This window comes from Coptis chinensis, chromosome 5 (assembly GCF_015680905.1).
Source record: "Coptis chinensis isolate HL-2020 chromosome 5, ASM1568090v1, whole genome shotgun sequence".
NCBI classification, from domain to species: Eukaryota; Viridiplantae; Streptophyta; class Magnoliopsida; order Ranunculales; family Ranunculaceae; genus Coptis; species Coptis chinensis.
In genome coordinates this window covers 65,383,755-65,455,843 of record NC_141460.1, presented here as the reverse complement: position 1 = coordinate 65,455,843, position 72,089 = coordinate 65,383,755, and the positions used below count along the sequence as shown (strand labels likewise).

At 38.5% G+C, this 72,089-nt stretch overlaps 4 protein-coding genes and 1 pseudogene across 5 annotated transcripts; 3 read left to right on the top strand and 2 right to left on the bottom strand.

The window, feature by feature from the left end:
* The first annotated feature begins 24,356 nt into the window (after positions 1–24,356).
* Positions 24,357–27,090, top strand: LOC147498381 (Adenine nucleotide alpha hydrolases-like superfamily protein). Its single transcript, XM_086560380.1, has 4 exons — positions 24,357–24,713; positions 26,139–26,248; positions 26,330–26,448; positions 26,717–27,090. The coding sequence occupies exons 1-4, from the start codon at positions 24,398–24,400 to the stop codon at positions 26,799–26,801; spliced, it is 630 nt and encodes a 209-aa protein (XP_086416506.1). The 5' UTR covers positions 24,357–24,397; the 3' UTR covers positions 26,802–27,090.
* A 1,008-nt stretch (positions 27,091–28,098) lies between these two features.
* LOC147498380 (uncharacterized) lies at positions 28,099–29,304 on the top strand. The gene has a single exon (XM_086559046.1). The coding sequence runs from the start codon at positions 28,250–28,252 to the stop codon at positions 29,189–29,191; it is 942 nt and encodes a 313-aa protein (XP_086415172.1). The 5' UTR covers positions 28,099–28,249; the 3' UTR covers positions 29,192–29,304.
* Positions 29,305–29,701: 397 nt separating this feature from the next.
* Positions 29,702–31,553, bottom strand: LOC147498379 (SKP1-like protein 1A pseudogene; annotated as a pseudogene). Its single transcript, XR_015195475.1, has 2 exons — positions 30,652–31,553; positions 29,702–30,112 (listed from the first exon to the last, which is right to left on the bottom strand). The product of XR_015195475.1 is annotated as an SKP1-like protein 1A pseudogene (transcript).
* A 2,173-nt stretch (positions 31,554–33,726) lies between these two features.
* Positions 33,727–36,388, bottom strand: LOC147498378 (AP2-like ethylene-responsive transcription factor At2g41710). Its single transcript, XM_086560379.1, has 8 exons — positions 35,911–36,388; positions 35,691–35,773; positions 35,537–35,545; positions 35,355–35,443; positions 35,161–35,234; positions 34,953–35,003; positions 34,778–34,854; positions 33,727–34,552 (listed from the first exon to the last, which is right to left on the bottom strand). The coding sequence occupies exons 1-8, from the start codon at positions 36,177–36,179 to the stop codon at positions 33,945–33,947; spliced, it is 1,260 nt and encodes a 419-aa protein (XP_086416505.1). The 5' UTR covers positions 36,180–36,388; the 3' UTR covers positions 33,727–33,944.
* Positions 36,389–40,838: 4,450 nt separating this feature from the next.
* Positions 40,839–43,825, top strand: LOC147498377 (uncharacterized). Its single transcript, XM_086563220.1, has 4 exons — positions 40,839–41,396; positions 42,079–42,575; positions 42,683–43,079; positions 43,736–43,825. Exons 1-4 carry the CDS (start codon positions 40,839–40,841, stop codon positions 43,823–43,825), a joined length of 1,542 nt encoding a protein of 513 aa, XP_086419346.1.
* The last annotated feature ends 28,264 nt before the right edge of the window (positions 43,826–72,089 follow it).

The following is a 72,089-nucleotide window of genomic DNA, read 5'->3' as shown; positions in this document are numbered from 1 at the left end:
TTTTTTTTTAATTATTGGTTTTATTTTTTGCAAGAAAGTGGTATGAACAATGAGTGTTCATACGTCTGTTTTTGCATGTTAGGTTTTGAATTTGTTAGGACCGCGTAGAATAGGAAATAGGCATGAACATTCATTGTTCATACTCATATTAGACTATGAACATTTGTTCTTGCATGTAGTATAGCATGATTGTAAATATGTATGAATACTGATTTTTCATAACTTTGTTTTGCATGTTAGGATTTGAATGCTGGGAATCAAGAAGCACAGTAACAACAAGATGGAGGAGAAGATGATTTGGAGGTTCCATTAAAGGTACATTTGCATTAGTGATTACTCATAACTCTGTATAAACAATAATTGTTCATAGTCCACTGGGTATGAACATTAATTGTTCATAGTTCTGTACTGGGTATGATCAATAATTGTTCACAGTCCACTGGGTATAGACATTAATTGTTCATAGTTCTGTAGGTATGAACATTAGTTGTTCACTATGAACAATTATTATTGTTCATAGTCCTTGGCTATGAACATTGATTTCATACCTTTACAATAACAAAACTATGTTTATAATTTGCATGTTTGACCTTCAATTATTTGCAGGCCTTAATCCGAGGAATGAAGAAAAACAATATAGAGAAAAAGAAGAAAGTCGATAAGTCCCCTGTGAGTAGAAGGCTATGTTTGAGATCTGACACACCAAACAAAAAATTATGTTTGAGTTCTGCATCCAAAAAAGGAAACCGAGGTTGGCTTTGGCCGGCCAATCTAAAAAACTTAAGACAAAGAATACTGGGAAAGGGAAGCTGGTGGAAGAGAAAACTAGTAAAGGGAAGGTTGTGGTCAAGAATACTAGGAAAGGGAAGGTGGCGGAAGAGAAGGAAGATGAGGAAGATGAGAAAAAGAATGTTAAAGGTAGCACAAGAAGACTGCGGTACATTTTCAAAAATACCTTCTCACACATGATAAGTTTGGTACAAAAACTCAAAGAAGTGGGAATTCCAAAAAAACATGTCGATGAAATGAAGAAGACACCGTTCTGGTTTATGTTTGATGTGTTATACAACAATGGGATTGTTGAAGGAAACAAATTCAAGCCAAACAAAGAAATATTCTATCTCTTGGACAATTTCAAATCAGTACCTGAGGAGGCATTTGAGATTGGTAAAAGAATGGTAAAGCTAACTGTAAAGGAGGTTAGTCTCGTGTTTAGGCTGCCTATCACAGAAACTTTAGTGCAGTTAAATAGGATTGTTGGAGATGATGAAAAGAAAACCATCTTCATTAAAAAAGTACTTTGGTGATGCTAACACCAGGTATTCCAAGTCTCATGTTGAAGATGGCATAATGAGGACTTTGGCAACCACTGATGAGCAATTTGCAGCTAAAGATTTTGGAAAGTTGATGTCGCTTTTCATGTTGGTTACATGTTTCTTTGGCAATACCAATTACAGAGCATCATGGCCATTGATCAAGGCTATTGACAGCTTGGATACACTTAGAAATCTGTCTTGGCCAACTGCCATACACAAGGAGTTAATTGATGTTGCCATCGAATACAAAGAAGTAAAAAAACAGACGATCAATGGATGCACTATAATGTTTTTGGTATATTTCTTTAATTCAATATCCTTAATTTATAGTTGTTTGTCTGTTTTTATAACAATTTGTGGGAATGAACAATCAATGTTCATAGCTATTGGTGGGTATGAACAATCAATGTTCATACATGGATACCTATTGGTGGGTATGAACAATCAATATTCATAGCTATTGGTGGGTATGGACAATCAATGTTCATACATGGATACCTATTGGTGGATATGAACAACCAATGTTCATAGCTATTGGTGGATATGAACAACCAATGTTCATATCTATTATTAGGGTATGAACATTGATTGGTTTAATGTTTTGGTTTATTGGTGTGTGAACTAATATGGCTTTCGTCACGTGCGTTGCTGTTTTGGTTTTGTGAGCACTCTGTAGTCATCAAGAAGGTAGAGAACCATGAAACCAAATTCCCGAGGTGTGCAAGGTGGAAATTGAAGACCTTGCTTGTTGCGTTCCGAAAGACACCAATAACAGAAATAGCTGCAAGTCAGATTATTGTTGATGCTGAAGCAGCAATGGAGGCTGAAAAGACTTTACTTCGTGACATATATAGTGATTTAGTCACAAACAATGAAGTAACAGTCCAGTCTACTGCAGAAAACATTGATGCATTGAAACTGGAGAACAAAAAACTGAAGGAGATAGTCATTGAGCTTGAAAAGCAAATTATGTATTCCAGAGATGAAATTGAAAAGTTAAAGGAGCAGCAAGAGAGGGATATGTCTGATGAGGTTGAATTGCAATCTAATGAAGTAACAGATGAAGTCCACCCACCTAAAGAAGTGCAATAGGGGCATCCTGATGAAGTCACGGATGCAGTCCACCCGACTGAAGTGTAGCAGGGGCATTCTGACGAAGTCACAACTGAAGTCACGGATGAAGTTCAGCAAAGTAAGTATGTCGCAGAACCCTTTGATGGTCCATCATTTGATCTACGCCTAACCTTGTCACCTCCAGATAAAGTTGAGGGGAAGGATGTTGAGGGAGCCGAGAAACCTTGCTCACTTGTAAAGCGAGTGAAGGAAAATAAAGAAAGGAAAAGTAAAATGATTGGCGAGGATTTCACTGGTGATGGGAGGAAAAAAAGAAAGAAAGGTGACACTGGCAAGCAAACTCTTGTTGATGACAGTAACGTAAGTCCTCTGTTTGACCCGAAGACGTGTCGATACTATGTGGGTTTGGAAGAAACCCATCGAGAAGTCATTGACACGTTCTTCAAAATTACGGACAGTGGGTAAGTTTAAGATACCAAAAAATAATATTTTGAGTAAATATCTTATTTGACTAATGGTTATTTCTTATGGTTTCTTAACAGTTATTGCTTGGTCAAATGGAACTTTACAAATTCAAGGTGTTCTAGTTGAAGATATTCTCTTTGATAGAGAAATTGATTACCAGGTAAATTTTATTCATACCATAATTGGGCTATGAACAATGAATGTTCATAGTCGTTAGCTATGAACATTATTTGTTCTACCACATTTGGACTATGAACAATAAATGTTCATAGTAGTTTTTACCTATGAACACTCATTGTTCATACTCCAGCAATGGGGTATGAACAATCATTGTTCATAGTCCAGCAACTTGCCAAAAATCTGGTAGCTATGAACATTCTTTGTTCATTCCACAATTGGACTATGAACATTGTTTGTTCATACTCCAGCAATGGGTATAAACATTCATTGTTCATACTCCAGCAACTTGCCAAGAATCTGGTAGCTATGAACATTCTTTGTTCATTCCACAATTGGACTATGAACATTATTTGTTCATACTCCAGCAATGGGTATAAACATTCATTGTTCATACTCCAGCAACTTGCCAAGAATCTGGTAGCTATGAACATTCTTTGTCCATACCACAATTGGACTATGAACAATGAATGTTCATAGTCATTAGCTATAAACATTATTTTTTCATACCACATTTGGAGTATGAACAATGAATATTCATAATAGTTTTTAGCTATGAACACTCATTGTTGACATCCATACTGTATTATGAACAATCATTTTTCATAGTCATGAGCTATTTATGTGATGTTTACTTAATAAAAACTCATCCATTCAACAGGTCATCGACTGGTGGGTGATAGAACTTCAACAGAGGAAGACTGGAAAAGCAGAGACTTGTCTAGTATCTGCAAACTTTAAGGTGAATTTTTTATTACAAAAAAATATTGTTTGATCTATTATTATTGTCACATTCTTATTATTTCACACAATTGTTGACACAGAGATTGTTGGAAGAAGTAAGATTGGAAACCATATTGAAGAGCATCGACTTCTCTTTGAAATTCATTGCCATTCCAATTTATTTGAACAATCATTGGACTCTTCTTGTGTTGGAGTTGGTGGAGGGACAACAAGCAAGATGGTATTACTTCAACTCCCTAAGCCACACCAAAAAAAGGGTTGGAAGTTGCAAAAGAATTTGTGAGTTCGACAATAAACACTTAAATTACATAAAAATTTTTATGTTGAAATATAAATAAATAACTTATTGTAATTTTGTAGAAGAAAGTACTAGTTGAGTCAATAAACCATCTTATCAGTAAGGGGGATTTGAAAATCCAGCTTGTCAGTAATAATTGTCAGTAATAAAGGAAGAATATTTTCACTAAAATGTTCGCAACAAAACAATAGATAATTATTTATTTATTCTCCTGTGTTACATGTGTGAACTATGATTGGGTATGAACAATGAGTGTTCATACCTCAGATAGCTATAAACATTGGTTGTTCATGCCTCAGATAGGTATGAAAAATTATGAATACAATGATTCGTCATATTTAGAATTGATTGTGATTTGATTGTGTATTTATCTAAATTGACTGTGTATTCTCTAAATTTAGGTATACAATAGGTATGAACAATGACTTTTCATGCATCAGATAGCTATGAACAATCATAGTTCATACCCATATGAACTATTTTGTGGCATTAATTCTAATACATATGAATACAATGATTCCTCATATTTTAACATTGATTGTGTATTCTTTAAATTGCAGCGTTGATTGTGGCATTCATGTCTGCAAAATGATGGAAATTTTGTATGAACAAGGTTATATGGATTTATCTCAATTGATAAATGAAAAGGAAATACAAAACTTGCGCCCTCACATTGCATGCAGAATGCTTTTAGACTTGCCGAGAAGCTGGAGTAAAGATGATCATGATTTTCAGGAAAATTTTAGAAAAGGGAATGTTTGCTGAATGAATGTGAGATTTTAGAAAGGGAGTGTTTGCTGAATGAATATGAGGAAGGCAAAAAAAATATATATATGTTTGTGGTGTTTTTTGTGCACAATGATATTTTGTATATAAATATGGAGCGACTCTAGATATTTTGTGATGTTTTTTGTGCACAATGATACCTTTTTTTGTACACAATGATATTTTGTTTATGAAAGTTAAATATTGGTGTTCTTAATGTGTTATCTTATTATTATCTATATTTTGTTTATTTATAACTAATGTTCATATTATTTATATCCTTGTTCATAACTGATGTTCATAATTGGGGCTATGAACATTTATTGTTCATACCTGTTTAAAGGTATGAACAATGAGTGTTCATAGCTCCAATAAGTATGAACAATTAATGTTCATATCTGTTTTGGGTATGAACACAGATTATTCATACCAATCAATGTCCATATCTGTTTTAGGTATGAACATTTATTGTTCATATCTGTTTTGTTCATAGTCCAATAGGTATGAACACTCATTGTTCATAGCTAATGTTCATAATTTGGGGTATAAACAATGATTGTTCATATCTGTTTTGGGTATGAACAGTTATTGTTCATATCTGTTTTGGGTTCATGTTTTCATAGCTGATGTTTAACATGGGTAGGTACGGTATGAACAATCAATGTTCATAACTATTGTGGGTATGAACAATCAATGTTCATAACTGGATCAATGTTCATACATGGATAGATATGAACAATGCTTGTTCATAGCTCAAATAGGTATGAATACTCATTGTTCATAGCTAATGTTCATAATTGGGGGTATGAACAATCAATGTTCATAGCTATTGTTCATACATGGATAGGTATGAACAATGATTGTTCATACCTATTGTGGGTATGAACAATCAATGTTCATAACCGGGGTGTTTCGGTTGGGATGGGCCATTTATTTATTTTCTTTAGGGGATACTTGACCTTTCATCTACCCGAGCCGTTGTTATTTCGCATCAAGGGTAAACTTGAACTTTCATCCACCCGGTCATTGTGAGTGATTACAAAAAAATGGTGTCCTCTAGAGTTCCTTTTTCGGCCGATTTGTCCTCTAGAGTCGCTCTCTCATACATAATACATGAGGTGAAATATAGGATAGGAGGTGTAGGCTCAAGTGCTCGCCAACACCAGGGCATAAGCGTGGAGTGTAAAGATAAGGCGAATGCCCGACTTTAGGGATAATGCTCCGCGTCAGTCCCAATAATATTTTATGGTTTCATTTGAAAAAATAAAATAAAAAGTGTCCTTATTTATATTGGATTGCGGTATTTACACCCCAAGTAATAGGATTGGCACCCCTTTAGTGAATTCCCTAGTATTGGCACCCCTCCATTAATCATACAAGTGGGGTTTTATACCCCTCCATTAATTATATCAGATGTTGTACACTCCTTTTTCTTTCTTTTTTGTCGCACCCTTGCATGTACTCTTTCTTCGTATTATTATTTTTTTTTTTGAAATATTTAGAGGGTTAAGGCATACCCACACCGGTTACATTGAAGGACCCTAGCCCGAAAGCTTACATTGCCCAAAGGCTCATCAACCCCGAAGGGAACCTAGCCCGAAGGCTCTTGTTAATGCGACATTTTGAGTAGACCCAGCCACCTCCACCTTGTCCATGAAAACTTGCTTTCACTCCTCGGTCTACCCATCATAGCAACACCTTGTCTCTAGCCCGAAGGCTCACTTGGCCCAAAGGCCCATCACATAATTACATAATACATAAATCCCAACCAACACTTGGTGGGATTCGAACTTGCAACCTCTCCCATGAGGAAAGGAGTACACAACCAATTGAGCTAGAAGTTTTTTTTTTCCTTAATCTTACAAGAAATTGGTCCCAAGGCCTATTTGCGAGTGAAAATCACTCTCAAAGAACCAGTATTTTTTTAATCACTCTCAAGGACAATTTTCTGGTGTAAATAACTCGGAAAACCAATTTTTGAGTGAAAATAACTCGTAAGGACTAATAGCCCGGATTTAAAATAAATATTTTCCGATTTTTCTCTTTCAGTCGTTTTGCTATGAACAATAAATGTACATACCTTATATTGTTGTATGAACATTGATTGTTCATACCCAAATAGGTTAACATACCTTATGCAATATGTTGAGGTATGAACAATGATTGTTCATAACGCATGTTGAGGTATAAATAATGATTGTTCATACTCCAATATGTGTTCTTACTGATCATACATTATGTTGAGGTATGAACATTGATTGTTCATACCCAAATAAGTATGAACAGTGATTGTCCATACTCCAATAGGTGTTCTTACTGATCATACATTACGTTAAGGTGTGAATGGTGATTGTTCATACCCCAAATAAGTATGAACAATGAATGTTCATATGAACAATGAGTGTTCATAGCTCATGTTGAGGTATGAACAGTGATTATTCATACCCCAAATAGATATGAACAATGATTGTTCATACTCCAATAAGTGTTCTTACTGATCATACATTATGTTGATGTATGAACAGTATGAATAATGAGTGTTTATAGCTCATGTTATTGAGGTATAAACAATGATTGTTCATACTCCAATAGGTGTTCTTACTGATTATACATTATATTGAGGTATGAACATTGATTGTTCATACCCGATATAGGTATGAACAATGAGTGTTCATTGCTCATGTTGAGGTATGAACATTGATTGTTCATACCCCAAATAGGTATGAACAATAATTGTTCATGCTCCAATAAGTGTTCATACTATTCATACATCACATAATGTATGATTAGTAAGAACAATGATTGTTCATATGAACAATGAGTGTTCATAGCTCATGTTGAGATATGAACACTGATTGTTTATACTCTAATAGGTGTTCTTACTGATCATACATGATATTGAGGTATGAACATTGATTATTCATATTTCAAATAGGTATGAACAATAATTGTTCATATTCATATGAACAATGAGTGTTCATCATAGCTCATGTTAAAGTATGAACAATCAATCATACTCTAATAGGTATTCTTACTGGTTACATAAATACCTTGTGAAAATGGTCATCGGATAGAATTCATAAGATCATGACATGTGTCCTAGATGATTTGAATTCTAATTTTGTTTTCGCCAAAGTCACAGGGTATTTATGTAATTATAGATAGAAAAGGGCATTAGAGTTTTTTAATTTGTTTTAACCAAAAACATTACGGTCAAACTTAGTTGACTTGGATGTGTTGTGGTATTGGGGAGGTAAACCTCTAGATGAAAAAACTAGGGAGATAAAACTAATTGGCCTAAGTTCTTGGGTAAAACTAGAAAACTATTAAAAGGGCAAAGGACAATCAAGTTTTTTTTTACATGTATTGACCAAAAAAATAACAGTTGACTTGGATATGGTGTGATTTGGGGGGAGGGGGTAAATCTCTAGATGAAAGAACTGGAGGGGGGTAAAGCTAATTGGCCTAAGTTGGAAAGGGAGTAAAACTAGAAAACTGAAAAAGTTTTATAAGCTTGTGGGTTAACTAGATTCCAAAGAACTTTCCGATAATCACGGGAAGTATAACAACTTTCAGCTATGTAAACATGTTGTGTTAGTTAAGAGGTCGTTTGGCTACACCTCAATAAGTCACTTTCTGGCTTTCTAGAAGGACAGAAGTCCAAAGCACGTTTGGCAATCTCATAAAGCTAAAAATGTAAAAAAAATAGGAAAGCAAAAAAAATGACTTCATAGAAAGTCCAAAAACTCATTTTCGGGTAGTCAGTTTTTATAGCTTTCTACTTTTGTCTTCCTGTGGTTTCTCTGTTTCTCTCCTACAAAAATCTCTTTTCCAAAAACCCTTTGAGAAATTTCAATCTCAACTCAATAATTTCAATCGCATCTCAACTCAATCATTTCAATTGCAATTAAAAACCCCTTTTCCGTTTTCTATAATCTCGTCTCGATCGATGTTGTTGAAGTAAAGGAGGCAATAATCTCGTCTCGATCGAAAGGTACCTTCTTTTTTATTTTATTTTTCATTGCTAGATTCCACAATTGTAAATGCTTACTTGAATGCAGTTTTGATTTTAAATAGTTTAAGACCATGGCAAAAAACTCTTTCTTTTTTTACTTGGTTGAAAAACCAGAATTTGTTTCCTGTAGAGACTATATTTTATAATGTTGTTATGAAGTCTTTAAGGTTTGGTAGACAGTTTGATGTTATTGAGGAGCTTTCTAATGAAATGATTGAGAATAATATTGAGCTTGATAATATTACTTATTCGACGATTATTACTTGTGCTAAGATTTATGGTAAGGTGAGATGGGGTCGCGACGCTTTGGGTCTTTGGGAGAGAATGAGATCGAATGGGTGGCCGATGGATTTTATTTTGTATAATACTTTGTTGAGCATGTGTGCTGATCTTGGGTTGGAAGAAGAAGCTTAATATCTATGGTAGTGGAGGGAAGGTTGAGAAGGCCGTGTCGATGTTTGAGGAGATGTTGAGGTTGCGTGTTAAACTTAATGTAATGGGTTGCACTTGTTTGATTCAGTGTTTGGGAAAAGCCAAGAGGATAGAGGATGTGGTGAGGGTATCACAGGGGTTTCTATGGACAAGGAGTTCAACCCGATGATCGTTTATGTGGATGTTTACCCTCATGGTTGTATTGGAGAGTGTCAATCATCTGAATTAAACTAAAACAAGTGTATCCACATAGGCTATAGCACAATAGGAACCCAAGTGTATATGGTATCAATTAAGTACCTGAAAAATAGTAATCAGGGCTGCTTCAAGGTGTCGATCTCGACTTGATGAGTATAAAGTATATCTACGACTCTTTTCCCCATGATAAGTTCGTTTACTGTTTCGATGAATCATACATATGTTAGTGGTGGACCTTTGGACTATTGCAGTTGTAACAATGTCTCAAATTCTCAATTCCTATATTGTTTGTGTCTATACTTTGTACATGAAATTAGTTATAAAAGTTAATTCCCATAGTTAGCAAGTAGCAACCCTTTTTAGAATTCCGTGTGTTCCTGTAGTTCACATTAATATTGTACCATACATTTAATAAATTAAACCATTAATTTGTTTCTTCTTCGGAATAAAAACGGAGACATTTGATCTATCTAACAAGGTGAGAATATTTTCCAACACACCACACTCCCTACCGAGTAGCCCGTATCGTTTGCACTTGGATTTTAGCTATGGACCTAGAGCTCTAGTAGCAGAATATCTAGTATCCATTCTTGGTCAGCTCCTAGATCTCTTAGTACTAGTCTCATGTACTCTTTTGCTCAGGTACTTATTTCTCTGCTCTGCAATATCTTGCTACTTTTTACTTATGCTTTAAACTGCATATTAATGAACAAGTGAAATATAGTTATGCATGTTGGTTTATGAGTAATGGGTATCTTTTGGAACTAGTTTTGGTTTACTTGTAATCAAGTTCTTGAGTTGAGTTTGACTTATTCCCCTGTTTGAACTTTATGTGGATCATAACTCTTGTTTAGTAGTGTTCTTTGATTGAATGAATGCTCTGTAAGTAACTCATATATATATATGAGTTCAACAAGTTCTACCTCGACCGATACAAGTGATAAAGAATGGAAAGTTGCCGAATTGATTTGTAGCAGGAGGCTATTATTCAATATACTAACCATATAAATAAGCAACCATATCACAATGATTCATTGTCAGGAAAGCAGTATGTGATCAATTGTCTTGAAGGAAATGAAAATAGGTCCATAGATATGTTTCGGATGCAAACAAACGTCTTATATGACCTGTGTGATATTTTAAGAGTCAGGGGGTTACTTAGGGACGCACAGTATGTTACTGTGGAAGAACAAATGTGTATATTCTTGTACATTATTGGTCATAACCAATCTAATAGAACTGTTGCCGATCGGTTCCAACATTCTGGAGAGACTGTATCTCGACACTTCAAAATAGTGTTGAAGGCTGTTTGTAAGTTTTCAAAAGAAGTTATATTACCCCCCCAACATGACTACTACACACTCATATCTAAGGAGCAAAGACAATAAGTACTACCCGTGGTTCAAGGTAACAATTTTCACATGTTAGAGGCTTTTGTCATTTTAAAATGTATATGTTTTATATGGTGTACGTTTTATATTAGTGATATCATATTAAAAGTTTAGTATGTTTTGTTTGTTGGAATTGTATTGGGGCAATTGATGGGACACACATTCCAATAGCTGTGCCATCCGGTAAAGTACAAATACCGTATCGAGGGAGGAAAGGCATACCAACTCAAAATGTCATGTGTGCATGCGACTTTGATATGTGTTTTACTTTTGTTCTTGCTGGTTGGGAAGTGTTTCGACCAAATATGATCAAAACACTAAGTGTTGATGAAAAAGACGAAGAACGTAGAAAAGTAATTAGAAAAATGATGGTGATCGGGGGAATGATGAGACTGTACCTTGCGGTTGCCTACGTACCCAAATTATCAGTGGGATCAAGTCTCAAGAACGTAGTTCTAAATGAAAAATAGTTTTGTATTTATATAGGTAGAGTAGAGAATCCTTGTAGCTCAAGTATTCTTGTAGCTTGAGTCATTGTGATATAATATAACTCTCGGTGATAATTATCTCTTTGATAAGAAATGAATACGGACATAAATCAATGTACATTAGTGGCAAGCCATGTGGCTAAGGTTCAGCCTTAGACACATGAGTTAATGGGCCTGTACATTGATCCATGGTATTACAAATTGGGCTTTAGCCCCTGTCGATTAAATGAATAAAATAGAGACTCCTACCAATGGGCGTTCGCCCGTAGGTGGGGGTGAAACACCGCCCTCTTTGTCATGCGAACAAAGTTCACATGGCAAAGAAAGAAGAAAAAAAATCAAGGAAAACTTGGAATAAGAAAAGAAAAGCGGAATGTATAACAAAGTGTCGTGTGGGCGTAAATGATAGGAAAATGGACAATCGGAAAAAATTCGTGAATTATTGGAAAAGCGAAATAATGTCAAATTAGCATTATCACGAAAGTGTCGTGTGAGCGTAAAGCGATAGGAAAATGACAATCGGAAAAATTCGTGAATTTATCCGGAAGCGACATAATGTCAAATTAATTATATAGGAATAATGTAATAAAAGAAGGCGAAAAATAAAATATGCACAGAAATAAAATTGCAAAAGAAATCGATTGCCGAAAACTGTACCGAACGCATTACGTAAAAATACGAAATTTGAATTTGACGACGCGTGCCAGCGGAATAGCGATACGCGGATTATATCGTTAAAAATTAAATAGAGGGGCAGTTTAGTAATAATATTAATAAAAGGAATTTAAAACGTAATTGGACTCAAAGTGTTCGGATAAGATAAGAATTGAGTGTAGAGATGAAGTCGGAGTTGGAGAAGAATCCCACCAGCATTGGAAAACCTCGTAAACCTATATAAGTGCTGTAGCCGCACATCCCATCCATAAAAAAATTGTATTCTCATCCAACAGAATAGACGCCGCAAGAGAAGTTTTGAAGCTTGTTCCGTCTGCGCTTTGACTAGCCAGGTATGTTCTCTCACCATCATAGTCAAGCTCGTTCCATTCATATAGTTTTTCCAGTGCATGTCTTTCCCCGGCTTGAAAAACCAACTGCTCTAGAAATAGCTCTTAGTTGCACTTCTATTATGCGGAAAGCGGCCAATGATGTTGGAGGTCGCCGGATCAATTCAATATATCCACTCTAGGAATCACATCACAGGTGTATTTTCGGTGAAGGAGAATTTTCCTCCTCTCCGCGTGCATTGATTACAAACACAGCTTAAGGAAGTTCATCCTTTTCTTGCACTATTTAAAATCCCAATCTCGGGATTCTCGGTTGAAGTTCATATGGTTATTGCCCATTGTAATTTCTGCCGTTTTGAATTATGTGGAACCTACGTTTGAAAAGAATGAGGAAGAAGACGGTTATTGAAGTATTTGTAGCTGTGATTCTTATCCATATGAGCGCTTAGGGTGGGGTTGGGATTTTGTCTTTGTGATTCACACCACCACTCGGAGGAGCCATTAATGGCGTCGACCTCGATTTTGTCGATATAACAAAATCGGCGTGTTGAGGGTATCGGTGGATAGGGGTTTTCTGAGAGAACCAAACCGCTGGGTTTTTTGTGTAAAAGGTTGCGGTGGTGGCTGTAGTGGTGGCGGATTGTTAGTGGCTGATGGAGCTAGAAGATGAGCGATAACAAACCCGAACTTGGGCTTGGGCTTGGGTCAAGACTAAGTGGGTCGGTTGAGGTTTGGGCCGGATTCTATTTTAAGTTGTGTGGGTCGTAATTTAAATGTTTTGTTTGGGCCCAACTTAATTAAGTTTTGGGACCGGTTCTATTTTTTTGTTTTGTTGGGCGGTTTACGAGCTTTTCGTCCCGATTTTCGACCTATCGACCCGATGCTATGTGTTTTTTTCGGTAGAAACTACCGTAATATCACGGATGAAATATAATCGAGAAGAAAAAACTTCGATGTGACGCGAGACTTGGTGAGGTGGAAAGAAGGTGGTGATCTGGCGACCATACGGAACAGCGTCGATGGTTAACAGGAAATCTGAGAAAATACTAGGACTCGAGAAATTTGAGATGGATGAAGTGTCACGAGTTTTTGAAGCGGAAGTCGAAGAAGATGAAGTAGTAATGGAAGCACACACAATTAAATTGCAGGAGCGCAATTCCGTTGAGCAAAGAAATAAGCGCAATTCTTGGAGTGGTGGCAAATTGCACGGGACAAGCGCCAATATCGTTCGGCTAATCTTTCACGAGGCGCACCGTTTACAAAATGAATTATGAAGGTTCGGGGCTCAAGAAATTTTCGCGTTGATACGACCGAAAGCCATACTGACGAAAGGGTACATAAAATTTGAAATTGAATTCAAGGATTCAAATAGAAGTTTTAAAGGGTTTCCAAAAGTATACGCCGGATGGGATAGATTTCTGTACCGCTTGCGAGGGAAGTGGAATCCGACAGAGTTTAAAGTGCCGAACAAATTTCGAGGTAAGCCAAAACATAAGTATTGAAAACTATACTACGATTAAACTGTTGACTAACACGAGTTATTTTTGTGTGAAAAAACGCGAGTATACTACCGGACATTGAATTGGACAAGGAAGTGGAGAGCAATCTTGGTTCTTCTTTCATGAATGCTCGATGAAAGATTGGTAGATCTGAGCTACTTTGATGATATCGTCGATTTCGAAATTATGGGAATTATCGAACAACGGCCCGATAGGTCAAAGGAGACACAAAGCGAAATGGCAAAGAAGAATAAGAGTCGAAATGCAATATTCGGCGGCGGCGTGTGATAGTGAAAAAGAAGATGGAAGCGGAGTTAACACGGCGAGAATTAGTCTTTGAGTTTGCCAAGCAAAAAGTGAACTGTACAAAAGAAGATGTGCCACAAGAAAAGCGGGTGACGGAGACCAAGAGAGACAACCAACGGTACAATGTATGATGCCTCGAGGGGCGAGACTACAATGCACCAAACATCAGACGTTAAATATAATACATCACGGAACACCAAGAGGAAAAGGTATGCACCGTAGAAAACATAGATATGTAAAAGTGTGGTGAAATGTAATATCTCGTTACGGTTTGGTATATCTGGGGAAAAGAATGAAAACAGTGATACGGACAAAAGATAGTGCAATGATCACAAAGTCGGTGAAAGAAAATAAGCGGCAAAGCAAAATCACGGGAGCAACGAATCCAACAACCAGCGGCAAGTGGCGTCGGGGGTAATACTACGCTGGAGGAAAACCCGAGAATCTGTTAATGGTAAGTTGATCGTTGATTTTTATTATTGCGTTAGGGCGGTAAAAAGAAATGAGTGTCAACACTAATCCGATGAAATTGGTAGTTGAAGCGAGAGATGTTCAAGTCCGGAAAAGCGAAGTGAAGGAGTAAGCCGGGATTACGCCAATGAAAGGGCTCAAAAATATCAAAATGTGACCCGAATCACGGAGAACATCGGAGAATATGATGAGCAATGTCAATGATCTTCGATAGTATAAACCAGGTATGATAGTATTATTTTTATCGGTTATTGCAAACTTGTGTTTAAGTCGAAAAAAAAATGATGAACTCAGATATATATATATATATTTTTTTTCCTTGAGTTAAAACGGGCGTGAAATGCAGACCAAAAGAAATTCATGAAAAAGTCGTGAAGAAAAATATCGTTGAATGAAGTCAATGCCTTAGAAGAAATAAAAAAGCGAAGATACTCAACCAAAAATTGGAAGAGGCAAACAAAGCGTTAAAGCGGAACCATCAAAAAGTTAGAAGAAGGCGAAAACAAAAACTTAAACGAAGCCGGACGGAAGAAGCGGAGGAGATGGCGTCACGAAGAATTTGGGAAAGCCTGTGAGATAACGGAGGAACACAAACACTTAAAAGCAGATGTGATAGAATTGAAGTCACTCGTGGCGACCAAAGATCAGGAACTTAAACGTGCGCAAAAAGAGGTTGAGAAAAATAACAAGCGAATGACAGATTTAAACGGCGGCTCGGCCAAGATCATGTGCAAATGGCACCGCGTGAATCGTCCGTAAGACAACCGCCGAGAGACTTTAGTAGAAAGCGGGAGATGAACTAGAGCGTGAGAAGATGAATTACAAAGATTTGTACGAGTTGTATATGCGAAAAGTTGGGAAGAAACCATTGGATTTTCCCAAACCAATGAACATGTGATTGCGAGTATGTAATACCGTAGAGCTAAAAATTATTTTTATGAAAATAAAGTATGTGTTGGCTATTGAATATCGATTGTGATGTCAAATAACATACCTATGGAAAACCCGACAATGTTGTTGAAACGCCCCAATGCTAACTTTAAGCTTGCAAAATTAGATTGAGCGAAAAAATGCTCCGATCTGGCGATCGCGAAAGCGAAGCGGGGCACTTCATCGGATGTTGACATAAGCGAGTAATAGACTAAGCGCGGCGTAAAATCGTTCAATTTTTTGAAATTAAATGTGGTAAGTTCGTCAAGATTTTGTCGTAGCGATAATCTGACTAAGCGGCGTAAAAGCGTTCAACTTAGACCGCGAAATTAAGCGTGGTAATTTCGTCCGGATTTTGTCGTAAGTAAAAAAAATAACGACTAAGCGGCGTAAAAGCGTTCAAACTTAGGCCGACAAAGCTAAACGCGGTAACCGTTAGCGATTTTGGTGTAGCGATAGTAATGAACTAAAGCGTTTTGCGTAAAAGCGTTCAACGTAAAGCGTTCGACAAAAGTCGCGCGTGGTAATTTCGCGCATTTTGTTGTAGCGATAGTAATGCGGCGTTAAAAGCTGACAAAATAAAAAGCCGTTCGATTTTGGTTAGGTAATGACTAAATTAAGCGTGGTAACCGCCGATTTTGGTGTAGTAAGCGATAGTAATGAACTAAAAGCGGCGTAAAAGCGTTCAACTTAGGTAGCGATCTAAATTAAACGCGTGGTTAATTCGAAGCGCGTGGTAATTTTTGTTTTTGTAAATAGCGATTATAAGGTTCGCTAAAACCAAAATCATACCATTGGGAACTGAAGTGAAATAAGCGCTTCTTTATTGATTACCGAAGTCTTACAAAATGCAAAGATAACAACGGAAAATACATGCCCGGCGGTAACAAACTAGATATTTATTTTATTTTCTCGGGATAGCGGAAAAACACAACTAAAATCTACTTATAGAACTTGCGCGGATGAAAGCGCGATTCCACGGCTTATCGAGAACATTCCCATCTAAATCTCGGAGAAAATAAGATCCTTTGGTGGCGAGGCGATCTATGATGTATGGACTGTCAATTTTCTCAAATTTACGGAATCTATCAACCTCGTCTTTTCGACAGAGTACCCGATCATCTTTCTCAAACACTTTAAGTCGAACTTTCTTGTCATATTTTCGTTTCATATCGACGATAGCGAATTAAGCTGTTGAAGACCCACATCTCTTGTCTCATCTATCAAGGCTTTGGCTTGAGCAAGTGCTTGATCATTCGACTCAATTCCCGTTAGAAGTTCGTGTGGTTGGTGTCATCAACTCTGTGTAGGGCAAGACGCTTCCGCACCGTAAGCAAGATTAAGCGGAGAAAATCCGGTTGAATGCTTAGGTGTGGTTCGATAAGCCCACATAACGCGAGGAAGTTCCTTAACCCAATTTCCTTTGGCTGTTGAAGTAAGTCGGCAGAGCATTGCAAGAATGGATTTGTTAGTAGCCGGCTTGTCCATTAGCGAGGATGGTATGGTGCGAGAAATTGTGATTAATCTTCAAGTCGAACAAAATTGTCGAATTTCTTGACATCAAATTGTTTGCCATTGTCGGAAGTCAATGATGTTGGAATACCGAAGCGACAAACAATGTCTCGCCATAAGAATTTTTAACATCGGAAGCATGGATGCGGGCTAAGGGCATAGCCCGACCAGCTTAATTTGGTAAAATAATCGATTCGCGACGAGTAAAAGCGAACTCTTGCCGGGGAGCTTTCGGAAGAGGGACCGGCGATGTCAAGACCCCCACTTTGCAAAGCGGCCAAGGGCTCAAAATTGGATGAAGTTCCGTTCTTTGGAAGATTTCCCATGTTAGCATATTTCGACAAAAGGAACACACTTCTCGGACAAGCGCTTAGCATCCTTTTGCATGTACGGACCACCGGTATCCTTGTGTCATTGCTCTATGGCGAGACTTAGCCGGGAGTGGTTCCCACATAGGCTGAATGAATTTCCGCCGGGGCGAAGCAAACCCGACTTTCTTTGAGACAATGAAAGCATAGGGTTAAGACTTGTGCCGCTGCGATAAAGTTGCAAGCAGACCGTTCGAAGTCGATATGAGACAATATTTCCAAGCATCGCGTTTTTACGATCACTCACTTTATGATCGGGAGGCAAGATGTGATCATGTAAATATGTGATATAAGGAAGGCGCCAATCATCTTCATCACAAAGGTGTAAGTGGAAAACTTAGCTCTATATCGGGGAACCTCACGGAGCATTGTAAACTTCATGATCTTCGTCGGTATGGACGAGACATTATCATTGATAAAGGATCATTGTGGTCATCGATAGCATAAGTTGTGGATCAAAGCGTTTTCTCTGCAATGGCGGCTTGATTATCAAGATCACGCTTTGCGTTTCCGAGTCAACCACGGGGAGATATCAAATTGGCATAGCGTGATTCCTCGAGAAAATGTCTTGATGAAAAAACAACTCGAAAGTGATGTACATATCGGCGCACATCCTCGATGGACGGTCGATACTCGGTTCCTTTTGAAATTCAATGGTTATCGGCGAGGCTTATCGACTTAAGCGCATGCGGATAAATAAGCAAGAGAATCCGCGATGTCGCATGCGTCATGACGCGGATATTTACCACAATCTTGATAGAATCAAAATTTCGAGCAATCCGATGAATTAAGTCCATAAGCCGCCATTCTATCGTCCGAGCTGCATCACGATCCACCAAACTGGCTAGCGACTAACTTAGAATCTGTGAATAATTGTAGCTTAAGTAAGCCCCCAAAGTGAAAGCGGTCGCAAGCCCGCAAATGCAAAAACCGACTTACTTTCGGCCTCATTATTTGAAGCGTCAAAACCCAAAGCGGGTGACTTCTCAATTTTTTCTCCATTCGGTTTGCAAGATTACACCCAATACGGAGCCATATTTATTATGCGAACCATCGGTGTAAACAATCCAACAATCAGTGAGACATCGATAAGTTTGGCAAATCATCATCCACGAGAGGTAATGGCGTGTTGTCGGCGACATTCTCTTCGATCTAATGCGCGTCGGACATAAGAATATCCTCAATTGGAAAATCAGCCATTAAGCGAAGCCAAAGTTTGTCCTTTTCACCGGTATGCGAGTTTCAAACACAATGCTATAAGCGCTAAGGTAACTTTCCCATTCTGCGAGGCGACTTGATTCACGAGCATTGCGAAAAAAAGCTTTCGCGAGTGGATATTCATTATAAACTTTGGCGACTTCGTCCACGGAAATAAGGTTTAAGGCGTCGGAAAGCATGAACCAAAGCCAATGCAATTTTCTCCACTCGAGAATATCTTGTTTTCAAGCATTTGTAAGAGTCTTGCTAACAAAGAATATAGGGCGCCCATCGCCACCGTTGACAAATAAGGCGGCGCACTACGGCATGATCGATTGGCGGCTAAATCTGAACCTATAGGCTGCCCGTTCTTTGGGTGGCAAGAAGCGGAGGTTGGACTAAGTATGCTTTCAAATGGCGAAATGCAAGTTCACGGTCCTCAATCCAAATTGATCGTCTTTCAATGTTTGGAAAAAGGGCGGCATCGATCGAATACCGAGAGATAAATCGATTTTTAGGGCAGCCAAAGCGCCCCGTAAGTCGTTAATTTCTTTCTTTGGCGTCGGAGAAGGCATTTCAAGGACGGCTCGAATCGATCGATTTGCTTCAATTCAGCGTCTAGTCATCATGTATCCTAAGAATTTACGGATGATAAACCGAAAGAACACTTAGCCGGATTCAAGCGCATGTTGACATTGGAGATGCATGCGAAAGCGGCTTGCAAATCGGTAAGATGATCAGGTGCTTACGTAGATTTGACAACCATGTCGTCGATGTATGCTTATTTGTCTTCCAAGTAGGTCGAGAAAAATAGTGTTGACTAGCTTTTGATATGTGGCTCGGCGTTTTCAGGACGAAAGGCATTACACGGTAGCGATAAATGCCTTGAGTGCGTAATGAATGATGAACTCTTGGTCCTCAATGAATAGCGGAATCGATGATAACGGAATAAGCATCAAAAAGACAAACGCTGAAAACCGGATGTTGCATCGACCATTTCAGATATCTGAGGCAATGGATATGGATGAATCGGACAAAGCCTTATTGAGATTTGTGAAATCGATACAAACCGTAATTTGCCGTTCTTTTTAGGCGCTGCGACAACATTTGACATCCATGTTGGATAAGTCCGCGGGCCTTATAAAGTTAACGGACAAGAGGCGGTCGATTTCGTCTTTCACTTTCATCTTTCTATCGGGGCCATCGCCGGGGCTTTTGTCGAACTGGTTTTGCATTAGGATCAATGTCGAGTTTATGACAAACCCGAAGGATCTATACCAGGCATTTGCTCTATTAAGCCAAGCAAACACATGATTATTCTTCATGATAACAAAATAAGCTCTTGTCTCTCCTCTTACGGAAGTTAATTTTGAAATAAAAGTAGTCTCTTGAGGGGAGTTGGCCAATTTGAACTTCTAAAAGTGGATCATTGTCGGGGGTCCTTCAACATTTCTATTGGCAGAGTAAACTGAAGGTCGGGATCTTTGTAATTGCTATTTTGGCGTTGGAACTTCGAATAGTTAGATCCAACAACTTCGGACTTCTTATAATCATCGAGAACATTGTCGTGGCAAATTAGAGATGCCGGTTGATCATTAAGACCTACGGACTCTTTTATTGAATGGGAACTTGATGGCTTGATGATATGTTGAGGCGGCGGCTTCCATATAATGAATCAATCTCGACCAAGGATGACATTGTAAGGGGATTTTACAATCCATCAATAAGAAATCAATATTGACTTCCTTATGCATAAGAGTGACCGGGAGAGACACCTTTCCAATGCAATGAGTAAGCGGTACCATCAAAACCAACGATAGCGCATTTTCGGGGGTGACCAAGTTATCAATAAAAGGAATCTGCGATAACACCGAGAAAACATGACGCTAAGCTGAACTACGGTGTCGATCATTATATCGTTGTACCGCACAACTGGCCCGATATCTGCGATTATCCGCGACGACATCATAATGAGGAACATGCACACCCATTAGATCTTGGTCGATTGAAACATAATGGTTCATCTTCAATAGTCTCCGTCGAAAACCTTCCGCGAAATTGATCCCGTTAACCATTTACAAATTAGACAAATATTTGACTTTAGAGCGGCGGTTTTTTCGGTGAGTATTGGACAATGAATCAATAATGGCATGTCAACCTTAATGACATTGTGATCGATTGATAGTTAAAGCTTGAGTTGTTACTTTCTTACGCATATATTGATCAAGTTTTCCATTACGCACAAGCTTTTCAATTCTTCCCGCAAAGATCGACAATTCTCCGTCTCATGACCATAATCATTATGAAATTTGCACCATAACGATTTATCGCGAAGTCGTTTTTTAAGTGTCGCGCTAAGGGAAGCGGCGGAGTGAAGCGGACTCTTATCCTTGATTTTGTCGTAAACTACCGCATATTTGGTATTAAAAGCGGAGTTAATTCAAAATCGGTAAAAAGCTTTCGATCCTGCTTTCGTGGAATCTTCTTTCTTATCACGAAGGCTTATTTGGGTTCTTTGTTGATCAAAAGTCGGATTCTTACGTTTATTTAAGCTGATCATTGAAATCCTTTCCTTTATTATCTTTGTCACGAGAAGTTCGCGGGTAGGTCGTCGTCTTCAACATTGATAAATTGTTGAACTTCATTTGGTATAACGCCGCGTCGGGAAGATGGAATATCGAACAAAGAGAGTTGTATAACCCGTCTTTATCAAACAAGATAGCTTCTTTAAAAGCGTAAACCACCATTAGATCGGATTGTTCGAAATCTCATTTGCGGCTTAGGCGGAAGCTTAGCGATAAAACTACGGAGAGTTTCCTCCGCGTTGTTGCTTGATGTTGAAAAGAACTTCGGACTCCATTTGGGCGTTTGAGATTATGATGAAAGCGTCTTGAAAACTTTTCGGTTAAGTCCTTGAATCGACGAAATGAAGCGGAGGTAATTAAGCTAAACCATACCAACGCTTCCCCTTTTAATGTAGAAGGAAAAGTTTGCATTTTAAAGCATCATCACCTCCGATAAAACTAGTTTGTTTGTGAAATTAATCACATGAAGCATAGGGCAACCCTCGACATCATCATATTGATCAAACTCGGTTGTTTGAAGTCTTTGTTATGAGTAGCCCTTTGACTGGCGGAGAGAAAATTTGTCAAAATACCATCTTCATTTGCCCGGATTTTCTAGTGTCGATTCAAAGGATCATTTTGTCGAAGAGCTTTTTAATCATTTCTCTAACACGTTGAGGAGTCATCAGATCCGTATCTGTTTGATCGTGATCATAGTCCGCGATGGCGCCTATGGGAGTGAACGAGCGAGAAGAAAGCGGCGAAGATTCATCGTTTTCCGTGTCGAGATGATTGTGGATGAATGCGTTGGGCTTTCGATCACGATAATGTTGAATGATAAGAACAGCGTTCTTTGAAGTGTTTCACCATCCGATGGTTCACGATCATGAGTGCGATCATTATTACGTTCGCCATTTGAATTCCTCGGGACTTGCGAAAATTAGTAGGACCGTGGGGTGCGGTCGGACGATTATGAGCGATTACCTTGCCTACCGAAGCGTGACCAAGTGGGTGGAGATTTCGGTGGAGGTCGGGGAATTAAATTAAGCCCATTACTCTTAACTTGTTGATGGCTTTTCGCGAATATTGCGAATCTCATCCTCACCACTTAAGCGATCCCACACACTATTATGTCGTTGGCGTGTGTGTGGCGTTGTGGTGTGGCGGATACAACATCATCTACAAGTGGGGTAGCGTCGTTTAAGATGGCGCTGTAGTAATTATTACGTTTCGCGGGGACGGTCTTTAACTTTTGAAGAAGTGCTTCTCGAGACATATGACTTACATTATCGCATCGGATCTTGGAGAATCGTCGAAGCAATAACCCTCAATTTGAATAATTTGGCGCATTGGTGGAGCGACAATATTTGAAGGTATTATCTTTGTCGGGCCAAGTTGTCCTTGACCATCATGTTCGTGATGATGATAAGAATCGATAATCATCGGGACCTTGAGCTCTTGGTATCGTCATAACTTTTCGCGAGCGTGATCGAGGGTGTAGTATAAGAACATGACGGCGCCGCCAATTATGTTTCGACCAAATATGATCAAAACACTAAGTGTTGATGAAAAAGGCGAAGAGCGTAGAAAAGTAATTAGAAAAATGATGGTGATCGGGGAATGATGAGGAGGTACCTTGCGGTTGCCTACGTACCCAAATTATCAGTGGGATCAAGTCTCAAGAACGTAGTTCTAAATGAAAAATAGTTTTGTATTTATATAGGTAGAGTAGAGAATCCTTGTAGCTCAAGTATTCTTGTAGCTTGAGTCATTGTGATATAATATAACTCTCGGTGATAATTATCTCTTTGATAAGAAATGAATCACGGACATAAATCAATGTACATTAGTGGCAAGCCATGTGGCTAAGGTTGACCTTAGACACATGAGTTAACGGGCCCGCATACATTGATCCATGGTATTACAAATTGGGCTTTAGCCCTGTCGATTAAATGAATAAAATAGAGACTCCTACCAATGGGCGTTAAGCCACGTAGGTGGGGTCGAAAACAGAGGAAAGGTTCAACAAATGATTCGAGAATTCTACAAGAAACCATTGAAGATCCAGCAGGTTGAATTTTCCCGACCTCTACATGGTAATTGCGACTAAGCTAAGTTCAATACCATTCTAATTATTTATTTTTTTCACTTTAACTAAATTGCTTTTTAACAGGAAAATATTATGTGGTTGACTCCGGATATGCTAATGCCCCTGGGTTTCTAGCACCGTACAGAGGACAAAGATACCATTTGAATGAGTATAGCGGACATGGAAGATCACCAAAAACCGCAAAGGAGCAATTCAATTTTGCTCATATGTCACTCCGTAACATAATTGAGCGATGTTTTGGTGTGTTGAAATGTCGGTTTCAAGTTTTGGAATTAATGACATCTTATAATCTTTGCAAGCAAAGAAATATAGTGATTGCTTCGTGTGCTCTTCATAATTTTATAATGAAGCATGCTCTTAAAGACGATTTTTTTGAGACGTTTGAAAAAGAAGATGTTGTTGTGCAAGGTGTGGGTAGTAGTCATGAAGCGGGACAAAGTTCGTCAAGTGCAAGTGAAGTACAAGGAGACATGGGGATAGTGAGAGATGGTATTTGTAGGGGGATGAGTATGTTTTATAGACTACCAATGTAACTTTTTGATGGGTATTGTAATATTTGCTAGTTAGGTACCATTTTTTATTGTTTATGCCAAACAAACTTATAACTTCTTGGCTTTTAAATTTTGTCTTTTTTCTTTAGAAATTGTGGTTTTGACAAACGTACTTATACTTTCCATTAAGTGAAAAATCAAATAAGGACTTTTGAGCTTGGTAGCTTATAGCTTTTTGTTAGTTGCCAAACACCCCCTAAATGATTTATATTGTTTTACTATTTTGACTTTTATGAATCCTGGATTAATATATGCCCACTCAAATCATCGAGTTCGTTTACCACGAGGATATCCCTATAGGGACGCCAGCTGAGACCGTTGGATCCGAGATTTAACGGTCCGAAAATAAAAAACAAACTCATATTCTCTCTCTTTCTTTTTGTTTTTGATTTTCGAACCGTTGGATCCGAGATCCAACGGTTCTCGAAACACTCATCCCTATATCCTCGTGGTAGCCCAGATCCAAATCTAAAGTTAGCGCAACTAGCATTAGGCCAAAAGTCATTGGTCCCACAAAATTGGATGACTAGTTTTTCTTGTCGGATTGACATAACTGACAACTTAATAATTAACACCTGTCAATTCTATCTAGTGGCGTTGGCTTGGCCTTCTTCTTTGAAGTCTCAAATCTTCATTTCCAAACAAATCAGAGAGAGAGAGATGGAGGGAGATAGAAGGGTAGGTGTTGCTGTAGATTTCTCAGCATGTAGCAAAAAAGCACTTTCATGGGCAGTGGACAACGTGGTACGTGATGGTGATCATCTCATTCTTATTTACGTCCATCCTGAAGCTCCTTATGAAGATGGTCAAATGCAACTCTGGGAAGCCACTGGTTCTCGTAAGCTTTCTTTCCATGTTGGCATGGTTTACAATCAGTTATATATATGGAATAATTGTATAGAGTTAGATGTGTCTGTCTTTTTCATTACAGATAAAAAAATAATAATAAAAACTTGGATATGTACGTTGGGAAAACAAAAAAGAATTTGGATGACAAGGGGTTTGTTTGATTGTACAAGGGAACCTTTCCCTGGTAATAAGTTTACCTTTTTTGGTGAAAGCCTCAAGAGCTTTGATGAAAAATTCTCCAATATAATTTTGAGGGAAATTGTCAGTGCTCAAACAATTTGTGTCTTTCCCCATGGTTAACCGCATATTATAAAATAAAACAAATATAATAACAATAAACAGACTCAGATATCAGAATCTGATTGTCATGATACTGTTTTTTGTAACGCTTAATGAGATAATTTATAAGCTGCCAAGTTGTTAAATTGGTTAACATTACACTGAAATAATTGTAATTGATGTTGTTATTGCAAATGTTTTTGTTTTTCGGATACTAGGAAAGTCTTGGAGGTGCAAGAGTAAGTTAGCTGGGTAAGAAGATAGGGGTTGAGTGCGAACCTTTTTTTTTATCGTGAATCATCCCAATTGCTTCTAAGACCACCCTGCTATATATATGCATGTTCAGTTTTCGTTGGAGTGCATGATAGTCCTGATTTTCATTTGATTATATCCGGCGTTTATGTATCTGTCTTTTAATGATTTGCAATGAATGTTTGAAAGGTGTTGGATGCCCTTTGGCAACAGTGTTGCTTGGGCGGCACTTGGTGTCGATTGATTTGGATGTCTGCCCCTTGCTGGCAGCTGGGATATGGTTTTCTTGCTGACCAGTTGGCGGTTGCCTCCAGAAACTCAGTGACCTTTCCCCCTTGAATGAAGAATTACTTGACTGGCTTAGCCATGTAACCCAGCTTATGCTTTTATAGTTTATACCGATGAGAAATCTTTAAGTGATGCTAGTAAGTAGTAAGTTTCTGACCCGTAACCTTCCACATGTGGAGAGGGGTGCATAACTGTTGAGCCACTGGGCTCATGTTCAAAGCCGAAGCAATGATTAGCCAATAATCGTTAAGTTGCTTTAAGCAACACTTCGTTTATTGATAATGGCAGTAAAGTGTCTTCTTTAGTTGCACTTAATAGATTGCAACCAAGTGTACACCTTAATTTTGTATATCTCTGTTACGAATGAGGACTTTTTATTGATTTTGATTTAAGTTTACTTTTATTTGAGGAGTTTTAGATACGTCATTTTTGGCTGATTTTGAGCTATGATCCACCCAGTTGTCAATTAGTAGCAGCCCCCGCCCCCTGGCTTGCTAAAATAAAATTGAAAGGAGGTTCAACGTCATCTGTGCAAGATACTAAATTCACCTCTAGATTCTAAATGGTAATTGGTTTGTTGTCTAATTTTTTGCAGCGTTGGTGCCTATATCCGAGTTCTCAGATCCTCAGGTCATCAAGAAATATGGGGTGAACCCTGACCCTGAAACATTGGCCATTGTCAATTGTCTTGCAAGACAGAAAGAGGTGAGTTCATTCTTCGGATAAACCAGGTTATCAATGTTCATTGTAAACTGCAAGATGCTCACTAAGCTGATTAATGAGCAGATTGTGGTGGTTATGAAGATCTACTGGGGAGACCCTCGTGAGAAGATATGTGAAGCGATTGACAAAATTCCCTTGAGTTGTCTCATAATAGGAAACAGAGGACTGGGAAAGATCAAGAGGTTGGTCAGGAACTCACGATCAACCACGTACTAGTTGTCTATTTTGGATTTGATTAGTTATGATCTAACATCATTAAAATCTGAAATTTTGCGTCACCAACATGTATCGTCTTTTATTTGTCATCTCGTTTTTTTATATTAGTAATGTGCATTTTCAGTAAACTCTAGCATGGGTCTTCAACATCATTAGCGCAAAATTGAGTTGTAGATAGGAGCTTGATGAAAGCTTGCACTGCTAATGTTAGTTTTGTCTACTCATTTTCTGCAGGGCTTTCATGGGAAGTGTTAGCAACTATGTGGTAAACAATGCTGCCTGTCCAGTTACAGTGGTGAAGGTCAATCATGAAGACTAGTTTCCCCATTTACTTGTCCTACTGCAGTATAAGTGTGCTTTCCCTTCTTGGTAAAATCTTATCAGATTTCAAGGTAGATGAATTGTACTAGTTCCTGGATGAAACTTCACTATTAAATAAAGAGTATGGAAGCTGTGTCTGCCAGTGTTTGACTAGAAATATATGTTACGCTTAGTCGCGTACATAGTGTTGGATCAGAGCTTTATGAGTAAATTGTGAACTTAACTCTTTTGTAACTGTTTCATTTGTCATCTCTTGTACTTGAGTTTAATCCGTCTTTTGCTTTGTTCACCATCTGAAAAGAACTTGCAAATTATTGTGTTGCTAAGATGCTTCAACTGTAAGTATCCTCGTTGCATAGCTTGGTAATTTAACGAAAAAGAAAGCGGTATATTTCATAAGACATAGTCAGATACGAAGATTCCTATAGGAGATATGCAGACTGCTTGTCGATATTTCAAGAGGAGGTTCTCAAGTTCACTCTGCTGTGTTGAATTTTCAGAGACAAGGTGGATCCACACCTTAAGGCGTTTGACATTGACAAAATTTATAATTCTGTTTGAAGATACTGAATGGAATAACGAGGTTACTTGGCAAGAAAAAAAAAAAAAAAAAAAGGAATAAGGAGGCAGATGAGCCAGTAAACATAATGGATTTTTGACACCCTTGAGTTTGCCTCACGAATTGTGTCCATGATCCACATACAGAAGTCGCTCTGTAATTATCAAAGTGGAAGTCAGTCATCTTCTGTGCCAAATCGTCATGAAGTATAGTATTTGTATTTCTGTTTACAGTGAAAGCCAATTGATGCGTTTTAGGATAACTAGATGCGTTTTAGGACCTTTTCAGTTTCTTCTGAATTGAGATCTGTTCCCTCGGATAATTAGAGTACTACACTACATAGGCACCAAAAGGAGTGATTACTGTAGGTTTGATTCTTATTAGCGATATGGTTAGAATCACGCTAAAAGTCATACTGATCAACAGTCTCATGAATACATACTTAAAGTGGACATACTTTTGTGTGATCCAAGGTAGAAAAACGAACTTCGTAATGCTACAGAAGTAACCAGAACTAAAATAATGCTAGAAAAACAAAATTATTTCATTTAATGTTCTCCGTTATTAATAAACTGAGAACTGAGTATCTAAATATGTAAGATAATATGGTTCTTAGCAATTTATAGAAGAAATAGACTGGGTCAAAATGGCATTTTAGCAAATGAACGAAAAGATTTGGACAATCTTAGACTTCTCCCAAAACAGGGTATAAATGGTTAGCCAATAACGGCTACCATCCCTTAAACAATCCTCATTTCATGGAGAACCAACCACATTTAGTCCACACACATGAATCCTCTTCCATCAAGTTCATTCCCTCAACCTCTTAACTTTCATCATTTGTGCGTCTCAATCTGTCTCCTTCTCTTTTCTTATTTCACAAAGGGATGGAGACTAGGAACATGATTCATCTGCTTCTCATTGTTTGTTTCTCATCCCACCTCCTTTACACTGCAGAGAGTACATGCGTCCCTAGGAATTTCACGTACCTTAAGCCCTCATCACCTCCTTCAGCAGCTCGTGTTACCAAACCGAAGTCTCCCCTCACTTCACCCATCTCACAATCACCATCACCAGTTCCTGTTACACCGAAGTCTCCCCCCACTCCACCCACCTCGCAATCACCATCACCAGCTCTGGTAACACCGAAGTCTACCCCCACTCCACCCATCTCGCAATCACCATCACCAGTTCAGGTAACACCGAGGAATGCCCCCATTGCAACCGCCAACCCACTAGATGGAGCGGAGGAATCTCCTGTTCCTGATGAAAAGTTAAATCCCCTTCCTTCAACCACACCTGAAACACCAAAATTCGGTCTACAGTTACCTAAACTACCATTGGATAGCCTACCCGTACCCGGCGTACAAAATCCTGCCCTAAAAAAAGTGTGTGATTCCACTGATTACCCATTGCTTTGCCTTTCCTCCGTTGTTCCCTTCCTCGTGCCGGGTAAGTTTGATCCTGTTTCCATTTTTCAAAGTGAAGTTAAGGCTTGCGTTAGTCATACAAATATCTTAATGGAAAAATCCAAAAAGATAGCAGCTGACCCTGCGACTCCACCTGATACGGCCAAAGCCCTTACATATTGCCTGGAAAACTATGATACTCTACTATCAGACCTCGATAAGACAATTCAGGCACTTCCTGGTCGTGATAAGGGAACCATGAATACCATGCTTAGTGCAGCATTGACAGATTTGACCACTTGTCAAGATACTTTCAAAGAGGTGACAACTGCTCCATCACCCTTGGCCGACTTGGAAAACATGGGAAATCAGCTGATTAGCAATGGCTTAGCGCTTCTGGATCTCATGATCCCCAGTTAATCCTGCTTTTGTGGCTTCTTATAGTGTTTTCTTTGTATTTATCATACGATAACATTTAAGTTGAAGGATGTTGGGAAATGAGTCTTCTTAACAAACAGAAGTTCTGACATGAATATGGCTTTAGACTTGTCCTAATATTTCATATACATGTACCTATTTTACCTTACGAAGTTTCACTTAATTATCATCCATCGAATTTTATTTAAACTAATGTAGAACCCAGTGATTAGGTTGTTCTTGACTTGTTGGATCATGGAATAAGGAATCCATTTGGAAACAAAAAAGAGAAATTGAGGAGCAAAATGGGAAAGTTAGGGTTTAGGAAAGCTTTTATAAAGGTTGTTGTTGACTTCCTTTCCAGAAAGGATAAACACAAGTCAGTTGGGAGTCTTTCTAAAAGCATATATCCATGTCCTTTGGTACACTCGCTTGGCACACAGCGTTACTCAAAAAAGTGGAGGAGAACAACAGGAGTGGGAGAGGGCAGGGGTAGATCACATGAGAGAAGTATGATAACTTTCCATATGGAATTAAATATGGTTTCCATGAACCATACACAGTCTATACATATGCAAAGTTATCAAAGAATTGGATCAAAGAAACGTACAATGTACACAAAAGCAATACAACCAACAACAGTACTAACATAGATATTAATACAGGAGTGTGTTGAGGTGATGCACAAAATGGTAGATATATAAACTGACAACATAGCTAGCTAGGGGTCTGGGCTTGAGTTCTAGGCCAAGAAGATTGAGCATCTAATATTTAAGAACGTCAATGAGGGTCACCTACTACCACACCAAAGATTAACCTTGAAGTGGGCAGCTAAGTACTAACAATGACCCTGCAGCTCGATCTGCTGTGTCCAGGGCAACACAAAGAAGCTAGCGTTTAGAGTGTTGCACCGCCACCGAGTACCTATCAAATGCATTGAGATGGCTTATTTAAAGGTTGGGAGAATTTGTAGATTTATACGTAAATTATATAGAAACTTCGCAAGTACGAACAGAATATACAGAGGCAAATGGAGCAGCAGCAAACCAACACTCAGTCACATCTTCAATCTTACTGCGAACTCGATTGGAAACAAACTTAGGAATGAGCACTCTAAAACATTTAAATCTACTAGAAGATTGCATAATCATCATTATATATAAGCTATCACATTTCTTATCAGTACGTCTCTGTCGTATGAGATATATATATTAACCCTTACCTTTCTGCAGTCATAAAGAAACCATACTAGAAATACCAGTTCCCCTAATATATAATAAAGTTAGTATAAAAAAAAATAAAAAATAAAAAATTATAGATAGAGACTACTGATCAATTTAATACTGTTCTCTAAACAATTGATGAATAATACTCACGCTAAAGAAGATAAAACCTTAATTAACTAGTGTTGTCTAAGACATATACGACATCATCCTATACTTCATGCAACACTAAACATCTACCTGATGAAGTGCAAGAGATTCTATCCCCATCAAGGAGAGATATAAAACAAACTTCAGTCGAAAGCCCATTCGTTTTCCTTCCTGACTTGTGCTTCTTCTTCTGGGGTAAAATCATTCTCAATACTGAAGATCTCGCGAATTTCCTCCGGTTTCATATTCTTAATCATGTCTGCAACTGTTTGGCATGTCAGATCCAATAAACTCTTGATGTTTAAGTAGTTGGCAGCCAATATGAGGTCGAAACGAGTCTCCTGGTCAAGCTCCTTCACGAACTCCGCATCCCAGTTCTTGAGTTCCTCTTGATCAGCATTAGCCTTACTTTCTTTAGCAGGAACCTTATCATTATCACCTTCTTTAACAACACCCTTTTCAGCATGCTTCTTCAAGTACTCGATCACTCTGGCTAAAATATGACTGTTCACATTTGGCAAAGGGATTCCATCTGCAATATTACATTCTTCATCTATCATGTTTTTTATCATCTGAGATTCAAGAAGCGTATTCTCTTCGACTTCAAAAGCCTCACCGTCTGAGCTCTTGAGAGTTATCATCTTCGTTGTCATGGTGGCAGCAGCAGCTTCCCAAATCCCCAAGAAGAATGGCTCCGAAGGCAGGAATATAATTGGGAAACTTTGAGGCCAAGGACCGCCGCACCTATTTATTGACCTACTTTGTGGTTGCAATACATATATACACTTGTAAAGAGTTTTAGCGATGGCAAATTCTATCAACCCTCGATAACTCCCTGGAGTCGGCATCAAAATCTCTTTCGGGCTTTCCAATTTTCAAAAAACAAACCTAGAAATAAATTAATACCAAATAACATACCTAAAACCAAAATAACAAATAAATCAAAAACTTTACTATATTTCCACAAACAAATCAACCAAATAAAGAAATAAATAAATAAAGGAAAATAAATCTCAACTCTCCAAAAAAAATGAATTGGGTGGACTTGTGAAACAAATCATCATATTTTTTGGGTGCTTGTTACTATTTCGGTGTTAGTTATTTAATTGGGTAAGTTATTAAAGCATCTCTAGGTGGTAATATCACATCTCAAAATCTTCAAATTTGAAGAAGAAAAAATTTGGAATTTCCCGAAATTCCAACTCTAAGTGGTAGTATATTCAGTCATATTATCTATCCGTTTACATTCTTGTTCGCAAATTTAGCAATTTGGATGCTGATGTAATATCGTGCGCCATTACAAATATTGGCGATTTTTATTTTTTTTTTTTTTTTTTTTTTTTTTTTTTTTACTTTATTGCTTGCCCACTACTAATGTAGTCCACTACTAATGTAGTGCGAGTTATTTTTTTTTTTACTTTTTCAATTTGGTGCGATAGTGGGGGGAATGTTGCGTGAGTTTTTTTTTCAACTTGGGGGTGACAGTGGTAATGTCGCGCGACAATAGTATTGGCGCCAGTACCAATGGCGCGCGTGATAGGTCTACAATCTCATTTGCGGTCGATATTTGCGACCAGTTAGAGTTGGTCAAAATTTGCAACCAGTTTCTCCAAAAAATTTTCTTCAAATTTGAAGAGTATACTTCCACCACCTAGAGATGCTCTTAGTTATTTTTTTTTTTTATTTTTTTTTTTTTTAATTATTGGAAAGAGAATATAATTTGGATGTCTCGTAAGATATGAAGTCCCAGTCAGTTATTAAGAGAGTCTAAATAGATTTTGCAAATATATATGCTTATAAAAATTCCACAAATCACCACTCAGGCAACAAGAATATTGTACAATGTTTAGACACCTTTTTTTAGCTAAAGGGTAATTGATATTAATAGTAAAAAATGGTGTTACTAAGTGTTTACAAATTCTGGATTGGGAATATAAATTCCCATGTTTACACTATCTCATAAATCTATAGTAAGTAAAATTTGGATTTTCAAGCTTGTTGAGCCAACATGGTTTACGATCCCACCATTGTTTACAATGATACATGTTTTGACACTAGTACATATTTGTTTTTCGTAACTTTGGCATTTATTTTAATTGTTTTCGTTTTCATTCAATCTCAAAATTCCAATCAATGCCTTAGGTAGATTCAAAAGTAAATTCACTACCACAGTAGGCAATCAAAAAAATTTATGCAACAAACTAAAATTGTAATGGACTTGAGTAACTGATATAATTCATTACAAAATTGAATTATAAACAATAAAAATCATTAACAAAAAACTAAAAAAAAATACAAGAAATAAGCCAAAAGACCCAATTTCCAATTTTAATCATAGTCTAGGATAGGTGGGTTTTGAAACCATTGATAAAAAAACATTTTTAGCTTATAACTACTAGAAAAACAAGATTTCATATTTTAATTATTAATATGGACAGACTTGATTTTTTTTTTTTTTTTTTACTCTTGTATGTTTGGTATGCATTGACGTCTGTGCATACTTCACATACCAAAAGGTGGTATACATTGACACTTGTGCATACAATTTTCTTTATGATGCTTGGTATGCACTGACGTCTGTGCATATATCTATACATACCAGGGTACTATTGTTTTTTTTGGACAAAAGTTAACTATTGTCTTTGAGAGTGTTTTTGAAATGAGGGTTGGTTTTTTGGTTTGTTATTTTAGAATTTTGTCATTTTCAGTTTTGTCACAAAAAAAATAAGAGATTGGGGAATTAAGGTTTAGAAAACATAGCAATAAATATATGAAATATTGGGACCGAGACTTTAGAGTATTAGTACTCTTTTTGTTCTATATGCTATTTTTCTTTTTCCAAACAATGAAAGTCTTTTTCTCTGAATACGTAAGAGTGGAGATGGAGAGGTTTCTCACGTAAGGGTGGGCAAAAAGTTTTAATTTTCGGTGAAGTAACAAAATCGTTATCTTATATATATATATATATATATATATAGTATCCTTTTGTTTTTTTTGCTAATCCGTATGTATAGTAGTTTTTTTTTTAAAAATGTTGAGGGTGAGCCAGGGCGTACCTAGCCCCCCTGGCTCCGTCACTGCTTCAAAGTATATATGACTAATCTATTGAATTACTAATGAACAGATAAAATGTTGGTATAGAAACGGACATTGGAAATCTCGTGATGGTCAGATAATTCTGCTTCTGGGTGAACCCAGAAGATTAGAAAACATTTCATTATTTATTCAACTCAATTTCTAATAATTTGCTTTTCCATTCTTGCTGTACAAAAACTCCTAATGATATATACAGGATTTGAAGTTTGTAGATTCATGTCTGCACATTGGATGTTACTAAACTCTAGTACTCTACACAAGGCCCTAAAAGATCACAGTAATGTCAGTTAATGGACAGAAGATCTTAGCACATCGTCCCATAGGGATTGTCTTGTTTGATTGTAGAACGAGGACGGACTCTCCTGCAACTCTAGTCCGGGGACAACATCACTAGTAGAGCATACATACGGATCATTTGGGATTCCTTCATAGAAAATCCCACCACACTCATCGTCGCTGCCTATTTGTGTTTGGTGCCTTGTGTCTTCTCCATTAGTTTCGTCATCAGATGAATTTGAATTTTTCTGGACTAGATCTTTAAATATTGATGACCGAAGAAGGAGACTAAGTGCAGTAGGTGAAGAGGACTTGGTGCAAGAGCTAACACGACTCTTTTTTTGTTTGACTTCTTGATTGTGAAGAGAAGCAAAAGCATCTGCAGTCAAGGGATTAGCATGGAATGAGAATTCCGGTTCCTCAGTTAAAATGAGGTTAGAGGATAATGTCAGTGCTTGAGATGTCACAATGTCTTGAGAATCCAGTGAAGGAAGAACTGCATCACCTCCTGCTCGTAACCACCTAATATATGTGCTCAAGTCAAAGTTGGTCACTGCGTTGATCCCTCTGTACTCAATTGCAGCAACATCGTAAGCATGGGCAGCCTCCTCTTGTGTACCTATATCAGATCATTCCAAATTAGTTTATGTTCACATGCTAAGATGCTCTCTACAGATTCATAAAACTCTAAGTGCATTGCGGATAAATCGTCATTTAGAGGAGAAAACCAGATGTCTTGTTCACATTTCCTCAATGTATTGCTAATTGCCCTAGCTAGGTGCTCATGATTGAAGATATATAAATAACTAGAGGCTAGAGCACATGGTCCGAGCATTAAACTTACTGTAGGTACCAAGATAAAGATACTTGTTTCCAAAGACCCTCCCTATCCTTGCTTCCCATCTCCCATTGTGGTGGTGCCTGCATTTAGTTGAGATATGATCGGTTTTGTCAGCTTGATAAAGTTTGTAAACACGATATTGGTCCATCAAAAATCAAAAATATATAAAGGTGTCTACCTTGCAACACCTCTATACTTTGATACGCCTCTGGAGAAACCGCTGCTCTTCCTGTGGACAAACAAACATGCATGATCGGTGTTAATGCACTAAGCCACAAGATAGAACATATCATATATTCATATGAAGACATCCCATCTTATAATAGATTATAGATCATGTTCCTTTCTTTAATGGTTCCAATTTGGGAGAAACTTGGGTTCTGTACCTTCTTAGAGAGGCCAAGTATTCTTCTTTTGTTACGTTCTGCATTACAGCAATCTCCGATTCGTAATCAGTGACCTGCATGAAGTTATAAATGAAATTTAATCATTCTTGAACATCAGAAAGCTAGCTAGTTTATACAGTGACAAGTACTGATTCTTGTAAAAACAGTGTACTCAAATATATACTATACAATACCGGGAAATTGGTGAAAGTTGTTGAACCCCAGTACTTGAGTGCAGCTAAATCATAAGCTCTTGCTGCAGATTCTTCATCATGATAAGCACCTGAAATATTAGTGTCAGGCTGTCAGCTAGCTGGTCCCTTTACTGTTCTTCATCTCAAAGCGAAGTTTATATTATTGAAGTTCAAAAACTCACCAAGGTAAACTGTTTGGTTCCAGATATTTGTAGCGGAAGCGCATTCAATGAAAAAAGATTTACAAAAAAAAAATCTGCATTAGGTGATAAGATGGAAAGAATTGACCAGATAATGTGAAGTAGAAAAAATAAACTTTCTTTTTGTTCTGTTTACCTTGTTTACCCTTCTTTTTTTGGGTCACATTCCAAGATGCTTTATCCCATAGGTGTGCTTCATACCGACCAGTCCATCTATGTCTGTATACACATAATCGAATTGAAGTTTGTTAATCAGAATAAGAAAATTGGTGAGAAGTACTTTTGAATTTCTTATAACTTGAACAGAGTGAAAATCTGAAAGAACCCGACAATAAGGACAAAGACACAAAAGAAACCTGCTGACTCCGCGAAACCTTGAGCTTCTCTTTATAATAGTTGTAGTTTTAGTAGTACTAGTAGTAGACTGATCAACTTGTTGTTGTTGTTGTTGTTGTTGACAATTCTTGTGTTGGTCATCACGTCGATCTTCAATACCAAACACAGCTGCAGTAGGCACTCTTCGCCGCCTTTTAACACATTTGATCTCTGGGGTCTCACCATCTACCATGTTCAAGCGACGCCTTCTCATGTTGAAGACTTCACACTTCACTGTTGGCATTTCCATCTCTTCTTTAATTTCTTTACTATCTTGGTATTTGGTTACTTCTTAATTGCTTTGGTTGCTTGAATAAGACCATCTATTCCTGCACTCGTATATATAACCTTATGAGATTTTGTTGTTTATTTGAATTGTCATTATTGTTGAAGCTACATTCTTGGGAGAAATGCAAGAATGGACGATGATTACGATATAATTTCTCACAAAATTACATGTCCTTACTCTGTTTAGTCCCTCACAACCTTGTACATATTGTTTGGTTTGGCTACAGAGTTCAAAATGCCAGTTTGTTTGGACTGGTTACTGTTCCTGCAAATCTTGGAGTTGGTTAAAGTGGTTATATAAATTCCCATTTTAGTACAGTACTTGCGCTTTTCTTCTAGTGTACTGATTCATTAATCATGAGTACTTCTGGTCCACACCTAGCTAGGTACACTTCACACATGAATATCAATTTAATTATATTTAACTCTTATACGTTGGACTATCAACTCTGTTTATCATCGCCTTCTTTGTCCCATATATGGGCCTGACATTTTAGTCTAGCAAGAATAGGGACTCTCACAATTTTCAGTTTGAATTACCAATAGAACAAAGGATTGTTGACCGCATCCCCACAGATTTGATAAACCTCCATTAGTGCACTAGTAATCAGCTCTGATTATCTGAAGTAGAATGTCGGAAACTATAAGGATTAGCACCCCCGACCTCAGTTTCCTGGTTCTGTCCCTAAATGTAGAACATAGTTATGACGTAGGTGTACTATGAAAGGGCCAAACATCCAAGGACCAGATGTGCCTAGAAGAATTTTATGTGACCAGATCCTTGCTACCAAATCACCGCATCTCAGGTGATTTTGATCCGTACTTTCGCATTAATGTGACCATAACTTGAATTAGATTTGACAAGGTTCACCATTTCATATGAATAATTAAACTTGTCCAACCTGGTGGACAAGATCTAGATTCTTTATTCTTCCACTTTATAGTAAAATATTTCACACAAATGAACGCTACGGCTCTCCCATATCTTGCAAGTAACGTTGATGTAACCGGACTTAGTAACTAGAGTGAGTGTGACAAGTTTATACAAAAAACAAGTAGTTCTTTGGCTTATTGAGCATTAAAGTTTAAAACCATTTTTGGTTTTGTGGGAAAAAATTTACAACTTGGGAGAAAAGAAGCAGTATAGCTGGTCATAAGGACAACATTATAATTCGTCTCAAACGTTCTGTTCACTTTGGTTACTTCACCCACTGGTGAAGACAAGTTGAATGCTTGTTTGAATATGGTATCACTCAGTGTAAGGATTTTGAACTACGAATGGAGTTGTTACCTCCACGGAGCATTTAAGCAAAACGATTATTCCAATGTTGTTGGTAAGTCAAACTTTTTTGTTTACCAGCCAACACAAACAGCTTGTAACATTTGAAAGCAGCCTCATTGCCTCTTGAATTCTTAGTTTAGATTCTAGTACGCTTTTGGTTCAATATTCATGGCTGGAAGAAAGAAGTTCATATGATCTGGAAGAAATTGTGGATTGAGTGTGGTTCAATGACAGTTGTACTAGCAATTTGTTGGGGTTAATACCGATACCAATCGATCCCCACTATACAGATAACTCGTACTAGGATAAATAACAATTCCCAGACAACAATCTAAATATCAACTACAACCTAGCTAACATGCCCAACTCTCTAAACAACTATTAACAATAGATAATAATGTAAAGAGAAAAACAAACATACCACAACACAAAGATATACCGTAGTTCGGCCAATGATGTCTACTTCCACAAGAGCTAATCCTTTTATAAAGTAGGAAAAAAGATTACAATCACTCCTTTCAGTCTCTCACCTTACTAGATCACTCCTCTCTCTTTACAGACTTGTTTCTCTGTAAATATTATCTCTCAATCTTGATTGCTTTCAAGATTAGGTTTTCTTTCTTGTGTTGCCTTGGTTCGTGTGTTTCACAAAAATAGGCATAGGCATGGTAGGCGCTCGGCAAGGCCAAGGCCAAATGCCACTTAAAAGTATTGGAAGTTGTTCGGCATGGCAGCAGATCGGCAGAGGCGGAACAAAGCCGAGCGCGTCTTGTATCAACCTTTTAACGCAAACTAAACTTCTTTTTCTCCTCATGTGAGGGATAACTCTAACACAATCAAGGGTGAACACCTTCCATGGTCATTAAAGCCTAGGTGAGTCAGAGCAATTCAAAAGCTTGAACACTGGAGGATGACACACACAACAAATTTTGGTGCAGATGCTACAGCAAAGAAGGGATCTCATTTGAGTCATAGAGAAACACTATGGAGCTTAAACAGACCTTCCTTTATCACATCTGTTGAATGCTCGTTTAGGACATACTATTGATTTGACTAGGAACCTCCTGTAGCTAGATGAATAGTTGTAATTCACATCTCTCGGCTGTAACATTCTTTATAATATAGATTAATAATATATCCTTACTTGTGTGCGAAAAAAAAATGGTTCAATATTCATGTCTCTGTTAAGTTTCATCACTCCCTTACAAAGAAAACAAAAAGGGACCTAGAGATTGCAGAGGAAATGAACGAATACTTTTCTACTCTGTTTATTTAGGGCGATGAGTGTTGACTCATGCAAGTCTGATTTTGCTTAAGAAAATAGATTTTTATTGTGATCCAAAGAGTCTCAAACTTAAGTCAGACTTCAATGGCACTACAAATACACATAGCATATTAGACATTTTTATGGAGTCATGAAAGCTCTTGAATGTGTGCTCAATTTCCTACATTTTCACCCTACATAGTTTTCCTTACTAAATATAACAAAAATCTTAATAAAACCAGAATTGTGCAGGAAAACACAAGTCTTGCTTACCATTCAATTCTATTAACAATGCATCAAGTTTCATTTAGTGTTCATAAGGCCATCTCAGTTCTCAAGTTTTCCCGAATGCGCAAAGCAAAAAAGGAGCTCCAATACCTCTTCAACTGTGAAGTAATAGTCTTTGTGAAGCTAAGGGGAACTCATCCCTCTCCAAAACCATGCCATGGATGATGCTAAACTCCAACTAAATCTAAAGTTGGGAACCACTTGTTAAGAGTTTAAGACACTACCATAAATCCTTATAACGTGGTGCTTCACTTATATTCTGACTATATCAAACTTTTGCTAAAATTGCTTATATATTGTTGAAGTATGTAGAGTCTCACACATTCTATAAGTGTGAGACTGTATCTTATTTAGTAGTTTCTATTTCGGTGAAACCTATCACCTAGTATGTATACTCTAAACCTTACCTTCTTATTGTGCCTCCATCATTTCTTCTTCTTCTCCACTCCATCTCTTTAACCTAACTAGTTAACCCCTATATGTATCTCCTAGCATAATTTAGCATGGTATCAGAGCCGACTCTGTTTAGAGAATGCTAGGAGAGAGATCCGCAGTTTCAAGGTTCCAGTTTTAGTATTAGTTGCTGTCTTAGTATTGTTTCGCTTCTGCAATCTCTCGGTATTGATAAAGAGGAGTACGTCAGGTTTTCAAAGGGGGAAGGCGTGGTATCGTTATCTGGTTGTATCTCTCAATTTCTACGTGCAGGCGCGCACGCGCTCAAATACTGTATCTCAAAGTTTCTTGTGATAGGCGCGCACGCGTTCAGTTAAAGAGTCTTCGAAGCGCGCACGCGCTCGGAGTACTGTATCTCGCAGTTTCTTTCTTTTTATCAAGTGAGTTTTTCTTCTCATTACAATGGCTGATGTTGTTCCAAAATCTGATGAATTCGATAATACGTCTGTTTTCTCTGTTGGTATGACCTCTGTCAAATTGGAGGGTGTAGCCAATTACCTTCAATGGGCAGAAGCAGTTACTGCTTATCTTACTGGAAAAGGTAAGGAAAGTCATCTGACAGATCCCCCAGATGATAAAGGAAAGACAATCTGGACGAAAGGTGACGCCTTGGTTAAGAATTTTCTGTGGAATACTACGGAGAAGGATGTTTGTAATACTGTGCAGTTTTTCAAAACCTCTAAGGAGATTTGGAGTATCTACAAGAATCATACTCTCAATCTTAGAATACTTCTCGTATCTTTCAGTTGTATGAGAACATCTTTTATCTCACTCAAGGCGATATGTCTATCTCTGAGTATTATAATTCTCTTCATAGCAAATGGGAAGAACTGAATATTTATCACCCACTTACTACAGACATAAATCAGTTGAAGAAACAAAGAGAGGAATTTCCAGTCTCAAAATTCCTATCTGGGCTATGTCCCGAGTTTGCTAATGTGAAAGCCCAAGTTCAAGCTGAATCTAAGCTCCCTACTCTGTCTGAAGCCTATTCTCGTCTTTCTCGTATTACCGCACCTCCTCCAAGGCACAATGACAGTGCGGTTTTATTGATCCCTCCAAGCAGCAATAACAACCCCTCCTCTGGTCGTGGTAACGGAGATAGAGGGGGTAGAGCCGGTCGTGGACGTGGAGGTGGTCGTAACCAAGGGAGTGGCTGTGGTCATGGTATTGGCAGTTTTGATCCTTGTGAGCATTGTGGGCGCACAAATCATAGTTCTGATTTTTGTTGGGATATAACAGGACGCCCACCTTTGCACAAAGCCAACAATGCCACAGTAGTTGATCAGAAAGTGACCGATTTTCAATAATTTCAAGAAGACATTGCAGCCCTGATGAAGCGGATACAAGCTATTCCAATCAGTTCATCGAGTTTATCCAACCAACCCACTGCAACCCTAGCCGATTTAGGTAAAACATGTTTTCATACAAGTGGTAACAACTCTTGGGTCATTGACTCAGGAGCTTCTGATCATATGACAGGTAATCCCCAGTTGTTTTCTAATCTTGAGTATACTCACACACCATTATATGTCACATTAGCAAATGGGGCTAAGGCTAGTATTCTTGGTCGGGGTACTATTCAGTTAACTCGTAATATATTACTTGTCTCTGTCATGCTTATTCAAAATTTCCCCTTTAATCTATTGTTTGTTCATCGTCTCATCCAATCACTTCACTGTAATGTCATGTTTTCTTCCACTCATGTTGGGTATGAGCACGGGGGCATCTATTACTTTCAAGATGGTTATGGGCACTCTCACCAAAAGCAGGCTTTCATAGTCTTGGTCTCTCCTGTTCAGTGGCATAGACGTCTTGGTCATCTTCCTTTGACTAGTTTGCGAAGTTTAGTTCCCAGTATTTCTTCTAGTATTCAGTCATTAAGTTGTGAGGTTTGTGAGTTAGCTAAACATCGTCGTGCTACTTACAAAAATAGGTTAAATAAGTATTCTAGTGCTCCTTTTTAGTTAGTTCATTCAGATGTCTGGGGTCCTTGTAGAACCACTGGCCTTTTTGGAGCCAAGTACTTTATTACATTTATAGATGATTTCTATCGTGTTTGTTGGGTATATATTATGGATAATCATTCTCAAGTATTCTCTGTATTTCAAAAAATTCTATGCTGAGATTACTAATCGGTATTCTGCACACATGCATGTTTTTCGAACTGATAATGCCAAAGACTATACCTCTGCAATATTCAAGTGTTTTTTAGATGATCATGACATTACACATCAAACCTCCTGTGTGGATACACCTCAACCAAATGGGGTTGTTGAGAGAAAGAACAGACCCATTCTTGAAGTCACCCGATGCTTAATGTTTCAAACAAATCTCCCAAAGTTTTATTGGGCAGAGGCAGTCCTTACTGCCATATACTTGATTAATCGTATGGCCTCTTCAGTATTAGGCGGAAAAACACCACACTTTGTTTATTTTCCTGGTCAACCTTCTTTCCATCTTCCCCCTCATATTTTTGGTTGTGTCTGCTTTGTTCATAATCTTCAACTGAGTTGTGATAAGTTGGACTCTCGTGCTATTAAGTGTGTTTTCCTTGGGTATTCACGTACATAGAAAGGGTACAAGTGTTATAGTCCTCATCTGCGCAAATCATTTGTCTGTGCTGATGTTACTTTTTTTGAAGATGTCTCGTTTTACTCTTCAAAAAGGAAGGTGTCCTCTAAACCATTTGAGGATTGTGTTCTGCCATCTGGTGTTGTTGATCTTCTTGCGACTATTGGTATTAATGAGGGAGCTAATAATCAGGTTACCGCTACTAATGTTGGAGCTCCAACAGACGAAGTGCGTGCGTGCCCTTTACGTATAGTTGGTGTTCGCGATCCAATAGATGGAGTGCGTGTGCGCCCCACAGATGGCCTTATAGAAGAGCGCGCACGCCCCTTACCTACAGATGCTATTCGTGAGTTTGAGGCCGAAAGTTCAACTGCTCCCCTGCCCTCACCTCTTCCCAATGTGTCTGTGGATCCTATTGCCATTCCATCTGACCTCGATGTTCTTATTTCCCTACGGAAACTTGAACGTCCACCTGCAAGTATGCGTCTTCCTAGTAAGTATGCCAGTATTTTATTTCTCAGTATGTTTCCACTGATCATTTTCCGCCATCTGTCAAGTCTTTTGCTACGTCCTTATTGTCTGTCTCTGTCCCTTCTAACTACAGGGAAGCTCTATCACATCCTGGCTGGAAGCAAGAAATGGATGAGGAATTGAGTGCCGTGTATTCTAATAACACTTGGGTTCTTACAGATCTTCCTTCTAGGAAGAAAGCAATTGCTTGTAAGTGGGTTTTCACTATTAAGCATAATCTGGATGGTACTATTTCTCATTTAAAGGCTCGCCTGGTTGCAAAAGATTTTACCCAGACCTATGGTATTGATTACTCTGAGACGTTTTCTCCTGTTGCAAAGTTAGCCTCTGTGCATATTGTTATTTCTCTTGATGTTCATCATCACTGGCCTCTGTTTAAGTTAGATGTGAAGAATGTTTTTTTACATGGAGATCTCCTGGAGGAAATCTATATGGTACAACCTCCTGGTTTTGTTGCTCAAGGGGGGAAAGTCTGTCGATTAAAGAAGTCTCTTTATGGGCTCAAATAGTCTCCTAGAGCTTGGTTTGCGAAGTTTAGCCAGGTTTTGATGGCTAATGGAATGACTAGGTGTGAATATGATCATTCCATGTTTTACCGAAAGACCCAACAAGGAATTATTGTCTTAGTTGTGTATGTTGATGATATCATTGTCACAGGGTCTGACAAACAGGGTATTGCTCAACTTAAATTCAATCTCTCAAGATAGTTCCAAACCAAAGATCTAGGAGAACTGAAGTATTTCTTAGGCATTGAAGTTACAAAGTTCCCTAGTGAAATTCATCTCTCACAGAGAAAATATGTATTAGACCTGCTCAGTGAGACAGGTAATTTAGGAGCTCACCCAGTAGAGACTCCTATAGATTCGAATGACAAACTCCAGTAAGATGTTGGAGAGTTGTATTCCGATATTGAGGGATACCGTAGACTGGTGGGAAAGCTAATCTATGCTACTATCACTCGCCCAGATATCTCGTTTGCAATCAGTGTAGTATCTCAGTATATGCATGCACCACAGATTCCTCATTACCAGGCAATGTTATTCGTATTGTTCGGTATTTGAAAGTTCTCCTGGTCGTGGATTGGTATATCGTTCTAATGGAAATTTTGATATTGTTGGATATTCAGATGCTGATTATGCAGGATCAGTTTCAGATAGACGATCCACTACTGGGTATTGTCCTTTCTTTGTGGAAATTTGGTGACATGGAAGAGTAAAAAGCAAACAGTTGTGTCAAAGTCTAGTGCAGAGGCTGAGTATAGAGCTATGGCTCAGGGGACTGGTGAGTTAATGTGGATTCGTAATCTGCTACATGAGTTAGGTTTCAAGGTACAGCTATCGATCCCTTTTCATTGTGACAATCAGGCATCCATTCATATCGCTTCTAATCCAGTCTTTCATGAGCAAACTAAGCACATAGAGGTAGATTGCCATTATGTCAGACATAAGGTCGAAACAAAGGAGATAAGTACTCCTTATGTGCCGTCTCGAGATCAGTTAGCTGATATCTTCACCAAACCAGTGATTCGTCCAGTTTTGAATTATATTGGTAACAAGCTGGGCATGAGCGATATCTATGCTCCAGCTTGAAAGGGGGTGTTGAAGTATGTAGAGTCTCACACATTCTATAAGTGTGAGACCGTATCTTATTTAGTAGTTTCTATTTCGGTGAAACCTATCACCCAGTATAAATATATGAATTGTAGGTTAGAGAAAATATACTATAAACCTTACCTTCTTCTTGTGCCTCCATCCTTTCTTCTTCTTCTCCACTCCGTCTCTTTAACCTAACTAGCTAACCCCTATATGTATCTCCTAGCATAATAATACATATACCAATTCCAGCCAACTAAAAATATTTGCTGATCATATCCAAGATGGAACCTGGCCAAGAAAAAACCGTTTAAACTTCAACCACTTGATAAATCCACCACTTACAATTGCACTCTTTCAAATGAGAGTGGTGAGGAAGCAAAGTATAATACATTTTGTTCCAAACAAATTTACCAACTAGGAATCTGAAATGAATGACACCACTCATATATAAAAATTACTAACCATGATTATGAAATTCGATGGTTTAAGCTTATACAAGTTATGCATTCTCCAAGGTCCTAGAGAGGAGAAAGTTCATCATCTGTATCAACAACGCTAAGATCAACACTTCATAGAAGCTTTCCTGCAGGCATGAATCATGTTTCAGACAAGATGCAAAGAAAGTTGTATGCAAACTTATGCGTCATGGAACTCAGATTTAGTTGCAAGGCCTACATTCCCCCACCCATCTCACCAAAACACGAATCCCTTCTTGAAGCAAGCTTACTCCAAACTAAAACCAGCATATATAGATTATGGAATAAAATTGCGTGTTACTTAACATGTGTTTCTAAAACCTTAAAAGGTTTGTGGAACTGGTTTGGATATATAACTAGAGATATTTAGGATAAAAATTATGTTTGTATAGCTATTTTCATATGTGGGATGCTGTGTCAAAAAAAAATTGTCAGGGCAAACAGAGCGTGCAAACGGTGTATGACGGGATAGAATGCACTGTAAAGTAAGGCGGTGTTCTTTTGTTCTCGTGAAAGCAAGCAAAAGCCACTATAACTCTAAAGTTGAAGAAATAAGTTTCGTTTTTTGGAAAATTAACTAACTGGAGGTTTACTATTTATTATTGCCAAAACTACCAGTTGACTAGGGTTAGAAGATTTTAATCACTTTTAGGACGTGCACAGTGTCAAAGTGGTTTTCGCTTACTTTTATTATACCAGTGCAAATACTAATTAATCTGCCTTTTCTTTCAAATTGTATCTACTGAATACACAAAAGATCTCTCTCCTCCACTCTCTGTTCTGAAAGGACTACAGCTGAATTCTGATTCCCGATCATGTCAACTCAAGGCCAACTCATTCCCACCGAATTTTTCCTTTCATTTATCCCGCCCTGTTTTCCGTCCCAATTCCCACTGCAACAAGACCCACAGACTTTGCTATTTAGTGCAGAGAAGTTGGTATTTAGTTTAGTTGATAGCTAATCATTTTTTGTACCATTTTTTGTTTCTTTTAGCCTATTTATTGTTCTTCCGTTGGGGGGGATCTGTCTTCAGTTCATACCTTTTGAACTTTAGTACTTATCGTCCTAATTAAGTTTTATTATCGTCTATCTTTTAACTTATTTTGTGGCTATCATATTGTAATGGCTGTGGTGGATTTCGAATATGAAAATGACCTTGAATCTTATAGGAGGAAGAAGGGTAGATTTAAGGCAAACAGAATGTGGAGATGGCATGTTGAGATAGGGACATTTGATGAGTACTGGCTGGTGGGTAAGAGTTCTGAAGAGATTGTTGGTATGGTGAATAGTAACAGTTTTAGATTGTTCTTACAATGTCATCCACAATCACCTCACTGTGTGGATTTAGACACCCAAGCCCACATGTGGGAAATATTCATAATCACAGTGGTTTAATTTTGCTTATTTTCTCAAGAAGTATAATGAAATCGTCTAATGGACAGTTCACAGAACAACTTCAAAGCTTCGTTACCCCACCGGAGTACCTTTCACCACCACTAGTATCATCTGTTTCGAATTTTCCATAATAACTAAACTGCATAAGAATTGAAAACTTTCCTCCGTCACCATTTCCACCTATCCTAGAGAACCTCCACCTGAGACATAAAAGGAAATGAAATAATGTTGAAATAAAGACCCCGACTGCATTAATCTACATAACTGTAATTGGACGCCAACAAAACCAAATGCGAACGACAGTGTAAGAGGACTACAACAACAACTTAACTGAGTATTGAACTTAATAATTCACCTATAGAATCACCCAAACTTTGACCTACAATTCACTGAAATTTTTAGACGACAAATTAAATGTATGGACGAATAGCTAAAAATTAAATGCAATAACGGTTTTGTATAACCTACCTAGTACATAGAAGATTTTCATCAATGGCTGTTCAGAAATTGAAGAAGAAGCTTCCCTTCTTCAATGAACTCTCTAACTTATTTTTCCTCTGAGGAGTAGTGTGTGGTCAGAGAGTATAATTTTCGGAAAACGTGCATTTAATTTTTTTCAATATTTTTTGATTGTTTGCTTCTATTTAGGAGAGAGAGAGAAATTTTGCATGCATTAAATGCATGGAAATAATGAAAATGGTATTTAAATAAATGATGCATTTATTTATATTGTAAATAAAGTGTTTTTCTAAGATTACTTATTTAAGGGGTATTATTTGTAAATTTGAAAACCGCTTGGTCAACGAGGCAAAACCACGGTCAACGACGTCCGGTATTTGAATAAATGGTCAGCTGGTGGTTATGGCAATTATAAATAGTCAGCGTCCAGTTATTTAAAAGACCCTCCTTTTTTTTATAGTTAGAATTTTTATTTCCCAATCCTTAAATCCCTTTTACCCCGGTGAAGAAATTAGTTATCCAGACGAAATCTCTCTTCGTGGCTCTCATCTCTATCTATGTGTCCATCTATCTATTTGTCTCCAGACGGTGTTCTTGTATATTCTGTCACTTTTGTTGGCCATTCAGTAAACACACCTAATCCACATCTCACAAAATTCAAATTAAAAATTAAAAATTAAAAGATAAGTGAAAAAATAATATAAACGATACCTGATACAACTTACTGGGGAGAATTCAAACTTGCCACTTTCATTTTGCATGGAAGCATGGGTCTTTGACAGATCATCATTTTCTGATTTGAACGTATCTGGAAAGCAAGGCCCAAAATTTCGATATCGGTTAATATATCGGTGTACCCAAAAACCGAGATATATTGGATATATCGGGTTTTTTTGGTGACCAGTCCAAACTATTTAAAATATCGGAAATATCGGACATATAATATCAGAAATATCAAAAATATATCAGAAATATATTGGAAATATCGGATTTATATTTAAAAATGGTCAAAAAGTCAACCGATATATATCGATTATATCGGAAATATCAATTATATCGGCGATATAAAGTTTCATATCGGAAATTCCGATATATCTCGGAAAAAAAGAGATTTAATATTCGGTGGATATATGTCGGAAATATCGATATTGGTGTACCAATTTACCGAGATATATCGGCGAGATATCGGATATCTCGGCGATATTTTGGACCATGCTGGAAAGTCCTTAAGACCCTGCAAGATGGATAAACATAAGCACATTATTTATGATGAGGTCGGATCTTCTCCGCCCGGGTGTAAAAAGGAGTCTTTTACACCTTATAAAATTATATTGACATATGTCCCCTCATTTAACCCCAAAAGTTTACGCAATTAACAGTGTTAGATAAAATCCAAAAACATTTAAAAAAAAAAAAAAAAGCTACAAATTAGGAAGATTCCGTGCGTGGTTTATCTCCACACTCTCTCTCTCTCTCGGAAAGTGATCTTGAAGTAAAAAAATAATCTCGAACAGAGAACAATATTCTTTCCGTTTTTCACTTTTTTCTCCGAAAAAATGAAGAATCATCACTACTGGTATGTTATTCTTACTTTTTTAACAGATTGCAATTATATACTTGTATTTAAGCCTTATAATTAATTTGTCCCCAAAAAATTGCGGAAAGGTGAAACTCCATTTGTATTATGAAGTCGCCAGTTGAATCAATTTTTTAATTGTTAAGACTGGAGCTACAGGGTAGACTCTTGATGAAGGAAGAGCCATAAATCTTTCTCTGTCAGCCCTTGGGGACGGTATTGCTGCTCTAAAAAGAAATCGTGGTCATGTACCGTATAGGCAAATTATCAGCTGGGTTTTATCACTTAAATTAAATTGTTTATATTCCTTTCTTTGGGTTGTGAGTTCCTACTACGAGGATGATGATTTGTTCTTGCTTTGATGCTTCTAGTCTAGCTTAACATGTTTATTTCATTGTTTGCAGAAACAGTAAGCTAACTCAAATTCTCAAAGATTCACTTGGTAGGATATTGCAACTTTGAGTTTATATGTAGCTGTTCATGTTACCCGTTTTCTTACTTGTTTCCTTCTAACTTGTTAGGTGATGGTTCAAAAGTGTTTTTGCTTGTTCACATTAGCCCATGTGAAGAAGATGTTGGGAAAACTACTTGCTCTTTGATTTTCGCAAAGAGGGTGAGAGCTATAGAGTCAAATAAACAAAGAAATTCCTGAGGTACTAACTCTTGAATGTCCTAAAGTATTCATGTTTATTTATTTATTTTTGGGTACAAACATGCTTAGTAAGTAGCAATGGTTTTGCCTCGTCATTTTATTTGAGCCTAACTGGTTTAGGTAAATGGTGCTAGTGAGAAAGTCTACTTATTTGGTCCTAATCAGTCTGCCATGCTTCAGGACTTGAAGAGGCATTGAGAGAAAACTATTGTCGAACTCAATCAAAAGATGAGAGATGTCGAAGAAGATTGTCAGAAAGTCAAGAACCAAATTCTGAAAGCTAAATTCTCCTTTATGAGACAAAAAGATCCTTCAATTGCTGAGATGATAAAAAGATATTCCATCCTGTAAACGTTTTTCAATTTTCTTGTGTATTTTTTTTTTGTTATGCTATTATAATTTGTGAGCTGACTATAATCTTATATAAATAGACAAGTTCCTTTTGTGTGTTTTATATTTAGAGGAGCAGGAGTTTTTAAGTATGATAGATACAATAATTAAACGTTACCTAAGTAAGTAATTTAGCCAATTATGTTTCAAGTATCAATATCTTCCTTACGGGCTGCAATAATATGGTTTGTTGTAACTTGTCAAGTATGTGGCATTCTCCTCTATGAGATAAAATATAGTAAATGCCGCAGTAAAGTTTCAATTATATACTTAACAACTATGTGTAATGGATCTTTAGCTTAAATGGAAAAAGCGCTTGAAAATTGGACCATGTCTCCAATATATCTCAAGAGATGGTGGTTCAAGTCCACTAGGATCCTTCAATGATTTGTAGAAAGATTGTCTAACTAGCTAAGGCGTGGAGCTAGGGACAGTTATTTCTCTGCTTATTTTTTTTTCTTGTTTTAGTACTGGTAACATTTTGTAGAAACGTTTACATTTTGTAAAAATGCAAACTTGTTTCAGTACTGGTAACTAACTTCAAGTTTGCATTTTGAAGTGTACCCGTGACAGTTTACACACTTTAGAAATTGGGGTCAGCAGCACTATTGATGGTGAAGAAATATTAAATGCAGAAACTGTGACAGCTAATGCTAGGGATCGGTTCAGTTTTGGAGTCAGTGCAAGAAGTGTTGGTATGGGTGCAAGCCATGAGGCTGAAATTCATGGAACTGGCAGTGTTGTTGGGGATGCTGAACCAATTGCAGAAGTGACTGAAAATCAGGGGCAAACTGGTAAGTCAATTCCAGATCCTGGGCTAATGGGTGAGTTTATTCCTGAAGAAGTGGATATAGAGGATCCTCAAGGTGATAGCCATGATATGATGTCTCGATCTGTTAGAAGGGATGACAGTGGTTCAAAAGTCGATGGTTTGTTTAAGGCTGATTCTGTTGAAAGTGGTGAGAAGATCAGCCAAAACCGTGCGCTAGTTCATGATAGCAGCGCTCATCCGTCTCTTTCTTGCAATGCAATAGTATATTTTGGGTATGAAGTATCAAAGGATGAGGTTACTCAGGCGGGAAAACAATCAGTTAATGAGGATTCTACATTCCTTGAGTCGGATTATGTTGCTGCAAATGGAATATGTGACTACTTTTATTTGCTTTATTTTTTTCATGTCAATTCTAATGTTCTTTGTAGTTTAGTTTTTTTGTTCTTTCATCTCCTTTGGACAATCTATTTTTCGTAAGGACTTGGGGAAAGATGGGGTCAAAGCGAAAATATTAGCTATGCTATGTTGGGATTTTTTTAAGGGTTCTAAAATAGTGCTAATAACTGACCAATTAAGCAGACTTAGTGTCTCATGGACTGTCGATCGCAACGTGACCAAATTTATCACAGATTTGACATTGAGGGCGTGTTGAACCTTGACCATAGTTATGAGAATTGTACTGGTTGGAATTATTGTTGTATCCTCCTCGGTTACTATTATTTCCTTTGCCTCTGTTGTAGTTAAGCATTACTCTCTCTTGAGTTCACCATGTCAGAAGCAGATCATTCATTGTTTATAAGGAAGGATGCCAATTCAAGGATGTCCCTAAACATAGGTGGACGACATTTTGGTTACTAGAAGCTCACCCTCACTCTTCTAGGCATAATTATAACAAAGAAGCAAGAACTGCAATCTCGTTATAATTTGAAGAACACAAGAGCTATGTTGACCTATTGCCATTCATGGTCATTATGCAGATGCAGGTGACTTCGAACATTGTCTTGGATATATTTCTTTCATTGGTACAACCTACTCAACTTCTTCCAACCCCTTTTGGAGTGCATCTTTAGCTTTTAGATATCCATTTTCATTGACTGCGCCCTTTGTCACAAGCTTCATTGCCAAATGACATAGCTCATTGTACCACAAAGATTGAACTGCATTGCAATTTGACAAATTTGGTTTGCTACCATTGTCTCTTACAACTACGACTTTCACTGCTTTAGTCCACCTCTGTAGTATATATTGATTAGGAATCATATGTATATTATTATGATAAAATACCTTCAATATGTGACGACAAATTTTTGTGGCATAATCACGCAACATCTTGTCCCATCTTGATAAAAAAATATCCTCTGTCTCACAATTGTATACACACTTATTGAAGTCGTTTAGAAACCCAGGAACTCTGTATACATGGTGGAGGTGCTTTCCGGCATTTAGATATATATGCCACAAACAAAGACGATGCTATGTTTCGGGAAAAACAATTAGGATAGCCTTCGCCATTGCTGGACATTGGTCGGTAAGAATAGTCTTTGGTGGTTTTCCTGACATTGCTTTTAAAAAGGTTTCAAACAACCATTTAAAAGACTCGGCACTTTCATCTATCAAAAGCGCACCTCCAAATATAATAGACTGCATATGATGATTGACACCAGCAAATGGCGCAAACGGTCGTCCATACTTGTTTGTTCTGTAAGTCGTATAAAAAACAATAACATCTCCAAAGTAATTATAATCCATCACTGATGTTGCATTGATAAAACGCTCTTTACACACGTTTATTGGTTTTCAGTTACTTATTTCCTTAAGTCCGAGTTCCACAGTCCAAAGTCCGAGGTCCACAGTCCAAGTCCAAAGTCCAAAGTCCAATGTCCCATGATAGTCGACGTTTTAGTCAAGTTACCTTACTCACGTGGGATTGGTAGGATAGGTCGAGTAAGGGATCGTCCAAACCTTAGGGCTCGGATAGGTTCACAACTGGAGTTACACTTTAAGTGAGTAGGATTTTTAGGTTTCTTTTTAGTTGGTTTTTAATTAAAATAACGGTAATGCAAACAAAATAAATTACTACGGTGATTATATATAGGTAAACAAAAGTAGAGAAACAGGGAGAGAGTTAATCATGCTCATGCAAGAATCATTTTTCAACAGTTTTTTATTACCAAATCACTACATCTCTAATTCGTCTCGTTTCGGAGACGACGTCGAGTATTGATCCCTAGTGCATGCCCACATATCTAGGTCGTATTTCACTAGCATAAGGAGTTTCGATAATACCTCATCTCTGGTATATTATTTCAGCTCCTGGCACAAGTTCACATCATTTGGACGAATTGGAGAGTGTCTCGACACTGTAGAGTCGCGGCGAGATTTTTTTGATACAGACCTGCCCCGAGCATAAGCACTCCAACTTTTGCAGTCTCGATCATTTTGGGACCGGATGTTAATTCTATGCCTAATTCCTAAGTAGTGATTCTAGAATATTAACGAAGTCAATCCGATTTTCACACGAAGCAAAGATAACCCTCCCCGGAGGGGGGATTAGCTCATCATCATAGAAGGAATAATAAAACTTGTTTGTATACATTAAGTAAATAAATGCGGGACAGAAATTAAACAAGAAAAGAAATGATCATTTATTAAGGGGGTAAAATAACTTCATCAGTATTAAAGTCTTTGAAATAAAATGGCGGAAGGTAAGTACTGAAGAAAAACTAAACGTAGCTAAAGCATTAATATGCTGAAGGAAGATATATGAAGGCCACCCCCTCATATTTATAGGCATCATAGGATGACTATCCGTGAATGATTTAATTTGCTTTTGGCCTTATGCTAATTGAATGGTTCGAAACTTTGAGAATCAAAGTTTTGTTTTAACCATTTTAACTTTTCGTCTTTTTGCTGTTTTAAGTTTCGTCTTGTAGCTCATTTCAATTCAAACCACCTGGTTTGAATTGGTACGTGTCTTCTCTCTTGCCAGGTGGTATCAAATTGAAGAAGAAACTTGCCACCTGCCTATGCTGACTCATCATGCCTTCTGGGCCAGAGAGGTGTGTCCGGTGGTACTGTTGATTTTGGCGTTTTACGACTTTTTTGTCCTTGCGCAGAGAAGTTCGCCGCGGGGTGGTCGCTATGGCAGCTTCACTAGCCAACGCGTCGGCACCTAGATTTATCCGATTTGAGCCGGAAGTTTCCTACCTCTTTATATGTGGGCCCGTCCCGCACTGGTTCTGTTCTTTTGGAAACTTCGGCTCTAGTCAGGCTTTGTTGGGCTTCACGGGGATTGAGTGGGAATTCCAAATATTCCCGTATTCTTGTACTTGGCAGCTTCACTAGCCAACGTCGGCACCTAGATTTATCCGATTTGAGCTTCGGAAGTTTCCTGCTTCTTTATATGTGGGCATGTTCTCGCGACCGGTTCTCGTTCTTTTTGGGAACTTCGGCTCTAGTCAGGCTTTGTTGGGCTTCACGGGGATTGAGTGGGAATTCCAAATATTTCCGTATTCCTGTACTTGGCAGCTTCACTAGCCAACGTCGGCACCTAGATTTATCCGATTTGAGCTTCGGAAAATTGCTGCTTCTTCATATGTGGGCCCGTTCCGCACTGGTTCTGTTCTTTTGGAAACTTCGGCTTCACGGGGTCGAGTGGGAAACTCCAAATATTCCCGTATTCCTGTACTTCGATGCATGTTTTATCACTATATTCATTTTAATTGCGGAAACCTGCAAAAGTACGAAAATATAATTATTACATGATTATTAAACACATAATCGACCAAAATGCTATGTCTCTCGGGGTTTAATATTACAGTTTTGGGTGCTTATCACACCACCCCCAAACAGCACTTTGCTTGTCCTCAAGCAAAGAAGAGACATTAAAACGATAAGTGATAAAAAATGTGTTGTCCTAAGCTAAATCTCATTTCGCAGAGTGCGGTTGCATTGACCGTATGCAACAAGGCCTTGAACCACTAGGAATTCCCTAGTGGACGAGTTATAGCCTCGCGGAGAGTTTTCGAGAGAAGATACTCACAAACTTCATTTATACTACAACGACTCAAGAACAAAGGCTTGTTTCCTTAATTAATCTCGTGTATCTAGACATCTCACTAGTAGGGAAACAAGGATTTTATTCTTTCAAATTCAAGTTAATAAACATACAATAATCGAAACATCTACGTATGAGCATGCATGCAGTGATCTAATAATGAAATGTACGAGCGGGGCGTTTTCGGATCCCTTGGATAGCCCTTAAGTAGGTTCTCACGGTATGTGTCGAAAACACAATTTCTCTCTTATTTTTCCACTCAAGCTTTGCTATCTCCGGTGTGTGTGGCACACGCGTTTCCTCACATACTCAATGACAAATGAGGAGCCGAGGTCGAGAAGTCACAACTACTACTTATTATCACACTATCCTATTCCTAATTGAGCTAGAGGTCTTTATTAGGTGTTATGGGGCTTAGGTGGTAGTGTAGAAGAAAATGGAATGGAAAGTCAAAAAAAATGATAAGTATGAGAGAATAAGGTCTTGAGATATTTATACTAGAGAAATCCTTTTTTCTTTCCCGCTTCTAACATGGTTTCCATACTTGGATTTTTTTTGTATTCCTTTTGATTTTGATCTTTGGGGAATTCTAACCTTGATATTTCTTTTTGATTTTTGGAAACATATTTCTATTTTTTTTTTCTTTTCTTCCTAAAACAGTAACCGATTTTGATTTGTGACAAGGTTTTTCTCTTCATTTTTCTCAAGACTTCATCCTATTTCTCATACTCATCATCTAGGTAGGCTTATTTATTTGTGGTTACTAGATGGGTAATGATTTTTTTTTTGGTGAAGTAGAAAGGATTAATGAAAGGTTCAGTGGGGCGACTAGCGGTAAATTTTTTTTTTACAGGTGCGAATTTTTGGCTATATCGATCCAAAGAAGGCCTAAATTCTCGCCTAGGATTTGGGTAGTGATCAAGTAAGTAGACGTGTGAACTTCTCTATTCGGAAGAACTACTCCTCCGCGGTCATTACTCATATATCATACATTTTGAGGTTTTTGGTTAGATTCTTACAGGATATGGAAAATTAGTTGTCTAACCGTGGGTCCTAGAAACTTATCGCTGTGGTACATTTAATGATAGTCGGTCGTGAATGCTCATGAAAAGATGTAAAAAACTATTGCATAACGATTAAATTAAGTTTCTAAGAACAAGTCCTAATTTTGATGCTAGGGTGAGATTTCTAAATATTTTTCATCATATAAAGAGAAATGAGAATTTGTCACTAAACACGTTTATTTAGACATTAAGTAACTATATACAACTATGCATGCCTAATTTTTGCAAAAGGTTCTCACCACCACCCCAAACAAATGGACATCGTGGTCCTCAAAGTGTTAAGAGGAAGAAAGAGTATACCCGGAGAGGCTTTGAGCAAAAATAAAGTCGACATCTTCCACAAAAATTTATTGTAACACACTATATATTATACATCATAAAAGTAGAAGCATAATCGTTAGAGTAGCACTTGTTAGGTCATTTATTTATTTCACATCAAAACATAAAACAAATATGTACATGCATCAACTCACATTGCCCCAACCTTGAACTGGGGATAGTCCTTCCTTGCCTCGGCCCCTCAGAGAAATGCCATTCCTTCAGATCCCGCCAATCTATCATAGCTTTCGGACTTCACTCCACTTCCTCTTCTTTGCATTGTCTAGATGAGCTATCATTTTTTCATCATTAGGGAAAGAACGAACTTTCTTAAGATACCTTTGCGTAGGCGGTCCATGTCCGAAATCGCAAGGAACTTAATTATCTTGTTTGTTGGACACATATAGTCGACCTTTACCCGGTCTCCTTGAAAGGTGGCTGCAAACTCGTGGAAGTATGTCCTCACTATCCCGCATCAGAATCGGCGGGGGTGATATAATCTTGCCGAAAAAGACCGAAGCCTTCTTAAGATTCTCAATTACTAGTTTCAGAATGTCGAAGGTGGTACGCTTCGGGCCAATGCATGGAATGTCTTACACGCTTCCTTTGATGCCGTGGGAAAAATGCCAATCTCCCATGATGTTGAAGAATAAATAACATGGCGGTCCCACATTCATGGTCATATTGGCTAGTGGAATAGTGAATTTCGCCATCGGCCGCCTTCGCACGTTCTTTGACGTGGGCAAGGCCATCGCCATAGCGGGCAGCAAAATCTTCCCTAGAGTAGTCATTAAGGTCATTCTCTATCATGTATGGATGGGGAGATCCGGTGAAGAGGAGGAAGGTCTAGAGCCATAGCCACTGTTGGCTCATAAAAGGCGTGTCGGGTGTTACCAATACGTAGTGTAAACCCATTCAAAGGGAAACCCCTAGGATACCGGTAGATCTTCCATGTTATTATAAAAATAAGTTGCCAAACCCGGGAGTATGTCCGCCCGGGTGTAGAATGAGAGAGTTCCATCCAACTTGAGTGATGTAGTCTCTGAAAAGATGTCCATATGCCGGAGAATTTAGCAAGGAATGGAAAGATTGTTCTGGAATCATCTTTGGAGCTTCCATTGTGAAAAAAAAATGTGACCTGATTAGACAATGATAAACGAATATTAGAGCATGGTGAGAATAATTAAGTAAAAACAAATTACCATACCTAAAATTAAAAACTAAAAAGAAAAATGATAATATACAATTGCAAAATTTAAATGGTTTTATTGGCCCAAGTAACGGGCGAGGATCCTTATGTGGGAGGAATTCGTTTATAAGATTCTCTATCTTCGTTAATGCGGCAAATGACTGTTGCAACATTTTGGTTTTTCATGCCGTAAATCTCTGGCGTGGTTCTCCATTATGAGAGTGTGATTTGCCAAGAATTGGTTGTGGTTGTGCAAGAATTGTGCTTGTTCCTCTTCGTTTATTGTCCGCAGTCCCAAATTCAAGAAGGCCGGTGATAATAATGTTCGACGTTTGAATAATGTCATCGTCCCCTTGTTGAATTAAGCGAAGCCCTTCCATGGGATTAAATACGTTGCATAAGGCATTTTCAGTAAAGATGTTGTCGGTGGAACAATCTTCGTTGGTTTCTACAACCGACATGGTTCTTTGCAACGTCGGGTTCCTTAATCCGTTCCTACACCTTGAGTGAATGGTAAGAATGTTAGTTGTTCAAGAGGTGTATGAGAAGAAGTACTAGAAAACCCCAATGTATCATGATAAGTGTCACAATGGTTGGTAAAAGGGCTGCCTTTTTTCCGCACGCGGCGATCGCGATTCCGAGAAATTTTATAATGCAAAAATCATTGCAGTTAGTCCGCAATACCCAGAGTAAATGGAGGAGTGGTTTGGTTATTCCGGAAGTCTTAGATGTGCCTAGGACATTATGAGCTACCCATTGGATCACAGATAATTGGTTCTTTTGTAAAGATCGCCGATAAACAATACGTTTTTCCCTGTTGTATTCGGCCGTGAAGGATAGTTGCAAACATCGATGTCGGATATTATCGAAAAGGTGAATCGAAGGTGTACTCCTTGGTTTGTAATAGGAATTTGAAGTACCTCAGAGATGATTTCCATAGTCAATTCATGCTCAAGATTCCGTTAGCACGGACAAAGAATTGTCCGTTTTGGAAATAACCGCTTTTATAAAATAAGAAGACCAATTCTCGGAATAAAATGTTTGCTTATGGTAAAAAAGAGGGTACCATCCTCGACGTAATATTTCAGTGTAAAAAAAGGATGAAAAAGACCATTTTGAAAAATTTTCCATAAAATTTTGCTCGTGCACTAAACTTCGAAAGTGAGGGCCATTAAAGATGGAGTGGTGAAAAATTATTTTTGGAAAAGGGAAGTTAAATATTTTGAGGTGTCTATCCTTGGTATAAATAGCCACCCATCCTAAAAATGTAAAAAAGATACGCTTCGAGGTGTCAGGGGTAGTTAGACCACGTGTATCTTCTAAGATATGCAAAAGTGGATGAAGTGTGGATGAGAAGAATGGGGCATGTGACAAGGAGTGCCCTTTGTTTTTTTTTTTTTTTTTTTTTTTTTTTTAAACGTAAGTAGAAGGACAAGGAAAATGTAGATATACTATCACAATAAGATGTAAGAACGTACAATGGTATGGAAACACAACATAATGACACGATGACTTAACTACAAACCTAAATATTAGATAGAATTATATGCCACATTAACAACATGACTATAACAAAACAACCGAAAGCATGAAAACTTGAGTAGCATATTCAAGCCGCCGCTCAAACTTTTCTAGGGCATCCATGAATCTTGAACTTGGAGTGATCAAAAAACGTTTTTTAGAATAAGAAGTGTAGAGGGAAGAATATGAAATGAGTGAATATGGAGGAAGAGTTGAACTTATTTATAGAAAGAAAATTGCCGTTTTCTGACCGTTTTCTAGATGTGGTCATGACCGTTTTCTGACCGTTTTTTAGTTGTGGTTCATGACCGTTTTTTAGACCGTTTTTTGATGCGTTTTCATTATCGGTTTTCAACGCGTGTTAGTTACGTTAAAATTTGTTGTTTAGGTATGACATGTTATATATATATATATATATATATATATATATATATATATATATATATATATATATATATATATATATATATATATATATATATATATATATATATATATATAATTTATTATTACCAATATATGTTCCTACCTATATACTATAATATTAGATGTAGCTAATATAAAACTATTTAGGAACCATCTACTATTAAGCTAGAAAGTGAAAAACACGTAAATAAAATGTCCGATATAATATTATACAAGACGGAAAAAAAAATAAATCTAGCTACCGATGATCCTCCGGTGTCAGAGCGTAATCCCTGGGCCGCAGAAGAAGAACCAGAGTCCCGCGACGCCGCGGCAAAGACGAGCTCCCGTGGAGGCTAATCGCCCCGGATATCACCAAGAGTATCCATCACCGAGCTCGAAATCGATCTTTGGCTCGCCATGAACATTCATTGAAACCGGTTCCGCGCGAAAGTAAGCATACCGTCCCGAAATGCAGTCATGGAGGCTCTCATTTCCTCTTTGGAATTCACCCATGCATTCGTCATCATCGACTCGTGGCGAAAGTGGTCATATCTGTCCTTAACTTCGCCCAAGGTACGCCTCATCGATACCGGGCGAAAGTGTACATGTCTCTCGGACCATCGCTCACCGCACGTAGGGCCTCTATGGGTTGGGTGATCTTACTCATGGCGTCTCATCAAAGTATGGTGGGTGAGAGGATCCTACGCTTAGCGTTCTTTCGCAGCCCTAGGTGCTGTGGGTTCCCAAGGGTCTTGTATGCATTTCTTAAACACCAAGATATTCTCATATTGTGGTATAGGGAGTAGAGGGGTGGCGCACGTAAAGCCCAGATTAATCATGACTTGCGTTACTAGAACGGCAAGGGGCCGACCTAAGAGTGGCATGTGTGATAATATCAAAAAGAAAGGTAACGATGCAGAAGTTACCCTTTCGCCCCTGGAGGATCCAAAGAAGGTTGAGGAAGGTCTTGTTGATGTCGGAAGGCTTCGAGGTGCCAATGACGCTGCCCCCCAACCATTGAAGTTATCAAGCTAGCCGGTTCCGTCGCGACCGAAATACCGATACGCGCGATTTCCGTCGATGTTGTACTCTCCCTCGATAAGCGCGGTCGAGCATTAGGTCGTGAAGTCCGTGGGTACACGGATCGCTGCCGGAGTCAAGACGCGTGGTCGCACCGCTGGAATGCCCGCGGATCCCGAGAGCAACACCGGTGTGACTTCGGTCGCACACCCTCGACGGTGACCAAAAATGGTCGCCATTAAAGCTTCCATTGTCGTGAAAATTTCATCACCAAATCCTTAGAATAAAGCCCTCCATTGGCATATAACAAACTCTCCCATCCTCTAGACTGAATTTCGCGGATCAAAGAATGGAGCAAACATCCCGTTTTCAAACAAATTCCCAAAAAATTTCCACACAAATCCGCCTCCGTTTCCATCCATTGCTGATCTAAGAGGGAGGATGGCTATTGATTATTGATGAGGGGAGAATTGGGATGATCCGACGGAAGGAAATTTTGATCGAGCTGTGAGGGTCTCGCCCGAGACCCGGTTTTAGGGCCCTGCCTCGCGGCAAGACCGATTCGAGAGGGGCAAGATCGGTTTTTAGGAAGACTAAACGTGGATTTACGACGCGTGTGATCGGGTATTTTGGGTTTAAATGGACCGAGAAATCGATATTTGGGTTGGGCCAAAATTTTCGAAGCCCAAATCAAGCCTAAAAGCCCGATTTAAACCTAAAAATCTAAATGCGCATCCACGACTCGTTTGGACTCGAATTCGATCTAATGAGATATCAAACGATCAACACGAAAAAATTCTATCCAATTGTATGAGTCATTCTTGAAAGTCACAATTTTTTTTTTTTTATTTTTATTTTTTTTTAAGAGAAGGAAAGTGTAAAGGGTTTTATTTACATACAAGGGAGATATCGTGAAAACACCGGATGTCCGTGGGGAGTCACCATCTTAAATCATAGACAATTGTCATGTCGGCTCGATTTAACCCAATCCAGCCGTGATCGTGGTGGCTTCACCTCTATGTATTATGGGGTTAGGGGCAGGATCTGGTACCATCCCCGACCGCGGCGCTACTTACGGGCCTAATAAAATTGCCCTTTTACATACGGCTATCCTCAAACCGCCCCAAGCGGACTCAAAGTAACCAATTCTAGGGTTGGTCCGGTGGAATCCATTGCCCGTTTGTGTTCCAAGTATGCAACATCCGAGGTTTGATTACTAATCCCTTGTGCAAAACTTAATGCAAAGGGAAAAGGTAACAAAATAATCATATTTACAAGGTGAGTCTTTTAACGCCAAATCCTCATCGAAGTCTTTTAATCCCAACCTAATCCCAACCTTTTGGGGAGAAACGGGCGCGGGCGACGAAGATTATCCCGCTGCAAGGTGGTGTTAGACAAAAGTATACCTTAAACCTGGCTAGTATCGGATAGGAAGTCCGGGCCTAGATGTATGGGTGTTTGGCAATGCATACACCAGCCCATCCTTCAAGACGCCGTTTATGAGCAAAAAGAACTACGACCATTTCCTATTCGTGGGATGAGTGAGACTTACACCAAATGATTAGCTGAAGTTCGTGAGGTAGAGAGTAGAAAAGGGAAGAGAAGGAAGGAGGTGAAATTTTAGGTACCCATCGCTTTAATCGAAAAGCACGCTTTTGCTCGCGGTTACGTAAGACATTTATACTCGCCTCGCAAAAGAGTTTTCGTGGACTAAGGTTCCCGCTTGCAACCACACACTTCAAAGAACTTTGGAGATCATAAGATAGAAGATGGCCCAGCTACCAAAATGGCGCACTCTATAGAAACAAGATCGAAAGTACGCCAAATGAAACATCTAGTCGGTGTAAACCGGATTCTCAAGAAGAGTCTATTCAACATCCGGGTGAGCGTAATTGTGGTAAGGTTTTAGGCGTTGTCCATTGACTTGAAATTCATTTGTTATCTTTTGGATTAAGCAAAGAGATTGCCCCATAATGTTTCACAACCGACACAATGAAAGGACCGCACCATCGCGGTTTTCAATTTACCAGAAAGATGTGTAACTGGAGTTGTACAATAAAACTTTTGGCCAATTTTGAAATCCTTACGAAAATGTGCTTGTCGCACTCTTTTCATATTAGCTTTGTAGGATTTCGAGAGATCATAAGCATCAATCTCAATCTCCTCCATTTCATTTAATTAGGTTTTAAGCTTCTCACCGCCTCGATGATATTGTAATTGAGGCTTTTGATGGCCCAAAAGGCATGATGCTCAAGTTCAACCGGGCAGATGACAAGGTTTTCCAAAACAACGCGGTAAGGAGACATCCCTATAGGTGTCTTAAATGTCGCTCGGTATGCCCACAAGGCATCCAATAAGCGGAGAGACCAATCCTTTCTTGATGGGTTGACAGGTTTTTTCCATAATAGACTTTATCTCTGTTGGAGACTTCCACTTTGGCCTTTCGTTTGTGGGTGGTATGGAGTAGCAACCTTTTGAGTAACTCCATATTTTTTCATTAAAACCCAAAAATTTTGTTACAAAATGTGTACCCCCATCATCGATGATAGCTTTGGGAACACAAAAACGAGAAAATGTTTTCTTTACAAATCTCACGGCCTTATGGTCATTTGAGCGACACGCGAAAGTGCTTCAATCCATTTGGACACATAGTCTACAAATAACTAAAATGTATATAAAACCTTGAGAAATAGGGAAGGGTCCTATAAAATCAATGCCCCAAACTTCAAAAAATTTCCACAATCAAGATAGGATTTAGGGGCATCATATTTCGCTTGGTAATTCGACCTAGGTGTTGATTAACGAATGCAAGCTATGCAATGTGTTCGGTGCATCGCATAAAAAGGGTAGGCCAGTAAAACCACATTGTAACACCTTGGCCGTAGTTTTTTTCCATCGAAATGACCTCCGCAAGATTGTTCATGGCAAAAGGATAATACGCCGGTGTGTTCCTACGGAATGCAAATGACGAATGAGTTGGTCGAAACAATACTTAAAGAGGTAGGGTTCATCCCGTAAATAATATTTTACAAGTGGATAAGAACTTTTATGATCAGGACGCGACCAAAAAGGAGGGGACTTCTTCAAGAATTCAGGTAGTTAACGATATCCCGCATTCATGGAGATGAGAAAATAGAGTACAAGTATTCGTCGGGAAGGAATCACCGATAGCTTAAGAATCACTATCGATGTCACCAACCAACCTTGATAAATGGTCGGCTATTTACATTTTCGGTTCCTTTCTTTGTCTTTGATTTCCGTGGTGAATTTTGTAAGAGAAGGATCCAAATGAACAATCGTTGTTTTAAGGCCCTTTTTCGCGAGTAAGTACCGAATTGCGGCATGGTCAGTATATACGATGGTCGATGTTCCAACTAGGTAGGGGCGAAACTTATCCAAGGCATAAACAACAGCTAGGAACTCTTTCTCAGTTGTGGTATAATTACGTTGAGCATCGTTAAGAGTTTTACTAGCGTAGTAAATGACAACGGGTTTGTCGTCACGTCGTTGGCCTAGCACGGCACCAATAGCAAAGTCGCTAGCGTCACACATCAGTTCGAATGGTTGAGACCAATCAGGGGTTGAATGATAGGAGCCGTAGTCGAGCAGTTTTAGAGTATCAAAAACTTGTTTGCAATTGAAATTGAAGTCGAATATCGTGATCCTTAAGTAGGAGATTGGTTAAAGGGTCGAGCAACTTTAGAAAAATCCTGAATGAATCTCCCCAGAAAACCCAGTGGCCTAAAAGGCACGGATATCCCGAACGTACATGGGAAGGGTAGCGAAGAAATTTTAACAATTTTAGCTTTATCAACCTCTATCCCATCTTTTGAAACAATATGACCTAGAACAAGTCCTTTGGTAACCATGAAATGACACTTCTCCCAATTGAGTACCAGATTTTTTCTCTTCGCAACGCTGCTAAAACTTTGGAAAGGTTGGATAAACAGTCGTTAAAGGAATTTCCTCAGAAATGGAAAAGTCGCCCATGAAGACTTCCATATAACGCTCCACCATATCACTAAAAATGTGAAGCATGCAGCGTTGGAAAGTGCCGGAGCATTACAAAGACCAAAAGGCATTCGTGCGTATGCAAAGGTTCCAAAGGGACATGTGAAAGTTGTTTTTCTTGATCGGCGGATCGATGATAATTTGGAAGTATCCGAATAGCCATCAAAGAAAACAAGAGTAAGCATGACCGCTAAACGCTCTAGCATCCGGGTCAATGAATGGGAGAGGGAAGTGATCTTTACGGGTTCGCATTAAGTTTTGCGATAGTCAATGCAAATTCTCCATTTTAAAGGAATGCGAAAGTGGAGATGCACTCACCCTTTTCATTTTGCACAACTTGAATGCCGGACTTTTTGGGAACAACGTGGACAGACTAACCCAATCCACTATCCGAGATAGGGTATATGATACCCGCGATCAAGTAAACGAGAACTTCCTCTCGCACTACTTCCTTCATGGCGGGATTAAGGCGCAGTTTTGTGGTTCTCGTGGATGTCTTTGTGCCGCCATCAAGATGTATACGACGCGTGCATATGCTAGGGTCTATTCCCTTGATATCATCTAAAGACCATCCGATAGCGGAGCGGGTGTTCACTTAATGACATGAATCAAACGCGTGCCTCCTCGCCTCAGAGTCAAGTGAGAAGAAATTATTATAGGGTGACTACCATCGAGATCGAGATGCACGCATTTCAAATCGGGGGTAGAGGTTTTAAACCGAGTTGGAGGATTGGGGATCAAGAATTCGTGAGGGATCATCTCTTCAATGGAAAAGAGCTTAATCCGGTTCTTCTCAATTAGTTTGCACCGAAGCATTAGGGTCAAATAGTGGTAACCGACTCTAATAATGCATGGACATCCCTTACGCACGAAGTCATCGCCAAACTCCGGATTATCAAAAGAAAGAAATTGGTGTATCTCGTTTGGGGGAAAAGAGTTTGTGAAATAATCATGTTCCGCACTATCAACCAAACTAATCTCGCCTCCATTATAGGATCGGAAACTGTTTCATTAATTTGAACACGTTGAGTTCGATGTAAAGGTTCCCGAAAAGACAATGTCATTGAACCGTCCCGACAATTTATGAGAGCGTTGGCAGTTGCAAGGGAAGGACGTCCCAAGATGATAGGGATGGAGTCACAGGCTACTTCAGTATCTAGAATGACAAAATCAACTGGATAGTAAAAATCTTAGACCTTTACTATAACGTTCTCTACTATGCCTTTTGGGTACTTAATGGAGCGATCCGCGAGTTGCAGAGTCATATTGGTAGGTTTCAATTCATGAAGACCTAACTGCTTAAATAAGTAGTAGGGAAGTAGGTTAACACTGGCACCTAGGTCTAAAAGCGCAGTAGCGGTATATTTGTCGCCCAACGTGCATGGTACAGTTGGTCGACCTGGGTCCTTGTACTTTACCACACCATTGGTAGTGGTAATCGAGGAAAACTGCTCAGTGAGGAACGCTTGTTGAGGTACATTCGTACGTCGTTTGGTGGTGCACATGTCTTTCAAAAACTTGGCATGCTTGGGCAAATGCTTTAGCGCATCTAGGAAAGGTAAGTTTATGGTCAAAATTTTGAAGGTTTCACGGATCTCATCAAAATGTTCGTCATGTTTGTTCTTTACCAAACGGGCAGGGAACGGAGCTTTTGGACGGAATCGCGTACAAGGATCAATGGTATCTTTTCCTAGGGACGTAGGTGTAGATTTTGATGGTACAACTTCGTCCGTTATAGGTTGCGAGGTAGGAGTTGGAAGGACGTTAGTCGTGGCTTCCGTTGATTCCTCGTCTGGCATATGTATATTATTGTCGATGGTTCGGCCAGAACGAAGAGTGGTAATGGCATTTACCTCACCCCGGCTTGGATTACTAGGTCCCGTGCATTGTTCGGCCAAAGGCGGTGTTAGTAGCTTTTAGGGTTTGAACCGCTTGGCGGGGAACACGCCTTTTGACTTTTATCCCGAAGCTAACAACCTAAAGAGACATTGGATAGAAGCTAGGATTTGATTATGTTGATTCATGTATGTATGGAAAGTTTCACCGTTTTATCGGCCGTGGATTGGACTAAAGGGGCAGCAGGAACTAGTTCACTCGTTATTATTCACGGGTTGATTTTGGTAGCCATATCCTTGACTAGCGGGAACAAGGTCGGTTGTTTTGGTATCCTATATTTGCGTTGTTGGGAAAATTACTTTGCCCCTTGCTGAAATTGTGGAGGATTTCCTTGACGATAGGAATTGTAGTTCGCAGTGGTCGACAGAACGTTGTTTGCCACCGAAGGAGCTTGTTGTTGGACGGGGGGTGCCCAAGCTAAATTCGGATGTTGTCGCCAAGGTGCATTAGGGATGTTGAAAGCACAAGCCTCTTCGAAGGTTGGGGAGGACACTCGTGATACCAAAGGACAATAAGAATCGGCGTGCTTTCGGGACTTAAACAAAGAGGGCATGGGGAAGCGTTGGCAGCCATGACTGTTTGGGTTTTTGTTCATTTACTTGTACCGAAAAGAGCATCAACCTTTTGTTTAGGGACTCGATTAGAGTTTTTAATTCGGATCGGTTTGACCTCGAACATAGACGTAACTTTGGTAGGAGTGTCTTTAGAAGACCTAAAAGAATCAGTGTTTCCCCAATGGGTGCTTCGTGAGGCCCGTTTCTTAAGAAAAGTGTATGCTTCAAGGCGCCTTTGTCCATGAAACAACCGCCGCTCATGATATCTAATGTTTCCTTTTGATGGTCGAGAGACCATTAAAGAATGAACGGACTAATACAAATGTGTCGAAGTTGATGATGGGGACATTCGAGAAGTAGATCGGTAAATCCGCTTCCACGCCCAAAAAGGATTCCCCGGGGTGCCGGGCGAAAAGAATTGAATCTTTTGAAGCATTTCTGTAGTTTTTTCTCGAGTATAGAACTTTATCATGAATGCTTGAACAAGTTTGGCCCATGTGTCAATGGATTGCGGCGCTTTGTCCGGGCGAGCCAAACTAATCGAAGCTTTATCGCCTAAGGTGAAGGGAAACAACCTAAGCAAGACTTGTTCGTTGGTAACGGCCGGATGGCTTAAAAGTGGTGACTACTTGTTGCATCCGACGAAGATGATCAGACGGTTTTTCATGGTCTAAACCATGGTAAAACAGGTAACAAACCGAAAATGTTTGGCGGAATACGAAAATCACCTACGATCGCGATCGAAGTTTAATGCAGAAGCGTGTGTCCTTCCAGAAGGCAAAGATAGAAACCGAAAGGGGTTTCTCGACTGTGAGATTTTCTTCAGCCATAATTAAAGGAGATAATGGAAACGGAGATGTTTGACGAGGTTGATTTACGGAGGAGGAACTATGCCTAGGAGATAACATAAACAGTTGTTTCTTGTATTTTCGACGATGATATGTAAGTTCTAATTCCTTATGTTTACCAGACCGTAGTCTCATACAAATATGAATTTTAATTTAGTGCTCATAAGGAACGAATAATGACTGGAGTTTTTAGAAGTTAGGAAGGAGGGAGTTGAAGCACGTCTTCCTGAGCTGTTGCTAACTCGAGCAGGGAAGCTAGGATAGCGATGTGAATATTCCGCCAGCCAAAGTTACCGAGAGAATTGAGGGAGGTTGTTCGGTGCTAGCACGTTCCTTAATTAGGCAACCTCAATTTTTTTCTCAAGTTTCCTAGGCACTGATGGAATAGGATGATGATTTATGATGGTGTATTATGCGGGGTGTTATTAAGATGATTTAGATGAAATTTTTAATTACTATGTTTTTTTTTTATTATTTTAATTTACGTAATTAGTGTATTATGGAGACGTGATTACGAAATATGCAATTAAAAACGATAGATGCTAAAATAGAAACTAACTAACATATACTAGTTACCCAGAAAGTCTACCCATGCAAATCTATATTACCTATACGTGCAACTATGTGTAAGTTATACGTGAGCTAGGGGAATGTTGAGAACGGACTCATGCAATTGAATACCGCGTACGTGAATTGATGTAATATACACATACAAAAATATTCTAAGCAGGTGGTTTGACGCTACGCATATATCAAAATATATTCAAATCATATTAATTGTGTTACGTGAATATGTGATGATGAACCACCTTTACATGCACAGAGTTCTCATGCCAACATACAAATATACGAGGGAAAATAGGTTATAGCAAATAATATCCTCGACAAAGTTTGAGGAGTTTAAGAGTTTGAAATCTGGCGTCCCGCGATTCCTCGTATAGCGGTCGACTACTCCCAAGCTTATGCTTACTAGAAAAAACAGGACCAAAGAGCCCAAAAGAGTACTGAAAAGGAAAGTGGCCTGTACCTGAAAACTGGAGTGTTGATACTCCAGGTTAGTTTTGCTTGCTTACTAATTTAGTCTCGTCCGAGACTCTTTTGTCTGTTTAGTACTTCAAATTCCTACGGAGTACTTAGACTGTGCTAATGAAAAATAAACAAACTTGGCTCACAGTTATTTGTTAGTAAAAAAATTACGGTAAAAAGAGTTAGTATTGTAATGTAAAATGAAAATTAAAAAGATGATGAGGTAAGGGAGGGGTTTTTATGGATGTATTCCAGTTAATACGTTAAGTCCAGAGTCCTTCGGCGTGCAGCGGCGCCATTTGATAAAACGCTCTTTACACACGTTTATTGGTTTTCAGTTACTTATTTCCTTAAGTCCGAGGTCCACAAATTCAAAGTCCGAGGTCCACAGTCCAAGTCCAAAGTCCAAAGTCCAATGTCCGTGATAGTCGTGACGTTTTAGTCAAGTTACCTTACTCACGTGGGATTGGTAGGATAGGTCGAGTAAGGGGTCGTCCAAACCTTAGGGCTCGGATAGGTTCACAACTGGAGTTACACTTTAAGTGAGTAGGATTTTAGGTTTCTTTTTAGTTGGTTTTAATTAAAATAACGGTAATGCAAACAAAATAAATTACTACGGTGATTATATATAGGTAAACAAAAGTAGAGAAACAGGGAGAGAGTTAATCATGCTCATGCAAGAATCATTTTTTCAGCTTTTATTACCAAATCACTACATCTCTAATTCGCCTCGTTTCGAGACGACGCCGAGTATTGATCCCTAGTGCATGCCCACATCTCTAGGTCGCGATTTCACTAGCATAAGGAGTTTTGATAATACCTCATCTCTCGGTATATTATTTCAGCTCCCGCACAAGTTCACATCACCGGACGATTGGAGAGAGTCGCCCTCGACACCGCAGAGTCGTAAAGCGTGAGACATTTTGGGTCGCTAGCGAGACTGCCCCGAGCATCAAGATCTAACTTTGTACAGGCCTCGGCCATTTTGGGACCGGATGTTAATTCTATGCCTAATTCCTAAGTAGTGATTCTAAAATATTAACGAAGTCAATCCGATTTTCACACGAAGTAAAGATAACCCCGAGGGGATTAGCTCATCATCATAGAAGGAATAATAAAACTTGTTGTATACATTAAGTAAATAAATGCAGGACATAAATTAAACAAGAAAAGAAATGATGTTATTAAGGGGTAAAATAACTTGTATCAGATTAAGTTTCTTTGAAATAAAATGGCGGAAGGTAAGCATCAAGAAAAACTAAACGTAGCTAAAGCATTAATATCTTTGAAGGAAGATATATGAAGGCCACCCCTCATATTTATAGGCATCATAGGATGACTATCCGTGAATGATTTAATTTGCTTTTGGCCTTATGCTAATTGAATGGTTCAAACTTTGAGAATCAAAGTTTTGTTTTTAACCATTTTAACTTTTTTCGCGCTTTTTTATTTGTCATTTCAATTCAAACCACCCGGTTTGAATTGGTACGTCTTCTCTCTTGCCAAGGTGGTATCAAATTGAAGAAGAAACTTGCCACCGCTTTATGCCGACTCATCATGCCTTTTGGGCCCGCAGAGTGTGTCCAGATTGGCTACCGATTTTGGCGCTTTTACGACTTTTTGTCCTTTGCAGAAGTTCGTCGCGGTGGTCGCTATGGCAGCTTCACTAGCCAACGCGGCACCTAGATTTATCCGATTTGAGCTTCGGAAGTTTCCCGCCTCTTTATATGTGGGCCCATCCCGTGATTGGTTCTTATTTTTTTGGAAACTTCGCTTCTAGTCGCTTTGTTTGGCTTCACGGGGATTGAGTGGGAATTCCAAATATTCAGTATTCTTGTATTTGGCAACTTCACTAGCCAACGCCGGCACCTAGATTTATCCGATTTGAGCTTCGAAAGTTTTTCGCTTTTTATATGTGGGCCCGCTCAGACCGGTTCTCGTTCTTTTCGAACTTCGCTCTAGTCGGGCTTTGTTGGGCTTTCACGGGATTGAGAGGGAATTCCAAATATTTCCAGATTCTCAGATTTGGCAGCTTCACTAGCCAACGTCGGCACCTAGATTTATCCGATTTGAGCTTTGGAAAATTGCTGCTTCTTCATATGTGGGCCCGTTTCGCACTGGATCTGTTCTTTTGGAAACTTCGGCTTCACGGGGTCGAGTGGGAAACTCCAAATATTCCCGTATGCCTGTACTTCGATGCATGTTTTATCACTATATTCATTTTAATTGCGGAAACCTGCAAAAGTACGAAAATATAATTATTACATGATTATTAAATACATAATCGACCAAAATGCTATGTCTCTCGGGGTTTAATATTACAGTTTTGGGTGCTTATCATGCATCTGCCCAGAACATATTTGATAGTTGATTTTCATTGTCACGCAACTCATTGTAAAAGAAAGATAGATTCTCGGCTTTCTTCTTTTTAAAATATTATATAATTGCATTCTCATCTCCGTGTTTGCCAAGTTCTTGCTCACGCTTCTTACAGAGATAATTTTTATAATCAATGTATGTAAAACCAACATTTTCTAGTCCTCCAGCTTGATGCGTCATATATTTATAACCATCAATAGGTGCAATTCCTGCAACATCTAAACTACTAATTTCCTCTCCTTGTGGCTCTTTAACATGCCTTTGAGACCTCAACAAATGCGTCTTGGATGGGGTTGCCAACTCTTGGTTATGTTCATGTACCACCTCAGTAACAACTCATTCATTTTTCACATTCGAAACAGTCATGTGAGCTTTGCAACCAATTCTTGTTTCATTACGATTATTTTTCACATTTCCATTCCGCTTATCCTTTTTATGTAGACCTTCCTTGAAACATACAAAGAACCGCCTCCTCACTGTTCTATCTGCTCTATAATATATTTTGTCCTTTCTAATACTAAAACCCATTTTATGAGCGTAGGAATTATAACTTGCATATGCCTTTTCCTCATATTGAAAAACCAATCTCTCATATAACAAATTTTCCATTGTTAGTTAAAGAGATTTTCTTTTCTTTAGAGTATGAATAAAACATTTTTTTTTTCTTTTTTCGGATAAAGAGTTGAAGAAGAGGGCGAGACTATGGAGATTTTCCTCCCCATTTTCCACGCACCCAATCTTTTCTCACACACGGAATCTTTCCTTCTAAGGAGAGAGAGAATGTGGAGATAAACCACGCACGAAATCTTCCTAATTTGTAGCCGTTTTTTTTTTTTTTTTTGAATTTTATCTAACACTGTTAGTTGCATAAACTTTTAGGGTTAAATGAGTGGACAGGTGTCAATATAATTTTGTAAGGTGTAAAAGGCTCCTTTTTACACCCGGGCGGAGAAGATCTGGCCTCATTTATGATACTTTAGTTTACCGTCTCAACTGTTAAGCAATACTATATACCAAAAATGGAATTAGCAATCCACTCATGCTCACTCATCAAAGGCTCAAGGGAGAGAGCAAAAAGGAATAGTAAGAGAAGATCTCGGAATTACAAACAATTTTCAACAGCACACACGGTTCAGCTGGGCATCTGAAGTCCGAATACACATTTTTTAAAAGCCACAAGTTAATATTAACTATTCTTTCTTCTTTATTTATTTGTTTTTTTTTTCTTCCTTTTGGGGCAAAGTCACTAAAAATATACTGATAATCACATTGCAGCCCTATCAGAAATACAAAATTGTTGAGACTATAGTACTGTCTCCCACCCAAATACTAGGTCGTCGCTGATCCCCTAATTTTATGACTACAAGAATCCCCATCAATGCTTGATGGTACAGATAAATCGACATCCTGACTACTAACCAGAAGTTTGTCTTGGTTCCAAAAAATCAAAAGATTATGTTCTCCAAAAAATTGACAAGACTATGTTACATTTGCCTTCGTAGAGGAGAATACATTGTAGCTTTCTTAGGGCATTTCCAATGGAGAGTGTATATATACACCTCCACATAGGTGCCACTAGGATTTTATGGCCCCTCTTACACATTAATAGTTTCCACATCTAAAATGGTATCCAATGCAACAAAGTTTAAGAGTTTGTAAAATTAAAAAACTAAGAAAAACCGACAGTCAAAGTCCATCGCAAGGGGTTTAACCAAAAAATAAATAAAACGCATGTCACTTTGAGTAACGTCTATAGTTTATTAAAACTGGGCCAACCAATAAATGACGGTTTTTATCCGTCGCAAATATTACAATTCTAAAAAAAATAAAACAGATGTGAGTTTAAGTAACGTCAGAATTTCTTTTTAATTGG

Bases quoted from the DNA above. Each gene is read 5' to 3' on its own strand.
- LOC147498381 (XM_086560380.1), top strand. From the start codon at position 24,398: ATGACTAGTTTTTCTTGTCGGATTGACATAACTGACAACTTAATAATT. The intron at 26,249-26,329 runs GTGAGTTCATTC...ATTAATGAGCAG, and splicing joins GTCTTGCAAGACAGAAAGAG to ATTGTGGTGGTTATGAAGAT. The intron at 26,449-26,716 runs GTTGGTCAGGAA...CATTTTCTGCAG, and splicing joins GGACTGGGAAAGATCAAGAG to GGCTTTCATGGGAAGTGTTA.
- LOC147498380 (XM_086559046.1), top strand. From the start codon at position 28,250: ATGGAGACTAGGAACATGATTCATCTGCTTCTCATTGTTTGTTTCTCA.
- LOC147498378 (XM_086560379.1), bottom strand. From the start codon at position 36,179: ATGGAAATGCCAACAGTGAAGTGTGAAGTCTTCAACATGAGAAGGCGT. The intron at 35,774-35,910 runs GTTTCTTTTGTG...ATGTGTATACAG, and splicing joins AGGTTTCGCGGAGTCAGCAG to ACATAGATGGACTGGTCGGT. The intron at 35,004-35,160 runs GTACAGAACCCA...GTTTGTCCACAG, and splicing joins TACTTGGCCTCTCTAAGAAG to GAAGAGCAGCGGTTTCTCCA.
- LOC147498377 (XM_086563220.1), top strand. From the start codon at position 40,839: ATGAAGCGGATACAAGCTATTCCAATCAGTTCATCGAGTTTATCCAAC. The intron at 42,576-42,682 runs GTATGCCAGTAT...TTCTAACTACAG, and splicing joins AGTATGCGTCTTCCTAGTAA to GGAAGCTCTATCACATCCTG. The intron at 43,080-43,735 runs GTCTGTCGATTA...TTGGATATTCAG, and splicing joins TTGTTGCTCAAGGGGGGAAA to ATGCTGATTATGCAGGATCA.